General features: G+C 42.0%; 3 protein-coding genes across 5 annotated transcripts; 1 reads left to right on the plus strand and 2 right to left on the minus strand.

Annotated features, from left to right (window-relative positions):
* Positions 1–1,465: 1,465 nt before the first annotated feature.
* Smc1a (structural maintenance of chromosomes 1A) lies at positions 1,466–44,555 on the minus strand. The gene is made up of 25 exons (XM_028772622.1): positions 44,342–44,555; positions 38,096–38,284; positions 37,876–37,988; positions 35,182–35,385; positions 34,853–35,091; positions 33,678–33,936; positions 33,449–33,589; positions 32,581–32,663; positions 32,230–32,437; positions 27,850–28,035; positions 27,575–27,754; positions 27,328–27,474; positions 27,097–27,234; positions 26,066–26,182; positions 25,854–25,960; positions 20,987–21,128; positions 16,393–16,538; positions 16,147–16,300; positions 15,199–15,309; positions 4,631–4,787; positions 4,075–4,229; positions 3,807–3,958; positions 2,364–2,433; positions 2,019–2,129; positions 1,466–1,734 (listed from the first exon to the last, which is right to left on the minus strand). Exons 1-25 carry the CDS (start codon positions 44,448–44,450, stop codon positions 1,651–1,653), a joined length of 3,702 nt encoding a protein of 1,233 aa, XP_028628455.1. The 5' UTR covers positions 44,451–44,555; the 3' UTR covers positions 1,466–1,650.
* A 125-nt stretch (positions 44,556–44,680) lies between these two features.
* Positions 44,681–56,852, plus strand: Ribc1 (RIB43A domain with coiled-coils 1). Of its 2 annotated transcripts, none has more exons than XM_028772664.1 (8): positions 44,681–44,827; positions 45,115–45,202; positions 51,579–51,695; positions 53,424–53,505; positions 53,705–54,046; positions 55,506–55,624; positions 56,052–56,449; positions 56,560–56,852. In XM_028772664.1, the coding sequence occupies exons 3-8, from the start codon at positions 51,579–51,581 to the stop codon at positions 56,639–56,641; spliced, it is 1,140 nt and encodes a 379-aa protein (XP_028628497.1). In that variant the 5' UTR covers positions 44,681–44,827; positions 45,115–45,202; the 3' UTR covers positions 56,642–56,852. The 2 variants fall into 2 exon arrangements, with proteins under 2 accessions (XP_028628497.1, XP_028628498.1); XM_028772665.1 differs by having other exon boundaries at positions 44,696–44,809.
* A 78-nt stretch (positions 56,853–56,930) lies between these two features.
* On the minus strand, positions 56,931–59,365 carry Hsd17b10 (hydroxysteroid 17-beta dehydrogenase 10). 2 transcript variants are annotated; one of them, XM_028772659.1, is made up of 6 exons: positions 59,255–59,365; positions 58,722–58,886; positions 57,824–57,988; positions 57,576–57,704; positions 57,392–57,500; positions 56,931–57,233 (listed from the first exon to the last, which is right to left on the minus strand). In XM_028772659.1, exons 1-6 carry the CDS (start codon positions 59,279–59,281, stop codon positions 57,043–57,045), a joined length of 786 nt encoding a protein of 261 aa, XP_028628492.1. In that variant the 5' UTR covers positions 59,282–59,365; the 3' UTR covers positions 56,931–57,042. The 2 variants fall into 2 exon arrangements, with proteins under 2 accessions (XP_028628492.1, XP_028628491.1); XM_028772658.1 differs by having other exon boundaries at positions 59,237–59,307.
* Between the last annotated feature and the right edge of the window lie 5,206 nt (positions 59,366–64,571).

Genomic DNA, 64,571 nt, shown 5'->3' on the forward strand with positions numbered 1-64,571 from the left:
TAAATGAAGAGGGGGAGTAGTTGGTAATAGAATGAGACTTTATAATAACATTCTTTAAACAGTGTTTTATTAAACTACACGTTAGGTTTTTGTATGCTTTGTATGTGTGTATGGGCACATGTCTGGGTCCCAGGGATCCAACCTAAGATGTCAGGCTTGGCAGCAGGTGCCTTTACCCATCAAACCATCTTATCAACACACAATATAATTTCTTAAAAAGAGAATGGATCCATGTACTTCTTGTGGTGCTGGTGTGAAGTATGGTGGAGCCAGTGTCTCACACACCAAACACCACTGAGCAACCAGTCCTGATTAAACTTTATCCCCTTGCTTCAGATTCCCAAGTGCTGGAATTTAAGGCATGTGCCATTAAGGCTGGGGAGATGGGTCAGTGGTTAAGAGCACTTACTGCTCTTCCAGAGGACCGGAGTTCTGTTCCCAGCATCCATGTTGGGCAGCTCATTAACTGCCTTAACTCCAGCTCCAGGTGATCTGATATACACATATATTACACACACACTACACATACAAAAATAATACAAACATAAATCGGAAAAAAAAAGGTTTGTACCACAACGTTCAGTCTGACTTAATTTCTAAAAACAAACAAAGGCAGAGGCTAAAGGTATCACACCAGTGACACACAGTCACTACAGCTAATGAGGTTAGTTCTCAACCATACCTTAACATGCTAGGCTGACAAGTGGCCTAGGCTTAGCTCCTGACAACCCAGATTGGGGCTCAAGCACATAGTTATCATACATGATTGATGCTACTGGATTCCTCAGGCTCTCTATTTATTAGATAAGCCCTATCTGTGCCCTGGCTCTTTTCCAGTAACCAATGTATCCAGCACCCAGAGGTGGCCACTCCTTCTGTTCCTTGTAAGAGTCGGAAGCCCTTCCAGACCCAGGAACAACAAGACAGGGCTGGCATGGAATGGTGCTCAATACACAGATAAGGTATCATTAAATCCTATGAGGAAGGTAAATGCTCCATCTTATAAATGAGGGAACCAAGACAAAGAAAGGTCAAATGATTTGTTCAGCAACAAACAGTTAAGTGTTAAGTAGAACCAGATCTGTAACTGTCTCTCCCCAGAACATCCTCTACTCTGACTAAATCTTACCAATTTGTCAAGGTCTGGCTCAAATGTGAGTTTTTCCACAAAGCATGAAAATGATAATCCTCTTATCAAGGTATTTGTGATATTTGGCTAATCAGAGTAATTTACAAACCAACCCCATTTCCCTACCAGAAAGGCATGGTCCCTGACTCAACTTAGCATTTTCAACACAGACCCAGACAAGTAAAAGGTATCTATTAGTGTCAGATGAACACACAAATGAATGAATACATGAAAGAATAAATGAGGGCAGTTTAGTGACTGCCACTCCTATGAGATCTTTTGCCCATCTGATGTACTGTTATCCTGTATCCCCATGGAATCAAATTCAGATTAGGCTCCATTAAAACGGGTCTCCAATATTTATTTTGCAATCAAACTACCATGCACACAAGCAATCATACATGTACATAAACATAAGTAGGCGTGGTGCTAGGCAATCCGTGATAGTGGGGGATGAGATCCAGGAGAGAAGATGGGCACAAGGGCAGCTGAGGGATCCAGACATGAAGACAGAGTTCCTGCTACTGTTCATTGGGGTTGGGGTTGGCATCTGGGTACTTGGTGAGGTCGAAGGTCAGGACTTTGCTGATCACACAGTCCCCTTGCTGAAGGAGAAAAAAATGTCAGGAGAGAATTAAGAAAGGTATACAGCCCAGGACCAGGAGCTGAAAAACTTCCTCCCTGCATATCTGCTCAAAGACCAGGCAATGCTTTTTTCTGGATGAGGGAAAACATTCAATCCTATGTGCCTTCTTTCTTTGCCAAACTCTGCACTTTTTTCCTGTCTTCACTGTCTGGCTGTCTCTGCCAAGATGAGTTGGCTAACTCCAACAAACCGAGATGACTGTTCAGAACCTGACCCCCTCCACTGCAGTCCAGCCCACCCTACCTCAGGATAAACTCCAATGAGGCTCTCAGCCTTGGTGTAGAATTCCTCCTTGAGAGAGATAACAATGGCCTGGAAGTTGCAAGTTGACTGTTCCTTGATGTAATTTGCCACCTGTGGAAGGAGTATTTAGCAGGGCTCAAGACTGAACACTCCCATTCTCTAGTCAAAGTAAGTAGGTGGGGGTGGGGGGTAAGAGAGACTAGGAAAAGGTTACTGATTATCAAATGAGGGTGACCCAATCCTCGTGGCACATAGATAGGCAGCAGGAATAGCTAGGGCACAATCAGGAAAACCAGCCCCCAACTTGGGGCCTCCCCTCCCAGGCCTCACTTTTCTTGAACCTACCTTGCCAATGTTGGTGTTATCCAAGGCAGCGTCAATCTCATCCAGGACGAAGAAGGGGGCTGGCTTGTAGCTGGGAGAGAATAAACAAATAAGTGTGCTAATACTGAGAAATGAGGGCAGCAAGAAGAGTGGGCCAGCCCCACGGTCGGAATAGGCCAACTACATTCAGAGACTAAATGACTCAGGTCTCTGAATTCCCTCCTTTGCATCTGGTTCTGGATGCCACTATCCCCCAAGGACCATGAAAAACAGTTTTTCCCCCCCAAGGAACTGTCGCTAATAAGCAAACAATCTAAGGGTCTACTATGTCTCAACACACATTATGATGACATGTGTCCTTGACTTCATACATGCTGCAGGTTCAGCCTAGAATGCTTGCTGGGTTCCTTGGCAAACTTTTCTTTTAAAAGATATTTTATGTGTATGAGTACTTTTCTTGAATGTGTATATGTGCACCATGTGCATGTCTAATGCCTACAGAAGTCAGAAGAGGGCACTGGACCCTCTGAAGCTAAAGTTATGGGTGTCTCTGAGCTAGCATCTGGGTCCTGGAAACCAAACCTAAGTTCTTTACAAGAGCAACAAGTACTCTTTTTAAGCACTGAGCCACCTCTCCTGTCTACATCACTTCTCATGCATTTTTCCCTGCCCATCATATACTAGGTTAGGTGGGCCTTTTTTATGTCGGCACACCTCCCACGTTACTGTCTGCTTATGTGTCTAGCTTCCTCTAGTCTTTGGGCTCCTTTGGTCAGAGACCATGTCTGACTCATCTGTCCCCAAGCTCCCAACAGGGTATGTACAGAGCTGCACTCAAGAAATGCTCATGAGGCCGGGCAGTGGTGGCGCACGCCTTTAATCCCAGCACTTGGGAGGCAGAGTCAGGTGGATTTCTGAGTTCAAGGCCAGCCTGGTCTACAGAGTGAGTTCCAGGACAGCCAGGGCTATAGAGAAAAACCCTGTCTCGAAAAAACAAAAACAAAACAAACAAACAAACAAAAAAAGAAATGCGCATGAACTAATGCTTTATAATCAAACATTAAGTTGTAGGGAGTCAAATCTAAACACTCCTGGCTGGGGACAGGGATTGTCAAGGTATGCCAGAGGTCAAAGAGGGCTTCCCAGAGGAAGTGAAGGAGAATGAAAAGGTATGTCATGCTAGATATGTATAGAAAGAGCTTACTAGCCAGCAACCATGTGAAGAAAACTAAATGAAACTAAATACATGCAGGAACCGGAAAGATAGCCGAGATGAGGGTAGATGGGGAAGTCAGGACCCAAAAAACAAACATCAAGGCCAATAGTGATGTGCTATAGTAGATAGGGAAAAGGGTATAATGACACTAAAACACCTTCACCTATGCAGATCTCTGTACATCACTAGGCCCCAGAGCCTCTGGTTGCTTTAGCTCTGTCTCTCCACCTTATGAGGCAAAGCCTTACCTGTGGATGGCAAAAAGCAAGGCTAGAGCTGCAACTGTCTTCTCCCCGCCTGACAAATTGTCCATAGGCCGGAAACGTTTGCCAGGAGCTACACAGTTATAGTTGATGCCATCCAAATAGGGCTCTTCAGGATTCTCAGGACCCAAGAATGCCTAGGGGAAGATACAGTGGGGGTGAGGACCTGCAAGCATGAATGAGCATGCTGATGGGAAGAGGGAACAGCAATTGAGAATGGTAGGAGCTGGTTCCATAAGGGGTTTCAGTCTACCTGGGCACTGCTGTTACGGGACAGAGCCTTATAGATCTCATCAATGTTGGTAGCCACAGATTCAAAACAAGCATTGAATCGGTCAAAGCGCTCCTTCTTTATCTGTTCAAATGCCTGCTTGGCCTTCTTTGCTCGCTTTCGTGCTGCTTCAAACTCTGCCAGAAAAAGGAGCAGATGATGATCTCTCAGTGCCCTGGGTTCTGCCAGGGTTGAGAACCACACCTGCCAAGAATGACCTGTAAATCCTGTAAATGAAAATTCTAGTGATAACCTATAAAGGGAGAGAAATGCCTGAAGAGGGCCTTACAAGGATTCGGTGAGTTGGCTACCACATAGTCTAGGCACACAACATACATTCCTCCATGGGCTCTACCAGCTACCAGCTTTATTGACACCATCATTTGCTCTGTAGCAAGCAAGCAGATAACCCCCACTGTTTAGGGCATCTAACAATTTAAAGCATACAATTATGTAAAAGCAGGAGCTGGTATGATATAGCAGCATACCTTCAGTCTTCTGTTCTCATTTGAAGCTCAGAAAGAAATGCCAGGCTTACCATCTGAGGTCTCCTGGAACTTGTCTCGGACACTTTCCAGCTTTTCCATGGCCTTCATGTTAGGGGCAGCAATCCGTTGAAGCACACTCTGCTGCTCATTCAGCTTTTGCTGGAGTGTGTTCATCTCTTGCTTGATTTCTTCTTCCGCCTGTGCATCCTGTAACCCCACACCCAGCAATAGTAAGGAGCACCTGAGCCCGAGTCCAGACCACCTGAGAGATGAATGGTGCTTGGGGATCTGCTCCTATGCAGAAGGCAAGTTCTTCTCCAGCTTGGCGTCTTTCACAAAATCTAGCTTGATTTGACTGTTCCAACTGTCACTGGAAAGTCTAGGTGAATGTGGCTTTGTCACCTATAGTTCTTTCTCCAGATCCTGCCAACCTATTTGTCTCTGGAGGAACAGCAGCTAGTGGTCCTCTCTGGCTCTTAGTTCAAGCCATGAGCCAGTACCACCCCATGGTGACCTAAAGGTCCACACAGATTGCTCTGGCCTCCACTTACAGATCCACGATAACTAAGGCAACACATGCTTTTCTCTTAAATCACTGTATTTGAGAAAATTGCACTGAGTTTTGGTTTATGGCCTCTTATAGCTACTGTAAATGCATGTTTGAACTTATGCCTCACTGCCACTCTTAATGACTACTTCACTGAATACACCAAGAGCGGTCCCTGTATTCACAGAATTTAGGGAGCTAACATAGAAACACAGCTAAGTACATAATCAGAATAGTGCAAGATGAATGGGAAGACAGTGACAAGCAGTGTGTTGAATCAGCACACGAGAAGGGAACCTGACTCAAGACTCTGTGGTGAGGAAAATCTTCTGGGCATGTGTGGAAGTTAAAGCCTATAGGACGCGAACAGTAGAAGAGGAAAGAGTAGATGTAGTTTTATGCATGACCGATAACATCACAGGCAAAAGCTGGGGTGGAGGTTCCTCATAAGTTAGTCACTGAATTAGAAGTAATAATCAACTTTAGAAGTCAAAAATATATATATATATATTTAAAATCAGTATGGCACTACTAACAATTTATGTGCATACATGATCATGTTCATGAATTCACAGAAATATGCTGGAGGAGCACAAAGAGAAGAAATTAGATAGACAAGCAAAGGACAGATTATAAAAGGCCTTATAAACATAGATTTTTATCTCAACGGAGACCAATGTGATTTAAAGAATAAGAAGGACATGGATATATTTACATTTTAGAAAACCCTTTTGGAAACAGAGAAGATCCCTGGTATCCTTGGAGGCTAGAAGACAGCAGTAACTGCCTTGGAACCAAACATTACAGATAGCTGTAAGCCATCATGTGAGTATTATCAACTGAACCTGGGTCTACTGCAAGTACAGTAAGTGCTCTTAACTTCTGAGCCATGTCTCTAATTGCAAAACTTTTATTCTAATACTGTATAAAATCTAAGTGAAGTGGTTCAGTTCTAAATGCACATGATCCATAATGAACAATAGCTAAAAATCCAGAGAAAAGCCTAGGACCACATGAACTCAACACTGAGTTCTATCAAACTTCATCCATCCATCCATCCATCCTTCCATCCATCCATCCATCCATCCATCCATCCATCCATCCATCCATCCTGAGACAAGATATCTCTGTCTAACAGCCTTGGCTGTCCTTGAACTTACAAAGATCCACTGCCTCAGCCTCCCAAATGCTGGGATTAAAGCACCACCATGCCTGGCAAATTTTAAAGGAAAATCTAATATCAGTATTTGTTAAACTGTTCCATGAAAATTCATGAAATAAAACCAGAAAGAACATAACCAATTTCACTCTTTGAAGCCGGTATTACCCTAATGTCCAAATCAGGTAAAGACACAATGACAAACAAAACAAAACAAAACAAAACAAAACAAAACAAAACAAAACACAATAACAAACTGTAGACCCAGTGTCCCCAGTGAACACAGAAACAGAAAATTTCAGGAAAATACAAACTGAATTCAAGAACACATCATGATCACATATCATGATCAAGTAGGTTTCATCCCAAGGATGCAAGGCTAGTTTAACATATGTAATCATGAATTCACAACTATGATCACCCACACAGAGCCACACCAGACAGTCCCTATCAATAAGTGGTAGAAGAAAAAGGTGCTTGGTGCTCATGGGGTCATCCCACTTACTGCTTACTGAATTTCTGACAGAGGCAAAATCACCTTCTCCAGTATGTACCCAGGGCTGAGACCAGCAAGCTCTAACAGGTGGCCCCAATCTGCACTCATTTGGACAACCCTGGTTAAACACACCAAGTCACAAAACAAGTAGACATGAACACAAGAAAGAGATTTATACTGAAGTGGGATTGGTAGAACAGAGGCAGTAGAGATGGGAGAGGGTGTGAGTGATAAGTATACATTATGTACATGTGTGAAATTGTCAGATAACATTTAATAAAACATATTAACAACTAAAAAATATGCAAACCAATAAATGCAATTTACTAAAGTAATATTTTTAACTTACTTTTAGATATTTTATTAATTCTTTGAGAATTTCATACATGCATACCATGTATCTTGATCATATTCACCCCACTCCTTCTAATTCCTCCTAGATCTGAACCTGTGGGTTACATCCTCTTTGGGAGTTGAACAACACTTTCACAGGGGGTCACTTAAGACCATTGAAAAACACACATATTTATAATACAATTTCATAGCAGTAGCAAAATTACCGTTACAAAATAGCAACAAAAATAATTTTACAGTCGGGGGTCACCACAACATGAGGAACTGTATTAAAGAGTTGTAGCATTAGGAAGGTTGAGAACCACTGCCCTAGATCTACTTCCATTCCTTTAACCCTCAACTTCTTGTCCTCTTTTATAAATTTATTTAAATTCTTTCATAGAATATATTCTATTCATATTCTTTCCCATTCCCCAACTTTTTCCTATCCACACAACTCTCATACACTAATGAGTGTCAGTAATTGTCTTCCCTTCAAATTTATGCTTAAAGCAAACTTTCTCAGAATTTATCAACCATACCAGCTCTTCAGCTAGGTATGAGGGCTCCTAAGTGAGCATTCCTCTTTCATGCTGGATTTTTTTTTTGCCTTTTTAAAAATTATGTGTATGCACCTGTGTATGAGTTTGTGAGTTTGCACACATAAATGCTGGTGCACAAAAGGACAAAAAGACAAAGATGTCAGATCCCCTGGAGATAGTATTATAGATAGTTACAAGCTGCCTAAAATGGGTGCCAGGCATCAAAACTCAGGTCCTCAGCATGAGCAGTACATGCTTTTGACCATGCTAGAAAACTGACTGGCTTGCTCTTATACAGAAGAACCACAGCCACCATGTGTGCCTTGTATGCATGTGTACATGAATGCAGGAACCCAGGAAAGCCAAAAGTGTCAGATCTCCTTGCAGCTGAAATTATAGGCTGGTGAGCCCCCCTACATAGGTGCTGGAAACCACACTTTGGTCCTCTGCAAGAACAGTAAGCATTGCTGAACCATCCTTCTAGCCATCCATATAAATAATCTTAAGGACAGAAATATATGGCCATCTCTATATACTATATAGATACAGAAAAGGTATTGACCACAGTTCAGCATGCCCTCAAGATAAAAGTCCTGGAGAAGAAATAAATGGAACATATCTCAAAACAATAAATATTATATATGACAAACCTATGGCCACATTATAATAAATAATGGAAACCTAAAAATATTTCCTCTAAATTTTGCAGCGAGACATGGAAGTCAGCGCTCTACATTCTTACCCAATATTGTGCTCAAAGTCTTGCTAGAACAGTAAGGTAAGAGAAAGCTATAAAAAGGATAAAAGAAAGCAAACAAAGAAGTGAAATTACTCATATTTGCAGAAAACATGTTTCTGTACTTGACTGCATCTATTCTACCAGAAAACTCTTACATTCAATAAACAGTTTTAGTAATGTTGCAAGATACAAAACAACATTCAAAAATTAGTAGCTCTCATATAGACATACCAACAACAAGCTTTCTGAGACAGAAATTAGGAAAAACATCCCATGCACAATAGCTGCCCCCAAAATAAAGGACCCTGGAATAAAGATGTAAAGACCTATACAATGAAAACATTAAGGCACTTAAATTAAAGAAGATACCAAATAATAGAGAGACCTTCCAAGCATCTGACAAGCAGAATTTATGTGCAAAAATGGCTTTTATTACCAAAAGTAATCTATAGATTCGATATAATTCCCATCAAAATTCCAATGGCATTCTTCACAGAACTAGAAAAAAATCTAAAAATTAATATAAAAAAAATAACATACAGCCTAAGCAATCCTTAGTAGATAGAGCACTGCTGGAGGTATTACGATATATGACTTACAGTTGTATTTCACCCCTAGTTAAGGAGCATTTGAGAGCTGCTGGGAGATGGAGAGTAGTAAGTTTTCTCTAAGGGTGTGGCCCTAGTAGGCTGATCATACTGTAGTAAAAGGCCACAAATCCAAGCATATCTAGGCAGCACTGACTTTACTTGCTGGGGTTATAAAAAAGGAGGAAGAAGAAGATGACACCAAGTTTGGTGGGTAGGGAAGGAAGGTGGGACTTGAGAAGACTGAGGAGTGGGGGGGAACATGACCAGAACACACTACATATATTTTTCAAAGAATTAAAAAAATATATATCACCGAGCAATAAAAACAAACTAATGGTGGCACAAAAACAAACATGTAGCCCAAAAGAGCCAAGACAGCAGAAGATCCAGAAATACACTCACAGCTATAGCTACCTAATTTTGACAAAAACATCAAGAATATATACTGAAAAACATATCTCTTACCCTAAACAAAAATCATTTCAAACCAGACGAAAACCCCAAACTCTGAAGATGGTACAGGAAGATATAAAGAACACACTTGAAGTTACAGATATAACTTTCTGTACAATAGTAAAATAACAGAAAATAGTCCCAAGAATCAACAAGTGGGACACGAAACTAAAAAACCTTCTGCCCAGAAAGAGAAACCAACATCAGAAGAAAAAGCCTATAGAATGGGAGAAAATCTTTGCCAGTTAAGCCCCAGACAGGAGATTGATATCTGAAATATATAATTACAAAAAGTAAAATATCTGAGCCACAAAACTACCAATCACTAAAAGAGTTAATGTAATAAACAGATAATTCTCAAAAGAAGAAACACAAATGGCCAGTAAATATTTCAAAAGGCCCAGAAAGATTGCTCAGTGGATAGGGGCACTTGTCAACAAACTGGAGTTCAAAGTCTAGAACTTACAAGGTAAAAAAAGAGCACTAACTCTAGGAGGTTGTCCTCCAACCTCCACACATGCCAGTGTATGCACATATAATAAATAAATAAATAAATAAATAAATAAATGTAAATACACACATATATGTTTACTACTGTTAGCCTGAAGGAAAATATAAATTAAAAGCACTTTGACATTCCATCTCATCTCACCTTCAGTCAGAATGATTATGATCAAGAAAATAAATAAGAAAATGCTGGTGAGGCAGTGGAAAAAAGCAGATTTTATCCACTGCTACTAGGAAAGTAAATATTGCCATTATGGAAATCAATATGGCCTCTCAAAAAGTTAAAGATATATTTGGGCATGGTGAGGTACACCATGTACTTGGGAGGCAGAAGGGAGAAGATCTCTGTGAATTTGAGGCCAGCTTGGTCTACGTAACGAGCTCCAGGAAAGCCAGGGCTATATAGAGAGACTCTATCTCAAGCCATCATCCTCTCAAAATAAATAAAAACATAAATATAGAGCGCTAACATGACTCAACCTCTTGGGCATATATTCAAAGGACTCTTGATTCTGACACATCCATGCTTACTGTTGCACTATTCACAACTGCAGGGAAATGGAACTAGACTAGATGTCCTTAAACAGAAGAATGGATGATGAAAATGTCAAATGCATCAATAATAGAGTTTTACTCAGCTGTTAAGAAAAATGAAATTGGGAAATTTTCAGGAAAATGGATGGAAGTGGAAAGTATATTGAGATGGCCCAGTCTCAGAAAGACAAAGATTCCATGTTTTCTCTCATTTTTAGTGCTTGTACATGTGTAAATAAGGGTTTGGAAGAGTGGTATAGACTGTAAAACTAGATAGGAGACCACAAAAAGTGTTGAGAAAAGAAGCGTGTGCAGGGGTAGAGGTGTAACATGTGATATCCACGTGAGGGTGGGCAGGCATAAGGGAGGAAGGAGAGGGAGAGAACCAGGAGAAAAAGACACCCCAAATTTTGTTAGAGAAATGCTGTAATGGAAAAAAAGTACACTGAAAAGTTACAGACATATTTAACAAGGAAGAAAGAAAGAAAGAAAGAAAGAAAGAAAGAAAGAAAGGAAGGAAGGAAGGAAGGAAGGAAGGAAGGAAGGAAGGAAGGAAGGAAGGAAGGAAGGAAGGAAAATCTGGAGACCACTACAAATTGCTATGAAATAGTCTATATAATAGGCTTTCAAAGGAAAATGAAAAGTAAGAACAGTTTACTATTATCTAAAAGGAGAATATGAATGTTATTACATGTAAGCATATTTGTATTTTAAAACCACAATAAAAGGGCAATGTAAAAACTAATTAAAGAGTGACCTACTGAAGAAGAGAAGGGAACAGAAATAGAAGCCAGAACTCTCCTCATGTATCCTGTTTTATACTTTTGATTTTAGAACCTTATGATGCTGCATGGTTATAAAACAAAACTAAACAGACATGAGAAAGGTTAGGTTAAAAAAAAATTATTGGGGAACAAGATGTTCACAAGATGACAAAGCACCACTCTGAAAATTCCTTGCTAATTAATGACAAAACCAAAAGTGTATGCTTAGCAATGAGGAGCCTGGCAATTGACACTTTTGTGCATGGGATTAAACTCAGCATCATTAGTTAATAATGGACAGATCCTGATAGGATGAACCTCATGATGAAATACAACATAAACACATTGTGTCTGCATCCCAAGTGCTATAACTACAGGTGTGTGCCCCTACACCTGGCTCTAGAGCTGATCTATCTTACTGTCTATATTTTTTTTTTCACAAGGTTCAGGAAAAAAAAGAAAGAAAAAGAAAAGGAAGTATACATGCAATAAAGAGAGAAGGAGAGGGAGAGAAGGGAGATGAGAGAAAGAAAAGATGGTAAGATTGGGTTAGCAAGTTGGCTCAGACTGACAACCTAAGTTTGACCCTCAGGCTTCACTCGGTGGAAGGAGAGAACTGGCTCCACATATCACTTGCACACTCATGCTATGGTAGTCACACACACATCATATACACACATAAACCTAATAAAAAAAAACTACTTAAGAAACAAGATTTTTGGTAAAAATAAGAGTCTCAAACATAAGCACAATGATGTTAAACTGAACATTTCAATTTTAATTAGATATATCAATATGAACTCTGTAATAATTTTTCCCTCAAAACAAACAAAAAAAAAAATGTATTAGGTGGCCCAAATCTACCGAGGAGTTCTAGAAACACTAACCAGTCAGCTATCTTGAGCACTCCAGTGGCCAGATGGTAGTCATTAAATAGTAGTGTTTTCCAGTGAACAAGAGTCAAGAGCTTCTTAGGGAAATGGCTCGCTCATTCCTCGTCTGGGGTGAGAAATCCAGAGGATGAGCCTAGACATATCAGGAACTAAGGGGAGATGAGCAAAGACTACAAAGGGTTTTATCAAGATGATGAAGTAGCCAACCTGAATGCATTCCCCCTGGCTAAAGACAGAGCACCAGGAATAACCACAACAGACTGAACACAGCATATGTACTTAAACCCATAAACTCACAATGACAGAAAACAACTGGACAGATGAGTGCTGTGAACACCAAGGAAGCAACCCAGAACTGTGTGCATAACTGATGACGAAAGAAGAATTAAGCTGCCTTTCCTATGTAACTGGACCTATCTTAGGGTTACCAAGTAACAAGGTGAAACCTCTCTATTTTGGCTAATAAAAAAATAAATGAATAAGATGGCCGTTTTACAATGGGGACCAATGAAATGATAGGTGTAGATCTCATAAAAAGACTCTACAGATTTTCTGAAAGGATACTGCCCCTGGGAAACAAAATGCCCACCCTATCATTGAGAACCACTGCTGTAAACAATAAGGATTTTTGGAAAATAAAACCGCACACCATTACCACAACTAAAAATATTAGCATTAATTCTAATAGCAAAACTCAATATTGAATTCTTGTTCGATAAATTATTTCTTAAAGATTTTACTAAGCTGAATTCAAATAAGGTGCAAGTGCTGCGTAGTTCTCTGAATTTCACCCTCTAAGTGTTTTCTCCATCCCATTTCTCTGCAGTGGGTTTACACACACATTTTGGGCTGACTGGTTTCTTGGTCTATACCCAGTGGTTTTTTTTTTTTTTGCTGTACTAGGGACTGAACCAAGGGCATTGTATGACTGGTGAGCATCCTATCACTGAGTAATATCCCTAGCCCTTTTTTGCCCTTTGAAACTCCTCCATCCAGCTGTTCAGGGGACTGAGATAGGTGAACTGAAAATCTCTTTTTAAAACTACTATTAGCAGAGGCTGGAGAGATGGCTCACCAGCTAATAGCACTTGTTGCTATTACTGAGGCTCTGGGTTCTGTTCTCAACACCCACATGGTGTCTGACCACTGTCAGTAACTCTAGTCTGACAGGATCCAATGACCTCTTCTGACCTCCACAGGCAGTATACATGCACATGGTATACACACATACAAGGACATAAAATAAATACAATCTAAAAAGGTTATTCCTATTACTGAATGTGTAGTTTTTTTCTCACTATTTTTCCCTAAATACAGGTGGATTTCTGTGAGTTTGAGGCCACTCTGGTCTCAGAGAGTTTCCAGGCAGCCAGGGCTACACAGTGAGATCCTGTCTCAATGAATAACTAAATGAATGATAAATAAGACTATGAGGAAGATTCTGTTTAAGTTACATAAGAATGTTAGAGCATTTTTATATAAAGGACTTGAGGAGAGAGCTTGCTAGAACTAATCTGAGAGCAGTGAGCATGTGCAAAGAACTGTGTCATGATAGCAAATATCTACTAACATGATGTGGTACCACACTGCTACATTCTCATTGTCCAAACTAAGAACTCAAATTCAATCAAACTCTCTATATAGGAAATACGGGGAATGAGGGGCGTAATTAGGTAATATCACAGAGATAAAATTAGCCAAATCTAGAATACAGAAAATCCTATAGGACCAATGCTATGGTTTCTTCCACAAATAAAAAGAAAACAAAAAAGAAACAGAGAGAGAAGAAAAGTTATAGATTATCATCAGAGACCAATTTTCACATGTGGACCATATTTTGTCCTGGTTAGTCTTTTAACAATTTGACAAGCTAGAGTTATCTTGGAAGAAGAACCTCAATTGAGAAAATTTCTCCATTAGATTGCTTGTAGGTATCTGATGTGGGAGGGTCCAGCACACTTCAAGCAGTGCCACCCCTGGGCAGGTGGTGCTAGGTTCTATAAGAAAGCAGGCTAAGCAAGCTATGAGAACAAGCCAATAAGCAGCATTCCTCCATGGCTCTGCAACAGTCTTTTCTCCAGGTTCCTGCTCTTCTTTGAGTTCCTTCCTGGGCTTCTCTCAATGATGGACTGGTACTAGGACACAGCCAAACAAACCCTTTCCTTCCCAAGATGTTTTTGGTCAGTGTTTTACCACAGCAATAGAAAAACAAACGAAAACACACTTGAATCCTGACTTTGATATAGACAATGCAAAAACATTTACTGCATATTAGATAGAACAAAGTAATGCTTTTTTATTGTATATGATATTTTAAGAGCCCCCATATTCTGTAGATATATACTGAGGCAATTATAAACATAACAATGCATCAAATTTGCTTTACAATAGTCCCGTAGTGGGAATTATGAAAAACAAGATTGACCATATGTTATTAACTGCTGAAGATGGGTGGTGAGTGCCTGGCATTCATTATGTTATTTTCCTTGCTTCTTCTATGTATATCTGAAATTACTTATACATTAAAAATAATCAGATCTCCCTGGACATAATGATAAAGAATAGACTACAAAGTAGAAAATATTTTGGAAATTAGTTCCTATAAGAAGTTGTATGAAGTGAAAGCCTGCACTAGAGACATGATGTAGCAACAGTAAGCAAGCAAACAAGCAAGAGAGAATGCCTAATGTACTTAGGAGGCAGAACTGACACAACTCGGTAATTAGTAATTATACAGAGTAAGAGGGGAGGAAAGAGTCAAGAACAGAGCTTCAATTTTGGTTTTTGAACATGTGAGAAGTACTGGAGGGGAAGGAGAGCTAGAGTTTGAGGTAACCTGTGGGCCCAATTGTAAAGATGGCAGCTGAGGTGAAGACGGTGAAGGAGATAATCAGAATGTCAAGGGAGGAGGACAGGACCTGTGACAGAGCCCTGACAAGTACCTAAGGCCTATCCGTTTACTGCACAAGAGTTTGTATTTTTTCCTTTCTGTGTGCACCTGGACTTAACTTTTCTTGGGTCAGCTGAGAAGATGCTGATGCCTCCCACCCACAGTTCTTACCTTCAGATCTTCACACAGGTCACCATAGTCAATCTCGATGAGGGCCTCTCGAGCATAGATACTGGATGTTCTCTGGGAACCACTCACTGACTCTTCTCCCTGGGAGCTACCCTGCAGTGTTGGAAAAGGCAGATAAAGCAGACTAGTCATTTGTACCCCTCTAGTAGGGACTCCTTTGAAGCTTTTGTTGTCTTTGAGGAAGCATGTTGGTAGATGGCACTGAGGCAGAGGCCAACAGGAAGGTCCAAATTGAAAACTGGGCTCTACCTTTCACTAAGTTTCTTCATTTCTAATGGGAAGGCAATGTTTAGCTAGCACAGCTGAGGTTAAGCTGAGGTTAAGCATTTGGAATGGTTAAGCCATGGCCTACCAGTATATGGAATACTAGTGTTCAAAATCTTTTACTGAATTAAACAGAAAGGCTACCTAGGAAGAGTTCCTCAGCTACAATTCTCCACCCCTGACTACCATCTTTCACTTCCAATTGATCGAGTGCCTTAGCTCCTTGGATGTTGCTCCTTTCCCTCCACCTAAACTGCCTTACTTCTACATTGTTGAGTCTCCTACCCAACCCTCTTCTGGCCAACCTCCCTCACTGCAGCTAAGCTATCAGTCTCCTCAGGTCCTCCAGTTTCCCACCTTCCCCTGCTCTTGACTAATTAATGTCCCTCAATTCTCACTCCTACCCATGTCTAATATTTGTTGCAGCTAAGAACTCAAATCCTTAAGATTAATGAACCATTCATTGACCGATCACTAGCTTGCAGCTCTCCTTTCAAGTCAATGTCCCTCTCATACCAAAGCCTGACTTCACTACCCCCACCTTCATGCCCCTCGCAACTCTCTGTGTGTGGTTCTATCTGTTGCCTGCCCTTCCTGGCCATCTGTAATCTCCCATTACTGGTTAGATACCCGTAGATCACTCCTACCACCCACCATAATACTCACTTCTTCCTGACTAATATCATCCATGGTACCCTTTGACAGCGGCAATTTGATGTCCTGCATCTTACAGGCCTGTAGCAGGTTGTGGCGGTCACTGCGCTTCTGTTCAAGCTTGGTCTCAATGGCTGTCACTTCCTTCTGTAAATGAGTCATTTCCCTAAAAAGGTCCAAGTACCTTAGGTAAGACCCAAATCTGGAAGGCTACCTGCTTTACCTACTTCCACCCATCCTAAACAGGAATCCACTCACTTGTTGGCACCCCCAAGCTTCTTGCGAATCTCTTCCATCTCATGATTTTTGTCGTTCACTTCCGACTTTTTGGCCAGGTGCTGATTTTTAAGGTCTTGGAGCTGAGCCATGGTTTCATCTATTATCTTCATGTGTCTTTGCTCCTCCTGGTCCCAGGAGGGGAATAGGGCAAGAATGAAAATTCCCCTTAGAATTTTCTCCTTTTGCACTACCCTTCCCAAAAGGCAGTTTGTTGGAGCAGGTGTCAATGATTTCTGCTTTCATGCAACCCCTCAGACTTTTATCCTTTCCTAAATCATCTGGTCGCTTTCCCCAACTACGATTATATAAATTGTCTGTTATAGAAGAGTTCAAACTATGGAAAAATAAGGGAGAAGGTATGAGAGTTCACTTGCAGTCCCACCAACCAGAAAAGAACAACTAACATTCTAACATATTTACTCCTTGCCTCATTTACACTTCAACATTTAGGGTTGAAATCAGATTTTTAATTTTGTATCAACAATGTTTTAGTTTTAAGCACTTTTCTAAACCAAAACTTCTGTCATATAGAGTATAACATTTGTATGTTTGTATTTATTTTCCTTTAGTGTATGTGGTACACCCCCCACCCCCGTGTGTCTACACGCTCAATTGTATGCATGTATATTTGCTAAATATATATCGTGTCTTCCACAATCTATTTTTTCAGATTTGTTTTTAATTATGAGTATGTGTGTAACTGTGTACATGTGAATGCAGGTGCTCAAGGAGGCCAGAGGCATTAAACATCTTGAAGCTGGAGTTACAGGAAGCTGAAGCCACGTAATCTGGGTGCCGGGAACCAAATTCGAGACCTCTAAAAGCAGTATGCACTCAAACACCAAGCCATCTCTCAAGCCTTTCTACCCTATTTTTTAAGACGAGGTCTCCCACTGAACCTGGTACTCACCAATTCATCTAACAAGTCCAGGGATCCTCCTGTTTCTGCCTCCCAAGCTCTGGGATTACAAGAGTGTATCATCATACTCAGCTTTTTATGTAAGTGCTGGGGAATCTGAACTCATGTTTGTGTAGCAAGGTCTTTACCATATGATCATCTCAGTCTGTAACATTTGTGTATTTAAATTTATACAAGTGATATAGTATATTTTGTGAATAGACATTAATCTGGGATTATCACTAGAAAAGGGCAAGAGGACGAGGATTGAGAGTGGTCAAGAAAACAAGAATTACAGCCGTACTTAATGTTCGAATTTAAAGTTGTTTTTATAAAATGTTACTTGTTTGTGTGATTGCATGTTATATGTGTGTGGATAGCCTCAGAGGGCAGAAGAGGGTATCAGAACTCCCTAGAGATGGATTTAGACAGATGTGAGCTACCTGATGTGGTTGCTGAAAATTAAACCTGGGTCAACTGGGAGAGCAGGATACGTTCTGAACTGCTGAGCCATCTCCCCAGCCTACATTTTTACTTTTTCAAAGAAAATTGGTTTTGTTCTTCCATTTTATTATTCTTTTAAATCACATTAAGGGAAACATGTCAGACTGGTGACGTGACTCAGTTGGCAAGAGTGCTTGTCTCATATGCACAAAGCCTTTCATTTGACCCCTAGCACTGCATAAAACCAAGTGATTCTACATGCCTACAATCCCACCATGTGCAGATCACATACTGAGTTTGAGACCATCGTGGGTACATGAGACCTTGTCACAAAAAAAGAAAAGACATCTGAATATAATTCTCAAATAAATTATAAAATAATAAACACATAGAATGCCAAAAGAAATTATGACAACACAATGATAACTGATAATTTTTCATGGATTAGAGTTCTTTGACAGTCAGCCTTCTGTATACACAGATTTTGTATCCATGGGTTCAAAAGAACATCAGAATTTGGCAAAAAACTGTACTCTGCTAGGTGTGGTAGCACACACCTTTAGTCCTAGCACTCAGGAGGCAGAGGCAATTGGATTTCTGTAAGTTTGAGGATAGCTTGGTTTACACAGAGTTCCAACCATCCAAGGCAACAATATAGTGAGACTCTTTCTTTCTCTTTTTAAATGTACTGAATATTTAGATATTTTTATCATTCTCTAAACCATAAAGTATAACAAGTACTTACATTGCATTAGATATAATAAAGAGGTAATTTAAAGTATGAAAGAGGATATGCATATTTTATAGACAAAGAATGCCCATTTTATACAAGGGACTGACATTTTGGTGCTGGGGGAAGTTCTTAGAAACAATCTCCTGTGAATATCAAAGAAGGCTGTACTATTCTGACATCTTTCTGCTAACCAATAATTACTCAAAATGAAATTAAAAAGTCACATAAATATATCTTGGAGCATCCTAAAGTAAATTTACTCCTGTCCCATTATTTACTACCTATTCTGCAAGCATATGTAAGATTCTAGTAACACTATTTGAGATCACTAAGGGTTAATGAAGAAAATACACAAGCATCAAATACAGGCAGATACAAAAGCCAGGGGATATATTCAAACCAAGAGAACCAAACCACCTCAGGAAGAAATGCTGTAGGCAATAAAGGTTTCCCAGTCATTTCAAGAGAAAGAATATAAGCAAAGTCATCACATAAAACACGGTGACACAGGCATGCTTAACAGCCTGATTGTAGCAGACACAAGCATAGTCATACCATGAAATGGCTGTGTGTCAGTAAAACATCATCTGCTGCACTGATTTTCTGTGTCTAATCTGAAATTTAGGGTCAGAACACTTGGAGCTGTTCCTCTAATAGTATTTGCCAGCCTGTTCTTTCACTGTTGCTTCCTGCTCTACACCTTCTTTGTGGGCTCCCAGAAATCCTTCAAATCCCACCAGCATGTTTCAGGCTAAGTCTGAGAAAGGTGATGCTTCAAGATGAATCAAACAGATGATGAAATACTGTTCACTCACAGCCACTACAGAGGAGTGGTTGTGGGCAATATCAACATGAAAAACTCAGGTCATTAGCCTCAAAGGCTAAGTGGGAAACAGTAAAACTTAATAAGGAAAATGCTTAAAAGTAGAAGAGCTAAAGAAAAGAAAATATTAAGAGATGAGATCTGGTTGCCAGCCAGATATTTAACCTATACTGATCTAATCTCTGTTTTTATCAAATATTACAAGCATGAAATAATGAAAATACCTTATGGCTCACTCAGTTGGTTGATGAGAACATATGTTAATCAAAAATACAAAAATAATCAGTCAACTCAGGTCCTCAAGGTTTTCAGGACAGGCTTCTAACAGATTAAAGGCTGAAACAATTACTGACTTTCACTCATCTATTAAAAGTATAAAATACCCTTTTTAAAGGTCCCAATTTTATTCATTTTGCTAGTATTTCATTATTAAGTTTGTCTTGGCTTTTGGTTAGGCATTACAGCCACAATTTTTCCTTTTTTTTGAGACAGGTCTCTCTATATAGCCCTGGCTGTCTAGGAACTTCTTCTGTAGACCAGGCTGGCTTTGAACTCGAAGAGATCCTCCTGCCTCTGCCTAGGATCAAAGTCATGTTCCACATACCCAGCACAAACACTCATTTTTATATTAAAGTGATAACAGAATGTAAGCAGGTCTGGCTATCTGAGAAAATACTTTTTGCTTTAAATGAGATCTGTATGTTACAAAAGTATAAAGACCACTAAATTATGGAAGAACTGCATGCAGCATAATTTTCTAAATTCCTACTTTCCAAGAGGCACTGCGTAGTCTCCAACTTAGAACTATAAACAATGTTGGTAATAGACATCAATGTGTTTCCACAAGGCTTTGCCAGCACTCTGGATTACCTCCATGGGTATTACTGAGCTAGAAGGCATAAACACATTCTGAAGCTTTTTGATGGATGTTGAAATGTTATATAAGAATACTGGCCTCCTGTACTGTATGAGGTACTAAGAAGTGTTTTGGCTTTGTTTTTAATTTTTGGATAATGTGAGGCTAGAAAGATGACTCAGTGGTTAAGAGGGCATACTGCTCTTCAAGAAGACCCAAGTTCAATTTTCAGCATCCACATCAGGTGGCCCAAAAAAACCTATCTGTAACTCTAGTTCCAACAAGATCTCTGACAGACATGCACACATAACCACAGAGACACATATATGCAATGTAAAATAAAAGCTTTTAGATAATGTAGGACAAGAGAGATAGCTCAGCAGTTAAGAGGGCATACTGCTCTTGGAGAGAACCCAAGTTTGATTCCCAGATTCCACCTGCTTGTAATTCCAGCTCCAGGGTATCTGAGGCCTCTGGCCTCCATGGGTACCTGTATTCATATGCATATACCCAACACGGACTATTAATCAGAACTCATCAACCTTCCCTCAAAAACAAAATCCCACAAATCTTTAAGTGACAGAAAATAAAGCATACTCAACTGCTCCTTTCATCTACATTTCTTTGATTCCTGGAAAAGTTAAGTTATTTATGTTTGTGAGCTATTTCAATCGTTTGAAATGTTTGCACCACTTAACCACTTCTTCCCTATTAAGGTCTTGGTGGTTTTCCTTAAATAAATGTATAAATGATGGGTATTATATTGGTGTGCATAGTATCTATTCCAGTTTTCCCCATCTTTTTACCTTTCTTCCTTACCTTCTTAAGCTTTTCTATCTCATTTTCATCCTTTTTCACTGTTTGTTCCCACATGTGTACTTTATCCTGGTCCTCCTTCAACTGATTCTTTTCAAAATCCAATTGGATGCCCAAGCGAGTCTTCTGATTCTCAAATTCCAAGCTGTAGAAAGAAAGGGGGAGTAGTCTTAGTGCTCAGAACCTCTTGGTCACTGCTGAGTCTCAGTTACATGGCCTCATTCACTCACATGGACACTGAAGTGTGCCCAGAAGCTGGAACTCTAGCATAAGACAGAGGACTCTAAGCCAAATTCCATGTATCCACTTCTAAACACTGGAAACTCCAGCACCTTCCCAATTTTCTAGAGGACATTAAAAAAAAAAGTTCATCTGAAACCATCAGTTAGCAGTCTCATTTGTCAAGCTTCTACATACTTTATGCAGATTATCTCTATTTCTCTACTCAACAATTCCTATAACTAGGCATTAATACCCCTATTTTACACAGGAAACTTACTGCTAAGAAATTAAAAATACCTTTGTCCAAAGCCACACAGCTAATGCTAGCAAATATCACATGAGACTGGAATCCAAGTCTAACACTAGAACCTAGGCTCTTTCTTATATGCCATTACTGTAGTATAAGACAATATAACTAATATCTCAATTCTTCAACTTGGAAGTAGTATAATCTCTGTTATAGTCACTATATTGCAGTAATAGTATGTATAAAGAAAGCATTTGGTACATGTTAGCTATCATCATCAATGTGAGGGATATTGGCTGTAGTCAGTTCTTTTTTACCCAAGGGCTTCAGTTCTTTCTAGCACCAAAAGCTCTGCCTCAAGACTTTAGAAGCTCCTAAGGGGCAGAGATTTGGTGGTGTAAGAACATGAAGAAAACAATGAATTCCTGCTATTTTGCTATTGCCCTTTCCTTTACCTCTTCAGAAACTCAAAGTACATTAAAAGCATATAGGCACTAGCAGCCAAGCAGGGCTAGCTTCCAACTGCTCCACCAATCCTCAATATACTGTGATAGATGTTGCCAGATGTCATGCTAGCAGCTTAAACCTATTAGTCACTATAATCCAAATGGAATGTAATTAACTCTACAATTTTGAGGTATGTAATGTTTAGGCCAATCTAAGTATGACTCACAAAGTCCTCCCTCTATGATCCGGCCCCTGCTGACCTTTCCACCTCCCCTGCTTTCCTCCTGACCCTGCTTTTATGTTCCAGGCATTCAAAACTACTTAGTATTCAGAACAAGGCATACTCTATCACACCTCTAAGCATGCTGTTCTTACTGGCTGGAACTCTATTCTGTCCCTGCTTGGCTGGCTAAATCCTACTCATTCTTCAGATCTCTAATTCATTACTCCTTGTTCTTTTAATGCCTTTGCTGATAGTTCAGGGCAGATTCTAAGTTTCCTTCCTTTTTCAATTTCAGATGAGTTGCACTAGTCAATATTGAAGTTGATAACAGATGTGTCACTGCTCTCTATATGAAACCCTTTCCTTATCTTCTTTATTCAACCCCAGATCTCTATCCCATTATCTCCTCTTGCTGTAAATATACTTTAAAGTGACACACATTCTCGGCTAGAGAGATGGCTCAGTGGTTAAAAGTACTTTGTTCTTCCAGAAGACCTGAGTTTGGTTCCCAGAACCCAAATCAGGTATCTCACAACCACCTTTAACACCAAGGAATATGACAGTCTTCTGGATTATGTGGACACTAGCACACACATGACACTTTCCCCCTCGACACACACACAAATAAATAAAGGTAAGTCTTTAAAAATGCACATTCTTACAAAACGTCACTATTTTACAAGCAACAGCTTATTCTGGAGAGATGTGGAGCAAGGGGAACACTCCTCCTTTGCTGGTGGGAGTGCAAACTTGTACAACTACTATGAAAATCAAAATGGTGGTTCCTCAGAGAATTGGAAATCAATTTACCTCAAGACCCTGCTATACCACCCTTGGGTATATATCCACCAAAGGCTACTCCATCCTACCATAAGGATACCTGTTCAACTATGTTCATAGCAGCTTTATTCATAATAGCCAGAAACTGGAAACAAACTAGATGTCCCTCAACCAAAGAATGGATAAAGAAAATGTGGTGCATTTACACAATGGAATACTGCACAGCTGTTAAAAACAATCTGAAATTTGCAGGCAAATTAATGGAACTAGAAAAAAAATCATCTTGAATGAGGTAACCCAACATAGTATGTACTTACTTATAACTGTTAAGTAAAGGATAATCATGCTACAATCCACAGACTCAGAGAAGCTAAGTAACAAGAAGAGCTCAAGGGGGGAGTGGGAGATGCATGGATTTCCCAGGGAAAAGAAAATAGAAGAGACTTTGCAGGTAGACTCAGAGTGGGTGGGGATGGAGAGAGTACTGGAAGAGGTGACTGGAATTGGGAGGCATTACGGAGAATGATGAGGAAACTTAGTACAATGGAAAACTCCCTAGAATCCATGAGGTTGACCCTAGTAAGACTCCTAGTAATGGAGGATACAGAGCCTGAACCAGGTAAGACTTCCAGAGGTGGGACTGGGACATTAACATAGCCACAAAACCCTTGAGCTACAATTCATCCTGCCTGCAACTTGTCCTGGAGTAATAGTTGAGGAGAACTTGGGAGTGGCCAACCAATGACTGGCCCAATTTGAGGCCCATGCCACAAAGGGAGCCCCATGCCCAACACTACCTGCAGGCCAGAAACCACAAGCTGGGTAGCACAGAGACTCAGGATAGAACCAAACACGACTGGCAAAAAAAAAAAAGTCTATGAGATGATTCCTAATGATATTCTGCTATACTCAGAGACCTGAGCCTAGCCCAATCATCATCAGAAGAGAAGCTTCATCCAGCAACTGAAGGGAGCAGATGCAGAGACCCACAGACAAACATTAGGTAGAGCTTGGGGAATCCTGAGGAAGAGAGGGAGGAAGGACTGTAGGAGAGAGAGGGCTCAAGGACACAAGTATATGGCCCACAGGGTTGACTGAGCCTGGCTGGTAGGTGCTCATAGAGACTAAAGAAACAATCAAGGAGCCTGTAAGGGTCTGAGCTAGGTCCTCTGCATATGTTATAGTTGTGTGGCTTGGTGTTCTTGTGGAACACCTGACAATATTAGTAGGGGTTGTCTCTGACTCTTCTGCCTGATATTGGGACCTTTTCCCTCTTGCTGGGTTGCCTTGTCCAGCCTTGATATAAGAGTATGTTCCTAGTCTTGCTGCAGCTTGCTATACCATGCATGGTTGATATCCTTGGGAGGCATACTCTTTTCTGAAGGGAAGGAAAATGGGAGTTGGGACATAATATGAGAGAATTAAAAAAAAAACCCAACAACAAAATGTCACTGTTTTAAAATTTATACAAATGCACCGTGTTATCTATCTTATTCATTTTTCTAATCCATAACAGATGTCTAAGTAATCCATGTTACTCTTACTGCCTATAGATCTATTGTATGAACTGCTTCACAGTACTTTGTAGTCTATGTTTATCATGTTTAATTTACCTTCATTTACTAAAGATGTTTTATTTTCAGCAAATACTACTACATTATTTTAACTGGCATTTCTCTGATGAAGAAATCAAACAATTCTTATAGTTCATAGATTTAAACTCTTCTTTGACCATTTTTTACTAGGTTTCTTGTTGGTCTTCTTGAAATTCTCCTCTTTATTTTTTATTTGCCAATCATACTACCCTAAAATTATTCATCTAGTTTTTCCTTAAGAACTCTGTAAGTTCCCTGGGAAATGACATAGCACCAGATTCACTTTTATATCCTTTGAACCTAGCTTGCAGTAGGATAGCAATGGATATTTACAAACTGAGGGGAGTATTAAGGGCTGAAGCCCAGGGCCTCACACACGCTAATCTAAAGACAAGTGCTCTCCCATTGCACAAAACTTCCAACACTCTTTCTTTTTTACTGTATTCTGAGGCAGGGTCTTCTTAAGTTGCAAGGCTGGCCTTGAACTTGGATTCCTTAGTAGTTGGGATTATAGTTATATGCCACTATATGTCTGCCTCTTAACTGAGACCCAGGGTCCAGAGGGTGACTTCCTTCAACAGTGACTATATTGTATTCCTCTGCCTCACCTCCATCTCCCTTATTTCCTCCAATAAGGAAAAAAAAAAAAAACAGTGCAAAGTAGATATTTTTTAAAAAAACTTTAAAGCAGCATGGTGGTACATGCCTACTATCCCAACATCAGAGAGGCTGAGGCAGGAGGACTGATGAGTTGTAAGCCAGCCTGAGCTACATACACAGTAAGTACCAGACCAACCAGGGTTCCATAGCATGACTATCTGAAAATGCAAAATCAAAAAAGATGTATTGAATGAATGGATGAGTGTACATGTCATGAATGGACTAAAATGAGGAGGCCTGTGCTGCAAGGGGAGACCCCCACCTTAAAACAAAAGTTAAATATAGCATAGCATAGCATAGCATAGCATAGCATAGCATAGCATAGCATAAAACGAAGGAGACACTTGGTTCTTTTCTGGTCACTTCTCCAGTCTATAACTTTTCATTCCTAACCCCCCAACACATAAGGACAATGGGAAAACAAAGGTAATGCTTATTGTTCTTGGTAGGTGCTATTTGTTAAGCCGAATAACTCACAAAGGTTATTTCATCTAATGCTCTCCATAAGGCCACAAGATAGGCATCACTGTCTCATTTTATAAAAACTATTATTCAAGATTTCTCTGTTCTTTTAGACATCCTACAATAAGTTTGTAGGGTTCTAAGAATTGGTTGCTGTCCTAGGACACACATGACTATCAAGGATGGCAGAGTCAGGCATATATCCCATTGTCTCACAAAAACACTTTCACTCACCGTTTCTTGGCAATTTCATTCTGACGCTTTACCTTTTCTTCCTCAAACTCTCGGATGTTACGCACACCAATCTCCCGACAAAACTCTTCAAATACCTCATCTTCCACCTGAGGAAAAAGTCAGGGAGGGCAGAGGCATTACTGGCTATAACTCTTACTTCCAAATCTAGTCTTGTCCTGGTATACATGTTGACATGCCCACCCCCTACCAACCTGGTTCATCTTCTCCTTCAAGTCTTTCATCTCCCTCTCTCGGCTCTGTATGATTCTCTTGATGTCATTAATACGAGGTCCAAAGTTGGCTAGTTCACTCTCCAGCTTAGACTTTTCCTACAGTCAATAGGATGAAAAACAAGAGACTAGGCTTCGTGGAGGAAAAGAATTTCCTTGTCCATACCAGCCCTATGGTCAGCAAACACTTAGAAAGCCTGACTTAGTACCAATGCCCCATCACATCTCCAAAATCTCTTGTTAGAACTGTCAGGTCGTCCCCCTCCACTCCCCACACCCCACCCCCACCCTCACCCCCATTTCTAGTTCAGCCACCTTTAATCTATATGGGTAGGTATACAGTAAACATAATGAGTTATAGGTCCATTAATCCCTTATTGATAACTCCTGGGTCAAATATGTTTTAGAAGTTGGACTGTTATTCAGACAGGTATTATGTAACAATTCTAGTTTGAGTTAGCTGTACTGTTTGGTAACAGTACTCCAACCCACAGACAGTGAAATGTCTGTAGCTTGGTGTGTGTGTGTGTTCCCTTGAGATGTGATCCCACTATATAGCTCAGGGTGGCCTTGAATTTTCCAATCTTCTCCAATGTACTAGGATCATAGGTGTATGCTACTACACTGGCCCTATTGTTTACTCTCAATTGACTTTTAGAAGTCCCAATATTTATTGACTGAACTGTGCTAATGACAGTATCTAACATTTACTTAATGTCAACTGTTCTAAGAACTTTATAGGTATTAACTCATCCCATCTTTGCAATAACCACACATAATAGACAATAATTTCCATTTGGTAGATCAAGAGGAGAAAACTGACAATAAGAAGTTAAGTAAGTTGTTTAATGGAATAAATACAAGTGACAGAAGATCTGGACACTTCCACCCCGTCCTAGTGCCTGACTCTATGCTGTGCTATCCTGAACAGAATGGCAGGAAAGTGGATAATTCCCCAGTGTCAGTGCAACCTAGGATGACCTGGGAGAACAAGGCTGAAGGCCAGGTCTTACCTGGAGATTCAGGGCAAGATGCCTTGTCTTAGTCTGTTCTAGGTCACTCTGTGAGTACTTCAGCCGCATTTGAAGCCCATGGGCCTGAGACTGCACCTGACGAAGTTCTGCTTCTTTCCGTTTTGCCTTCATCTGTTCCTGAAGAGGAAAAGAAAAAAAGGACCATGTGCTAAGTGGCCAACCTGAGCTCAGGAACCCTATTCCTAAGGGTCAGGGTTACTTGTGCCTTACTTTCAGCTCCTCTGTCAAACGTTCTTTTTTTTCTTTCAGTTTGTCTACTGCTTTCTCATCCCAGCGCCGTGCCTTTGCCTTGAGATCACTGGCTCCACCAGAGATAACTCCTGACTTTTGGAACAGGGTGCCATCCAATGCCACAGTCTATATACATCAGGGAGAGAAGTGGAGAAGGTGAACATAGGAATCTCCAGTGCCAAGCCTATCCAGCTCCAACCTGAGAAAGGTGGGGGGAGGTGCATACTTTGTGGCGTTGGTGACCTCCAAAAGCAATGCGTCGTGCATCCTCCACATTGTCACAAACAAGGGCATTGCCACAAGCATACTGCAAAGCTTTTTTGATGTGAGGTGGTTCATAGCGAATCACATCAATCACTAGCTTGGCCCCCTTCAGCTCCCGGAGTTTCTCATCAGTAGGTTTCACCTGTGTGAAGAATCTCATGAAGCAACAGAATACATAAAGCCAAGGTGAGGGGCCCATAATACTGCCTTGACCCCAAACTCCTTCATAAGCCTTACCTCCAGGTAGTCAAGAGGCAAGAAGGTCTCAGGCTCTCCACGTTGCTCCTTGATATACTGGATACAATCCCGACCTGTCTTCTCTGAGTCTACAATAATAGCATCCATGTTCTTTCCTAAAACCTTGGTCACAGCAATCTGATATTTCTTTTGTGTAGGCTGGCAGAGGTCAATGAGGCGGCCATACTGAATATAAAGGAAGAAGGGAAACTGAAGCATAAGGCTTAGGAATCCCAATTACTAGTTCACAAAGAAGGGCAAGATAAAAATCTGTATAAGCAACCATGAATGCACCCATTGCTGCTTATTGGTGAAGGCAGTCCTCTACTTTTGCACCTGTATAATACCACTAAGATGGGAATTGGAACAGACTGAGGGGAGGCACTTGTTAGACATGTATGGCTACAAGCAATTTAGACTAGTACAGTATTCAATTCTAATGTTCCTTCCAAAGACAGAAGTTTGGTTAACAGGAAGATTAAGAACTGAATAAACATGGTACAAGATTGAAGGCCCAATTAGCACCTCAGGAGAAGCTCAGAGAAAGAAATCACATTGTCTCTATGTTCACTTATATCAGAAGCTTAAAAGGTGAAGCTATAGGTTTCCTAAGATGACTACTGCTTTTGGAATCAGACAAGATTGACTGAAAAGCCACAAGCCTGAAACAGCCTCCCCCAGAAAACATTTTTGAATATGATACACTAATTTTTCTGTTTTTGAAACATGGTCTCTTTATTTAGCTGGGACTAATCTAGATCTCCCCATGTAACCCAAGTTGACTTCAAATTCATGATCTTCCTGCCTCTGCGTTCCAACTGCTGATATTAAAGGCATGTACCAAAGCACCTAGCTTTAGAATGGTTACTCATTAACTTATAACTAAATGAGATCATGCCAGTATCTTTTGACTTATGGTTGTTTTGATGTAAAAGATTTATGTTCAAGACCAAGGGAGGAAAAAAGACCAAGGGAGGACTATGAAATTATGAAACATACATTTAGCTTAGACTATGATTTCTGATATACAGTTCCAAAAACTAAAGTCATAATGAGTTGACTGATCACTGGACTATTCCTAGGTAACTTTCACAAGAGCTAGTCATTATAGAGACCAAGGCAGGATTAGAAGATTGGGCCTTCTAATCCCCTGTCCCACACCTAAAAAGAAAAGACAACTAAAAAGCTGAGTTGATCCGAAATAGGCAATGATTTAATCTATCGTGCCTATAAAACAAACCCTCCATAAAAACTCAAAAGCTCAGGACTGTAGAAATGAAATCAGCTGTTAAAGAGTACTTGCTGCTCTTGCAGAAGCCCTGAGCTCAGTTCCAAGCATTCTTGTCAGGTGGCTCACAACCACATATAACTCCTGCTCCAAAGGATCTAATACCCTTTTTTGGACTCCTCAGGTACCCTCACTCACAAATATATATACTCACAAACAAAAACACAGACACACACCCCCAACCCTACAATTAAAATAAATCTAAAAAGATAACAAAACCAGCCAAAAACTTTGAAAGTTCTGTGTTCATGCAGGATATGGTCATCCAAGCCTTTATTCCTGGTACTCAAGGAAGCAAAGACAGGCAGATCTTTTGAGTTCAAGGACAGCTTGGTCTACATAGTGAGTTCTAGGCCAGCCAGGAGTATATAGTCTAGGGACCTTGTCTGGAAAGGAAGGAAGGAAGGGAAGGAAAGAAAGAAAAGGGAGGGAAGAAGGGAGGGAGGGAAGGAGAAAGGAAGGAAAGAAGAAAGGAAGAAAAGAAGGTAGAAGTATTCTGTGTTGAGGGTGCTTCTAGATAACTCAGCAGAGGCTCAGTAAGTAAGGGCACTTACATTCCTAGAACACACATTGTATTGTGGAAGGGGAGAACTGACTTCTGCAAGTTTTCCTCTTATCTTTACACATGTGCTGTTAGGGACAGACAGACAGACACAGACAGATAGACAGACGCATGTGCAGACACATGCGTGCACGCACACACATCTGCTATTACAAACTAAATGCTGTATTTATTGGCTGTGTGAGAGTAGGAAGAGCACTTGGGTTTTATCCCATCTTACAGAGTAGACCCCATACCATATAGGAAAAGCCTACTCTTGCTCCAGAGCCAGTGACAACTTCAGGTAGTCACATCTGATTCTATAATCATTTTTCAAAATGTCTTTAATCATGTCATAGACCATTACCTAGCAAGCACTTACAGATATACATTATCGCAAATTCTGACAAGCACCCAATAAAGTAGGCAACTTTTACTAAATCCCTTATTCCACCCCTAAAATCAAGCATGGTTCCCCAAGAACGATGAGATAAAGAGTAATTACTTCAGTTGGGTGGCAGTGGCACACGCCTTTGATCCCAGCACTCAGGAGGCAGAGGCAGGTGGATTTCTATGAGTTCCATGCCAGCCTGGTCTACAGATTAAGTTCCAGGACAACGCAGTTCCAGAGCTACACAGAGGAACTCTTGGGGTGGGGGTGGGGGGGAGGAATGTAATCTCTTCAAAGGTACATACTGAGTGTAATTCATAAGTATTTCCACTTCCCTAACAGTAATTACAGGAATGATCAGTGTGTATTTATAAAACCAAACTAGGTCGAACTCAGAAACAGAATAATAAAGAAGGATAACAATTCAAGGCACCTGGGAACTCAGAATTAGGTACAGAAGTCAAAAGTTCTGATAAACCCCAGGGGTCCCCTGACAGCCAATGGAACTCATAGAAAACTACAGAAAGCTACTTTTTTGAAAAGCAATTCCTAGCCTATCTATCCTATCCCCCCTCTCAAAACCTTCTTTGTCCTCCCCATTCCACAAAGAGGAATGGATATAGCAAGACAAAACCATCAAGAAGATGCAATTGTAATTAAAAGAATACATGACTGAGCCATGGAAATGGCTCCATGAGTAAAGCACTTGCCATGTGGGAGTTAGGACTTGGGTGTGAATCCCTAGAACTAATATAATCTATGGACATGGTAACATACATTGTCTGTAATCCAACTAGTTCCTATGGGGAGATGGGAGGTGGAGGCAAGAAAATCTCAGGAAGCTTGTGGGTCACCTACAGCATACATAGCAGAAAAAACCATGAGGGTCTGGAGAGATTTCTCAGTTAAGAGCACTCCTACTACCCATGTGGTGGCTCACAACCACCCATAACTCTAGGTCCAGGAGATCTGATGATTTCTGAGCTCCACAGGCACCAGGCATGCATGTGGTGCACATACATACATGAAGAAAAAAAAGTCAAAATCCAACACAAGACTCTTGTCTCAAATAATCTTGATAATAAAGGACTCACACCTCAGGTTCTTCTCCAAGCTCTATTCTTGCTGTGGTGCATGTACTCACAAATATACATTTTTTAAATTATGTGTAAGAGTGTGTCTACACGTGTATATATGCACATGCCCTCAAAGGCTGGGGGCATTGGGGGCAAAGCTGTAGTTACAGGCAGTTGTAAGCCAACTGTTACGTTAGGTCCTCTGAAAGAGCAGCAAGTGCTGTTAATCATTGAACCATATCTCTAGCTCCCAGTAAATAAAAATTTTAAACTGCAAACAAAATCAGGACAAACTGAGCATGAACAGTTCTCTCACAAGCTTTTCTTTTTTCTAATTTATTTTTTATTTTATATGTATTTGTGTTTTGTCTACATGTATACCCATGTGATTTGTCTCCACATAGGCCAGAAGAGGGTACTAGATCCCCTGAAACTGAAGTCACAGACATTGTGAGTCAAGGTGTGGGTGTTGGGAACCAAACTCAGGTCCTAAAGCAGAGTAGACAGTGTTCTTAACTCAGAGCCATCTCTCCAGCCCAAGCTGTGTCTGTTTGGGCAGGACAGTCTAGCTAAGTTTCCATATTCCCTGATATAAAAGTAGGAATAGCTACCCTGTCTTCACAGAGTGTTCTATAGCAGTCTCCTCCCAACTGGCATTCCCTTCAGAAGTTTCATGTCTAAAAGTAAACACCTACTAGAGGAGGAGTCTCTGACAGCTGCAGAAATAGGAGATTCTTAGCTACTGAGCTGACTGAAAACTGTGCCAAGAGCTCCAGCGTTGTCGCTTCTGTGAGCTGTCATCTGCCATCAGGGTGGGCTTTTTGGTGATACAGCGACATTTTTTTAAGTCATTCCTGCTCTTTTAAATAATCTCTCACTCAAACTCTTGTTAGTAATGCCAGTAAAAACTCATTGGTTAACTACACTGGACTTTGTTGCAACCACTACTTTGTTCTGTTGTGGGTTCCCTTTCTGAGGTGAGTAGGGATGTTATCATGTCTGCCCATAGAAAATCTATCACAGAACACAGAAGGTCGACATTGAGTCTGAGTACATGCTCAGCAAAAGTCCCCTCCAGTCTTACCACAGAACCAGGGTAGAGACGCTTGATGCTTTCCATTATTTCTGCCTTTCGCTGTTGGCGGCTACTCTCCTGCCGGTCAATGCGTGCATCCCCCAATTGCTCCATGACCTGGTTCAATTCCTTATTGATCTCATCAATACGACGCTTGGCCATCTCTACTTCTTCCGTCAATTCTCCCTCTAGTTTCTTCTGCTCCTCTAGAGACTGCCTTCAAAGTAAAGAAACACAGGAGTTAACCCGGCTGGTAAGATAATACTTGTGACTAAAGGACTCTGGTAGACCTGCCTGAAGAGGGACAGGATGAGCATGAAAGAATGTGGAGGGTGAATAGAGGACTGCAGAGCCACATACTTGCTAGTGGTAATATATTCCTCTAGCTTCTCGATCCGTTTCTGATTCTCTTCAATCTCCCGCAGTTTTTGCTTGATCTTGGCCTGGATAATATATACATCCCACTATTAGAGGCTGAACCAGTTAACCCAAGCCCATGTGGTCTTGACTTACACTCCTACTGACTCCACTCACCCAAAGTTCTCACAGTCCAATATAATCTATCATGATCTAATGTAGGAGGCCTACCAAAAGGCAGAAACACAAAGTCCAGTCTACTGCTAGATGAGGGCTTCTAAGGGCTCTAAAATCTCTCAGGGGTACTGTATCCAGACGAGGGTTCCTCATCAATCTAAGGTTCAAACCCAAGCAAAGTAAAGCTTCACAGACTTCTCTGACCTTGCTATCTCATCTGTAAGCTATAGTAAGTACTTAACACAAGGTACACATTAATATTATTATTAGAATGACAGTCAGTGAAGTGTATTTGGTAATAGTGTGAGCTTTAGAGACAGACTGCCCAGGTTCATCCTAAACCTACAGCTGAGTAATTATGGGATTACTCTTAAGCCCCACATTACTTCACTACAGTGATATAGTTTCCTCATTTTGAAAGTGAGGATAATAGTAACCATCCCTTAAAAGTAATCATAAATGAACTTATATAAGCGAATATATGTAAAGCATCGTGTTTAGCACACAGCAGCTGCCTGATACATATAAATTTCTGTTGTTATTAAGCCTATCATTATTTCCTTATTTAGGGATTATCACCTCTGATCATTTTGCTTGTGGTTGATGCTGGGAATTAGATTCAGGGTAAATATGCTAAGCACACGCTGCTACTGAGCTACACACCCCCACACCTCATCCTTCAATTTTTGCCTACCTCTGTTTCTACTTTCTTCCGCTCTTCTAGATCTAGTCGGTCCTGGTCAGCTTTCTGGTCTCGATTAAACTTCTCCAGCTCCTGAGCCAAAGTGGCTGCTCTTTTGCTAGCTTCTTCTTTCAATCGGTGGTATTTCTTTACCTGTGTTAAGACAGGAAAAGAGGACAGGTTACTAAGTCAGCCGATGTTAAGTCACTGATCTCTTTGCCAGGACCCTTTTAAGACTTGCCTGGTTCTCCTCCAGGGTCAAGTCTCTGCCCTGACTCTGACTCTCTTCCTCCATCCGTTCTTCAAACTCCTGTCGGGCCTTCTCCACCGACAGCATCTCCTTCTCCAGTTCATCCATGTCACCTTTACGTTTCTTATAATGTTTCTGAGCATTTTGCAGAGATTTCTTGGCTGCTTCAAGCTTCTTGATTTTGTGGGATGTATTCTCTTTTGCTTTGATGTACTGAGGCCTCTTCTGATTCAATTCTGAGTCCTTTTCCCTTTTGCCATAGAGAAAAGAGATAACCAGTTAGCCCTGCAGAAGGTAGGGGTCTGGGGCTTTTTACCCTAAAAGAGGGACCTACGTATTCCTAGCCAACCTCATGGAAACACCTGAAAGAACAAGGGCCTTGACGTCCTACTGTTCCTCAAAAACAAACAAAAGACCCTAAAACAATAACCCAAAACAGGGAGGGGTGCAGTTCAACTACTTGTTGGAATCTACAGCATCAGCCTGGCATTCTAGTCACCCCAAAAGACAGAATTATCACCCCCTTGTCAACTCTTACAACTCTTTGGAGTTCTTCATGGCAATAGACCCCACTGCACCCCGAAAAAGGTCACAACACTGCCCCATAACATTGAAGGAAACTCTAAGACAAGTCTCTCATTAAAAACTTCCCCCAATGAGTTGCCTTTATCTCATCTTAAAATTCCTGTCCTTTAAGCTTAAGAGAAACAGAGCTTCTCTTCTAGGATAGCCCTCTTGGTCATCCAATAGCTGAACTTGCTAACTTGTCAACTAAGAGCCTGGTTCTTTTTTTGTTCTTTATTTATTTGTATCACATACGTACTAACACACACACACACACACACACACACACACACACACATTAGTGCATATAGAGATTGGAGGACAACCTGTGGTACTCAGATCTCTCTTTCCACTATATCGAATCCCAGTAATTTAAGTCAAGTCTCAAGCACCTTTACCAGATGAGTTATGTCAAGGCTGAGCTACCTTACTGCCCCAAGCTTGAATATTCTACAGTATTAACTGAAAGTCAAGAAATGTGCCTGGTCAAAGGGAAGAAAAACAAATTAGTACAATAGTAGACTCTAGGCTCAGAGGATCCCAAGAGAACAGCAACAGCTGCTTAGTTTTCCGTAAGTTACAGGTCTAGGCATGCCTCTTACTTGATCTCCTTTTCAATCTGCTGCTGTTCCCGCATCATTTTGCCCAGCTCTTTCTTCTTCTCCTTCAGCTCATCCTCTACCTTGTCCATTCGCTTCTTGTCCTTCTCAATTTCCTTGTTCTTCGAGGCCAGTTCCTTGTTGAGCTTCTCAATCTCCACTTCATTGTGGTAGAGTTTAAAGAGCTGCAACTGTACCTGTGCTCGGACTACCTCATCCTTCAGGCGCTGGTAGCGGTCCGCCTAAGCAAACAGAGTGGGGACAGTGTGTTATCAGTAAGGTACTGCTTTCATCTTGGTCCCTCAGATCTAAGAGGCAGCCAGCCCACCAACCTCTTCCTTTTCTTGTTTGGCCTCCTTGCGTTCTGCTGCAATATTTTTCTTGCGATGATAATTAAACTGTGTGTCTTCTTCAGCCTTCACCATTTCTTTCTTTCGCTTGTCATACTCCTGTGCAAGTTCCCCAGAGCGACTAATTTCTTCAAATAGAGCTGTCCTCTCCTTGGGGTTCTTCATGGCAATAGACTCCACTGCACCCTGATAAAAGTCAAAACACTGCCCCATTTAGCCCTCTACTAGCTCAATTCACTCTGCCCACCTCAAGAATTTACAGATCCTCCTTTCCTCAACAAATGCCACATTTCAAGGCTTTTTTTTGGGTGGGGGACAGAGTAAGTACCAAGGATTGAAAGTCAGTATGTAATCCACCACTGAGCTATATTCTCTCCCCTTGGTTTACTTTTCTTATTTTGAGAATCTCCCTAAGTTGTCTACATGGGGCTTGAACTTCCTTTGTAGCCCAAGCAAAAGTTTGAATTTAAAATCTTCTGTTTTAGTTGGAATATGGGCCTCTGCCACCAGGTCAGTCATATTGGGCTTTAATGGCACATTCTCTGCCTCGAAGCACAAAGAGACAAACACAAAGGTAGCAATGGTATATTGTCAGCAAAGCAGCCCAGAAAATTCAAGTTTGAGATACAAGAAACAGGTAGGGAGGTTTATTTGGGAAGGCTTTACACAGGTAGCAGCAGACTTCGGAATATATGGGAAAACTAACCAAGAAAAGAGGACAACAGACTGGGGATAGCATATGAAACACTGGGTTTAATCCCTACCAACTTCAATAGTGAGTGAGTAAGTGAGTGTAAAACAAAGATAGAAAAGGTCATTCCACAATTCTACATATAGGAAATTAACAAGCAAAGGCCTGCAAGCCAAAGACAGCAAGTGCATCTGAGAACTACATGTGGTTTAATCAGGCTAGAGTACAAAACTGAGGAACAGACTACTGGCAGACAAAGTTACTAAGGCAGGAAAGAATTGAATGATAGTGTTTTATGAACAATAGGCTTGCAAATTTGCTTGCTCATTCTAAGTCAACTGTTTTCAAACTTCAAGTAGTATCACAACAGCCTTAAGAGCTTGCTCTAATACAAATTGTGCCCCACCAGAGTCTCTCTTCAGCTCATAATCTGGAATGGGGCCTAAGAATGCACATTTGCAACATATCCCAAATGGTGTTAATACTGCTGGTCTAGGAACAACAATTTAAGAACAATCATCCTTAGACAAGAAGGAATCAGTGAACTGCTTTATGGAAAGACAGAAAGATAAAGACTTGTATCTTTATTAGACTAACCCAGCTGAGGGGAGAAACAGGAAGGGGCCCGAATGGAATTAGGAAGCCCACTAAAGGATGTGCTAGATTAGTCTAAGAGAGACACATAAACTTGGAGATAAAGTAGCTCTAGTTGGTACAGGCAAAGTCAACAAACAGCAAATAGCCAATAATGATTTTTAAACACCCAAAGGGGACTGAATAGGTGGCTCAATAGTTAAGAGCACTAGCAGCTCTTAATTCCAGATGATCCAGGTTCAATTCCCACCACCCACATGGTAGCTCACAACTATAGTCCCAAGTGATCCAACCCTTTTCTGGCTTCCATGGACATTGCATGAACTGGTGTGCACACATACATACAAACGAAACACTCATATCCATAATGTCATTTTTCAAAATGCCCACAGTCTGGGTATAATGGCACATACCTTTAATTCCAGGACTTAGGAGGCAAAAGCAGGCACATCTGGCCACCCAAGGGCCATACAGTGTGATCCCATCTTTAAAAAAAGTCCACAGAGGATAACCTACTACTATCATATTACTAAAGTAATATAGTTTCCAACACCCTTCTAAATATTTCTCCATATACCCACAAATAAGTACAAGTTTCATATCCCATCAAAGGAGTTTCTTTTTGTTTTTCAGCAGAAAGAAATAGGCCCAGAACTGGTCAAAATGCAGAAAATAAGTGAGTAAGAATGCCTAGGCCCAAATGTATCATCTATAACACAGCCTCTACATCTATGATTCAGTGAACATGTCAATAGAGGGGACAGTAAGATTATTGGAGCCCAAGGGCCAGCACGACTGCTGTATGATAGTTTCTTCTGGCCTGGACAAAGATGGTGTTCCCAAGAATTCTCAATAACATGGCTGCCAACACAAGACCTGTGAAGACTAAACCAATGCACATACCAACATGGATGGAGGAACTCTGACTTAGTTCCCACCACTTAATGGTGGCTGACAATCATCTGCAACTCCAGTTCCAGGGGGTCTGATGCTGCCTTCTGGCCTGGCATCAGGCACACATGTAGTGCCCATACATGCATAGGAGCAAAACACTCAGATATATAAAATAAAAATAAACAGAAATCTTGAAAAAAAATATATTGAAGAGGTCATGAATTCCTGAGAAGGTGGTTAGGGAGATACAGGAATTGAAGTGGGGAGACAGAATGTGGAAATGATGCAAATAGTGTATAAACAATCTTCAATTTGTCTTAAAATAAAAAATAAAAATAATTTGCTGAGCACGGTAGTGCACACCTTTAGTCCTATCCCTCAGGAAGCAGGGGCAGGCAGATTTTTCTGAGTTCAAGGCCAGCCTAAGCTATCTAGTGAGTTCCAGAGCAGCCAGGGACTACACAGTGAGTCTTTTTTAAAAGATGTATATATCTCACCTGGAAGACGAGGAAGTTACGAGCTTTGATGAGAATGCCTAACTTCTCCAATTCTTCACTGTACTCATGTAGCTGGACAACTCTGTTGTTGATCTTGTACTCAGAAGAGCCCCCTACAAGAAAATGAATGAGTCAATGAGGATCAGGTATTCCTCCTATCCTGACAACTAGTCTATCTGCTTCCTTGAACCCAAGGAGCCTTCTGATCAGCCTTACCCACCTACAATGACTCGGGCAAAGGTGCGGTCCTCAGCACCTTCCTCGGAGTAGACCATGCTAACAAAGGCTCGGTTGGCAGCTGGCTTGCCCACAGGAGCTCCATGTATCAGGTCCCGCAGAGTCTTTACCCTCAGGTTGCTGGTTTTTTCACCAAGCACAAAGCTGATGGCATCCATGAGATTTGACTTACCTAAGAGAGAAGGAGAGAAAGCAGAAGAGGGAGCATTAGGAAGAAGGGAAGGGGAAAAGAAATAAAGGACATATTGAGAGTAGAAACATGTTCTAATCACTTAGAGCTTGGACTAATAGAAGAGAGAAAATAAAATCTCTGTTGTCAGAGAATTGGATCAATGTCTTAGGAAAAATAGTTCCTTTGCAGTTATTACTTATAGTAGCCAGAAACTAAAACCCCATATAAAAAAACAGGTATTCATAGAATGGATTGTTTTACAACCTTTACTATGATAATACTGACAAATATTATTTTTACCCTGTAAACTCATAAAAATAAAAGCAGGCTGGACAGAGAAGGAAATTAGTTGCTTTTTAAGTAACTATACAATATCAGTATTCCAAGACAGAAGAGCCTAGAAATTTGTTGCACAAAAATGTGAATATCTTTAACACTATTAAAACTGTACACTTGAGCCGGGCAGTGGTGGCGCACACCTTTAATCCCAGCACTTGGGAAGCAGAGGCAGGTAGATTTCTGAGTTCGAGGCCAGCCTGGTCTACAGAGTGAGTTCCAGGACAGGCAGGGCTACACAGAGAAACCCTGTCTCGAAAAAAAAAAAAAAAAAAAGAAAAACTGTACACTTGAAACAGTTAACTTGGTAAGCACAATGCATTTTTTAAAGGGCATGTTCCTTATAATACAATATAAAGCATTGGCTATGAAATAACTTGCCAAAAAATATTTAACTTGAATCTAAGTAAGCCATTAGAACCACACTTCAATTTCTAGGAAATATAGCAAATAAACCAACCTGGTAAACAATATAAGGAAATCGTAAGATAAAAATAAATTGTGGGGCTGGGTGTAGTGGTAAAACTCTTCAAAAGACTGGAAAGACTAGATGGAAACCAGTGTTGTAGCATACTCCCAACCTTAACCCAGCACTCAGGGGACTGAAACAGGAGGATTAAGGATTAAGAGTTCAAGATTAGAACTGGGAGAGATGGCTCAGTGATTAAGAGTACTGGCTGCTCTTCCAAAGTACCAGGTTTGGTTCTTAGCACCTACATGATAGCAGACACCTGTCTGAAACTCCAGTTTCAAGGAATAAGACATCTTCTTCAGGCCTCCAGCAGCACTAGACAAACACATGGTGCACAGACATATATGCAAGCAAAAGACACATACACGTTAAATTTTTCTTTAAAGAGTTCAAGGTCTCCCTTAGCTTTACAATGAGCTAAAACAAGACAAGACTGTGAAATGTTCAAACAAACCCTCACTATCTGTCCTAGGAGTTGAGCTAAGAGGTAGAACTTCAGTAGGCACACACAAGGACCTAGGTCTTATCACCACTGCTAAATAAAGGCAATGTTTAAAATGAATATAGAACAAACATTACTGAGATATATGCAAATAGAACATGAATGGTATAGGTTATTCATTTTTAGAGAAAAATATCTACATAGTCCAGACTGGCTTCACATTCACAAGCATCTTGCCTCCAATTGCTAGAATTACAAGTGTGTGACACTCCACCTAACTTGAGAACATAACTCTGACTGGACTCTGGTTCCCCTCCCCACAGCCCCTGCCAAGAAAACATGGACATTTTGCAAAGCAATTAGGGAAACTTGAATACATATTAGATAAACTGAGCAAGTATAGAAACTTGAAAAAAACTAGCTAAATGATGACAAGAGGAAATTAATAGTGGTAAAATAGAATGATGATTTTATACAAATGCTGAATCACTTAAAGGTGAAATGTTGTCTTCAACTTATTTTCAAATGGTTAAACATACACACATGAAAGAGAAAGGGGGGGGAAGAAAGACAGACAGACAGACAGACAAACAGACTGTCTACATAGTCCAGGCTATACTAGAGCTCAGATAATACAAAACTTGGGGAGAAGCAAAAGAGTAAGAAAACCTATGAACAGGCTGGTGAGATAGCTCTGCAGATTAAGGCACTTGCTACCAAGCCTGAAAACCTGAGTTTGATCCCTAGGATCCACATAGGAGGAGAGTACTCACTCCTGCAAAGCTGTTCTCTGACCTCCATACATGCACCAAGCTTGCCATACAAGCATGAGTCCTGTGTTTGGACTCTTAGTGCCCACTTAAAAGCTAGGTGTTGTGCTGCACTGGGGAAGTGGAGACAGGAAGATACCTGGGGCTTGCTGGCTAGTCAATATATATAGCCCAGTTGGTGATCTTTAGGCCAGTAAGACATCCTGTCTCAAAAAACAAGCTGGAGCTGTCAGACTGATGGTGCATGCCTTTGATCTCAGCACTTAAGAGGCAGAGGCAGGCAGAACTCTGAGTTCAAGGCCAGCCTGGTCTAAAGAGTGAGTTCCAGGACAGCCAGAGTTATACAGAAAAACACTGTCTTGAAATAAACAAATAAATAAGGTAGAGTTATAAAAAAAGAAAAAATACCTAACACCAACTTCTGATACATACACACACACACACACACACACACACACACACACACACACACACACACGGTCATTTTTTAAATAACTAAAAAAGAGAAACTTGGTATATTCCTGAGTCACATACTTGGAAATTTTTTTTTGTACTTTATTAAGACACTAGGTCCACTCTTGATCAAACAAGGAGGAAAAAGAAACTTACCAAGCAAACAAACTTTGAGTAACAAAACCAGTACTAAGTTTTTGATTTTTTGATACAGCATTCTGCTATGCAGCCCTGGTCCTCATTATGCTGTCCAGGTTGGCCTGGAACTCATAGCAATCTTCTATCAGCTACACAAGTACCGAGATTATAGGTATATACCATCACAACTAACAAGTATCAGGTTCTCGAACTTTTAAAATCTATTATCAAACTTATAAAAATTATACTATTTTTAACATATGCAGCTTCTTTCAAATATCCAATTTGTGTGTGTGTGCAGGCCAGAGGTTGATGCTGAGTATCTTTTTTGATAACTGCCCACCTAATTTTTTGAGACAGGATCTGTTGGCCTGAAAGCTCAGCGATTGAGTTATACTGACTAATCAGCAAGCCTCAGGCATCCTCCTGTCTCCACCTCCCCAGTGCTGGGTTATGGGTATATACCACCACACCCAGCTTTTTAAGTGGGTACTGAATTCAGGTCTTCATGCTCATGTGGCAAGCACCTTACAGACAAAACCATCTCCTCAGCCTTCTCTTTTGTCTGACAGCACCCTGGGCTCTTTAATACTTGCTAAAATACCAATGCATAATCAGCTACCTTCTTAAGAATACTGCCTCACATGATTCATGCAAGTTTGTGAGTCAGGTTCACATTAATTACCCAATTTAGCTTATCCAAAAGCCTTAGGAAATAGGCATTTCCTCTGCTTTAAAGAGGAAGAAACCTAGTCATTCCTTAAGTTAAATTTGTCAGCGAGTCCTTTACTTCAACTGACAGGATGACAAAACAGTCTCCTTGTATCATCAGGCTTCAAGCTCACTGTCCTTCATTCTGCTACTTGTTTGTTAAAAGCCTTAAAAAATAAACCTTGTAGTGCTGGGGACTTGACCCAGCTGAGAGTGTGCTTGCCTGGCATGCACAAGGCCTTAAGCTCAAACCCAAACTCTCAAGTAAACCAGGTGTGGAAGTACACACTTATAATTCCAGCATTCTGAAGATGGCGGAAGGAAGATCAGAAGGTCATCCTTGAACTAGAGTTTGAAACCAGTCTGGGATATAAGATCCTATCTTAAAAACAAACAATTGAACAACAACAAAACCCAAGATCTACTTGGTGCTCAATAAATGACACATCTATCATTATTCAACCTAGAATCAACTGTCTCTCAAGTTGCAGCAGAACTAGTAAGTCACATAAATTGTAATTTAGTCTTGCAAGCGCCAATTGCCAACCTTTGGGCTTCTCCCTTGATTTTCAAGGATCACACCTCACAATCACAACTACAAGCCTCTTTTACTACAGTCATTCAGTATTGGAAACATTCTTCTAATGTGAAGATGTGAAGTATGAACTATATACCAATAAAACATCTCAAGGAATGGCATCTTGAGAACATGCATGGACTAGTGATGAAGATGAAAAAAGTGTACCATAAACGTGTAAATTTACAAAGTGGGAATCAGAGGTCAAGAAATGCTTCATAGTGCCAAGCTTTGAAGAGTATACAGAGGCAGAAGGCAGGTGTGGTAGAACACAGCTGTAAATCCAGCACTTGGGAGGTAGAGGCAAGAGGATTAAGTGTTTGAGGCCATAAGATATTATCTCAAGGCCAGGCAATGGTGGCGCACGCCTTTAATCCCAGCACTTGGGAGGCAGAGGCAGGCGGATTTCTGAGTTCGAGGCTAGCCTGGTCTACAGAGTGAGTTTCAAGACAGCCAGGGCTACACAGAGAAACCCTGTCTTGAAAAACAAAAAAAACAAAAACAAAACAAAGATATTATCTCAAAAAAACAAAAGGTGGGACAGTGGTGACACACACCTTTAATCTCAGCGCTAGGGAGTCAGAGACAGGTGGATTTCTGTGGGATGGAGGCCACCTTGGTCTACAGAGGAAGTTCCAGGACAGTCAAGACTACACAGAGAAACCCTGTCTTTAAAAAAAAAAAAAAGAGAGAGGTAAGAACCCAGGCCAAGGGCCCGTTCCAAACAGCTGAATTTTCATTCTAACAATGCTGGGGGACTGGATTTCAACAAGTGGTATGACCAAGCATTTTCTACAAGAGTCATAACACCAACATTTCTAAGAAATTTAGTAGAACTCAAAGCATCAATCCTCTAGGCCAGTGGTTCTTAAACTATAGGTGGGGAAGGAAGTAACCTGTCATTACCACCTCCACCCGAATTCCAGGACTCTGACATTGTCAGAACACATTTTTGATGGGCATTTCTGGGGAGCAGAGGTGCTGCCATTTAGTGGGTAGAAGGCAAGAATACAGTTAAACATTCTACAATACACAGGACCAACCCCAGAGAAAGTGGATGGCTGTAGGAAACAATGCTCCAGGCAGAGTACAAAACGCAAGAGTCCGGTGAAGGTATTCGCTATGAGCTACTTCAAGACAAGGGTGCCTAGCAGGCTAGAAAATAAGTAAACTAGAATATCTCTGGAGTGGAGGAACACAGCAAAGATTCATAACGAACATATCTAGAGACTGGTGAGAGGAACTCACGAGCTATACGGCAAGATTAAGATATGAAATAGTAGGCTTTAATGTAAAAAAGTAGGCTTACTTACTACCAAAGTCAATCTAACTTACCAACATAACCTCTTTTCTACAAAACATAACGGCCTAAATACTATCTTCTTTGTACTTTATCGTCCTTCTCCTCTAGAGGAAGTTTCCCGCGATCTCCGACTTGCTCCCAGACCCGCATATACTTAACTGATAAAACCGGAAACACTCCACCAATTTGACAATCTTATTTACGGTTTCCTGGTAGGAAAGGGGCAAATTAAGACAACAATCTCTTTGGCGTGTAGGGGGGTATGCGAGGCGGGGGGGGCGGTGTGGCAGTCCCACGCTGAGCTGGGTCAAAAATTCAGAAGTGCCACAAACCAATCTACCGAAAAGAGCGGGGGAGGGGGGTATCGGAGCGTTCTAAAGAGAGGCGCGGGTGTGGTGAGGGCTGAATAAAGCACAAAGTATACTACTTGGGACCAGACGCCAATGCAGAGTTACGGTTCCCAAGTTTTCCCTGAGGTGTCAAACAAGATTTAGGAAGGTGGAACAAAATAGACCGGAAGGAAGCCCGGGGCCAAACAACTGGCAGCAAGTTCCAGGAACGCCTCTTTTGGCGGGAGGGGGTAATGGGCGGGGCAACGCACAGTTCGGCCCATACCATTCATGCCAGGCAAGGGGCCTGCACGTAACTCGGCTAACTGACATTTGGGAAGAGGATCGAGTTAAGCGTATGCCAAAAGGGAAAGTAAGTTCGAATCGAAGCCCCACCAAAAGGATCAAGGAACACTTTAGGGTTCACAATGTCTCAAGTTGCATAGGGGTAGGTTGTACTACTCTAGCGACAGGCAGGGGAACCGGACCGAGACACACGAAGGGCCATAGCAGGTTTTAATCTCACCAGAGCCATTGGGTCCAATGATGGCGGTGAACCTCTGAAATGGTCCGATAATCTGTCGACCCTTGTACGATTTAAAGTTCTCGATCTCAATCAGTTTCAGGAAACCCATGGCAGCAGCGCCGACGTAGGAGAGGCCGCGCCTTACTCCGGGGAACCGAGGTTAGCCCGCGCGGGAAATAGCGCAGTGCAAGCCGGGTGTACAGTAAGCCTCGCGATAATAAGTCCAAGCCAATCATGATTTCCTGTTTCCGGGGCTAAAGGCGGTCACTTCCGCCTGAAATGAGCTTTTGTTGTTTTGTTGCCCAGCACGTGCGGGGCGCTTAGGCCCCGCCCCCCTTTGTAGTTACTCGGCAACTGTTGAAGCGGCCGCCAACTATGTTGGGGATGCGTTAGTGCCTCGGAGGGCTCTGATCGCTTTGGGGAAATCAGAGAAGGCAGGCGGGGCCTGGGCCCACGCTTGCTGAGAAAGTGAGAAGTCACTACAAGGTTCTGCCAGAGAGTGGGAGACAGACACTTGGCTGTAATTTGTCGTCTAGCTAGCAGGAGGGAGGGGGAGAAGGGCTCCAGCAAAGGATTCAGGCGGGAATGGGAAGGCGCCCTCGGAAGGGTGGGCAGTTTGGACTGGAAGAGGGATCAAAGGGAAGACTTAGGTGAGCTAAGATTGGAGTGTGAAGAACGATGAGGGTACCCCTAGACAACAGAGATATAAGTTGGGAAAGACTGTTCTGAAATACTACCCCTATCGTCTGCTTCTCTCTTATTTCTCCAAGCAGAATTTAAAGACTGCCGGTGTAAATCCAAGAGCCAACTTGGGCCCAATCCGCCTAAGAGCTTCAAAATTGGAATTCTGTACTGAGAAAGGTATCTTGTGTGAACACCAGGGATCTGGATCCTTAAGCCAGTGCTCTGTTCCTCCTTTTTACATCAGTTTCTTTCCCATTCTCATTGCTGCTTACCTCTATGACACCTTCCTGTTATCTCCATCTTCCTCTTCACTCTTTTCCTTTGTCTACCTCCCTCATTAACCTTTCTGCGTCTTTTTCTCTCCTTTATACCCTGCCCTTTTCCATTTCTTTTCCAGCCCTGTTTCTTCGTCCGTTCATTCCCCTTCTATCACCTTATTAATAAGTCATGATCTTAGCAGCCCAGGGTGTCTCCTGAATCATCCCCCTTTAATGACCTTATATTGTGACAACACATTGTCTTTATAGGCCGGAGTTAGTGCTGTTTTCAGAGTTAGATACGGAAAGAGTCTGGTGGTTTCCATGGCTATTCCTGTAACTATCTTTTTTGTTTGTTTGTTTTTCAAAAGTTTCTCTGTCTAGCTCTGCCTGTCCTGGAACTCTGTAGTCCTGGCTGGTCTTGAACTCTGAGACTCACCTGCCTCTGCCTCCTAAGTGCTGGGATCAAAAGTGTGTGCCACCACTGCCTGGCTTTGTAACTGTGTGCAAGCACAGGTGTCATCAAATGTGTGTACACGCCACAGACACAAAGCATCAGATCCCTTGGAGCTGGAGTTACAGGCAGTTGAGAAGCACCTAACATGACTACTGAGAGAACGCTGGTACTCTGAAAGAACTGGAAGTATTCTTGACCACCATGCCATCTCTCTAGTCCTATTCCTGTTACTATTTTTAAATAATGTCTAAAAGCTGGGAAGAATCCTAAAAGAATCTAGGAAAGTGAGAAAGCTCAGTTGATAGAATCTGATATGGAAGCCAGAATGAAGCTGTTTTGGGAAAACAGTCAACATGGGGGAATAAAATCACCAAAGGCCAGCCATCTCATATAATTTTTTAATTACTATTTAATCTTCAAAGATTAGATGGAGCTTGGGTGAAAATTAAACTGGAGCCCTAGCTCTAAATATATACAAAATCCAGTTTCAAATGGATTCAAAACAAATAAAGGCAAAACTTTAGGAATTGTAGAATATATAGGAGAGTATCTTTATAAATTTAGAATATGGAGAGATTTTCTTTGTTTTACTGTTGTAGTTTGGTTGGTTGGGTTTTAATATTTTTATTCTTTTGGGGGCGGCGAGCGGGGTCTCTGCATTGTCCTAACTGTTCTGGAACTATGTAGACCAGACTGGCTTTAAACTCAAGAGATTGACCTGCCTCTGCCTCCCAAGTGCTGGGACTAAAGGTATGTGCCACCACACCTGGCCTATTTTTTATTATTCTTTTATACTTTCATATATGTACCAATGACTATGGATCATATCCACCCTCATGTCAACATCTCTGTCCTCTAAACCCCCATCATATCCCACACTTTTTTGTGAGTCCAATTAATAGTATCCACATGTGCATTATATGCACCTGCAAAAAAATTGACTCTTCCTCAGCAGGTATCCACTTCTAATAGCTCTTCAACTGGGCTGGAGCCTCCTGAGCTCCTCACCCATCCATGCTGGAAGGTTCACTAGCTTGCTCTTTTACAGGTCTTGTACAGGTCTCTTGCAGGTAACCACAGTTGCTGTGAATTCATGAGTGCATGGCTCTGTCATGTGTAAAAGCATTTCACGGTACTCCTCTCCATCCTTCAGTTCTTTCTATTCTATCCATTCCTTCTAACTTAAAGGCCCCTCAACTTTGGAGTAGTGGTGATACACACAACTCATTTAGGGCTAAGCACTCAACAGTCACTTATTCTCAACAGTTTGAGCAGTTATGAGTTTCTGCATAAACTTGCATGTAGCAAAAGAAGCTCCTTGGACCACAGTTAAGAGCAGCACTAAACTATGAATATAAAACTATGAATATAAATACAGATATTTAGAAGGCAGTTTGACAAAAATGACCATTTAGAAAAACAGTACTAGTAGGTTCTCCCCTAGGGCCTATGACCTCCCCAGACATGGACTTATGGTCAGCTTTACAGTACCAGACATGAATTTGCTTTTGTGGACCAGGGCCAAGTCTCAAATCTAATCAAAGTGGTTGGTTACACCTAATAATAGTCATGCCACCATGACTGTAATAGTCATTACACCAGTGGGCACATCTTACCTGGAGGGTTGGTATTATAGCATGCAGGGTCCACTGCTGGGTAAGATGTCTTTTCTACCCTAGTGGCTTGGGTAACACCTTCTAGAACTATGAAAGCTAGTCAGCATGGAGGAAATTGCCTTGTCAGTTCCAGATTTCTCTATTCTCAGCAGCTGAGTGTATGGTGTCTTTAGCACTAGGCTCTTACCATCTAGTTATGGTGAACAACCAAGAAAACAACATAGGAGTAGCCTATGTTTTAGATGCTTCTGGGAACCTCCCTAACCAATAACTTGGCATTGAGATTTTTATTTAATAACTCATCTCTTCTGGGAACACCCATGATTTTTTTTTTAAACAGGGCCTCCATAGTCCATGATGGCCAGTAACTTACTATTTAGTCCAGATTGGCCTCTAATTTTAACAGTCCTCCTACCTCAGCCTCCCAACTGCTGGGATTATAGGTTTGAGCCATCATACTGTACAAGAAATTTCCTCAATAACTAGAAACACTTCTTTCAAAGAAAAAGATAGGCAAATGTGACTAAATTGAAGTTTACCAAAATTCACCATTAGGATGTGAAATGAGGACTAGAAGAGGACTCAGTGGATAGGAACACTTACTGGGCCATGGTGGAGCACACATTTAATCCCAGCACTGGAGGCAGAGGCAGACAAATCTCTGAGTTCAAGGCCAGCCTGGTCTACAGGGAGAGTGCTAGGACCTCAGATAGAAACCCTGTCTTGGAAAAAAAAAGAAATAAAAATGTTTAAGGAGATAGATGTACCCTAATTTGAATGCTAGATAAAATATGTATGTATTAAAACAAAGTATCCAACAAATATGTATAATTTTAATATATCTGTGAAAAGTAAACATTTTGAATGCAAAACATCCCTAAAATGAACACAAGATGAGTGGGCACTATACAAAGTAATAAACAAAATGGTTGAACACACACCAAAAGGTGTGATACCTCATTAACAATAAAGAAAAATTCTATTGAAATCAGTAATTATAGACTGATAAGATAGCTTATCAAATAAAGGCATTTGCAAGCAGGCCTGACCTCAGTTTGTTCTCTGGATTCCACATGGTGGAAAGAGAAAGCCAACTCTTGCAAGTTGTCTTAAGTCCTCCACAAGTACACTGTGGTATTAGCGCACATGCACACAGGCACACACACAGAGGTAACCACTACTGTGGTTTTTATTATGTGAGTGTGTATGTGTAGAAGTGAGAGAACAACTTACCAGGGTGAGTTCTCTTTCACCATGTGGAGCAAAGGTTCTCTCCTTCCATCATGGGTATCTAAGGGATGGAACTCACGAGGCCTGGTGGCAAGCACCTTTTCCCACTGAGCCATCTCCCTGGCCCCTTTGTGATTTGAATATTGTATTTTATTTCACCCCACTGTATCTCACTTGACTACTCAATAGTTACAGAGGGCTGGTGGCTATGGATAAGCTAAGTCCATCTTGCAATAAATACTGGCTGAGAAGGTATACTAGTTTCATATTACTGCTATAATAAATCACCTCAAACTTAATAAACTAGTAAAAACTTACTTTCATAGAGTTCTGGAAAGCAGAAGACCAAAATGGGTCTCAGTAGACTAGGGATCTGAACTCAGGTCCTCATGCTTGCCTAACAAGTACTTTACCCACTGAGCCATCACCGCCAGCCCTGGAAACAGTCTTTAACCCAGCCTTTACCTCATTCTTTCTTTTTTTAGGTGTGAGTCTAACCTTTAATGGTGAACCGTTTCTCTTCTTTAAAAGTGCCCTACTCGAAGCCATTATCCTTAATTTTGGTTAACTTAAGTGGTCTTCACATTGGCCTTCTAGCTTCCTCTATATTGTTCCCTGCTGCCCATTCATCACACAAACAAGCAGCTTTTTCTGAAATACCATTTCCCCTTTATTTTATTACTTATTACCTAGTAAGATCATCAACCCATATTCATTCAAATTTTGGGAAGCCCAGTTTTGACATGTGAGTGGGGAGACAAGTTAAAATATAAATCTTCTATTTCTCTCATCTTACCTCCTTGAAATCCTCCACTAACTTCTCATTACATTGACATCCAAACTCATACCAGGGTCATATTTGGAGATGGTTTAACAACAAACTTTTGTTACATTTTATTTTATTTAGCAGGGGGAACATGGGTATGTATATGTGGAGATCAGAGGACAACTTGTAGGAGTTGGTTCTCTTTCTACCATGTGGGACCAGGGATCAAACTCACATCATCAGGCTTGCTAACAAGTACCTTTACCCACTGAGCCATCTCACCAGCCCTTGATACAATTTTCTTGAGACTGGTTCTTCTGCTATAGTTGAAGAGGACCTTGTACTTCTGATCTTGTCTCCACCTCCCCCAAGTGCTGAGATTATAGGCATGCAGTACTCAGTCCAGGTTTACATAGTACTGTGGATTACACTCAGGGCTTCATTTATGCTGGACAAGCACTTTATCACTTTAATGGTGAGCCATTTCTCTTCTTTAAAAGAGCCTTACTCGAAGCCATTATCCTTAATTTTGGTTAACTTAAGTGGCCTTCACATTGGCCTTCTAGCTTCCTCTGTATTGTTTCCTGTTGCCCATTCATCACACAAACAAGCAGCTTTCTTTTCTGAAATACCATTTTCCCTTTATTTTATTACTTATTACCTAGTAAGATCACCAGCCCGTATTCATATTTTGGGGAGTCATTACTATAGGCTTTTAAGAGCCAGTCCCCACACACCTTTTCAATTTGTCTCATGCCACTATATCTTGGTTATAGTACTCTAGCCACACTAGCGTCTCTTCACATAATCCACTTCTTTCTAGAGCTATAACTTCCAATAACCACTTTGTAACTGAAATGGTTGGCATAAACAAGGAAAAAATATATAGCCCATATCTAAGTTTGGAAGCCTGATACAATAGAGATCAATGGACGAACTCTGCAACTTAGGTGTAGTTACAATCTTAGTACTTAAAGACTGGTAAGTCTGGGTGACACAGTGAAATACTATTAGAAAAAAAAAACACCTCAACATAGAGAAATTATTGGTCCCATTGAAGTGTCTTGTCTCTTTTCAAAGTACTCCCCACAATGTAAAATCTATTATTGTTCTCTCTAATATTTATCTACTGTATACATAAGAACCCACCCACGAATAACGTTTTTTTAAAAGTTTTCTGGCCTTTTAAACACTTGGAAGACATTTACTTTAAAGCTACTTACAAAGATTTTTATTAGTTCTTTGGGAATTTTGTACAATGTGTTTTGATCATAGTCACCAAGTTTCCAACCCTTCTCAGACCCAGCCCCCTTTCCCTGCCCACCTAACTTTATATGCTGTTTTTTTTCACCCATCAAGTCTAATTTGTGCTAACAACATATTTGATTTGTAGCCTTCTACTGGAACATGGTCAACTCAAGAGTGGGCTTGCAGAGTGTGGTATACACCTTTAATCCAGGCAAAGAAGGCAGAGGCAGGAAATCTCTGAATTCCAGGCCAGCCTGCCTGGTCTACAGAACGAGTTCCAGGATAGTAGGGCTACACAGAGAAACTCTGTCTTAAAGAAATAAAAAAATAAGAAGAGAGTGGTCTCTCCCCTCCCAGCAGCTGTCCATTGCCAACAGCTCTTTCACTAGGGGTGGGAGCTCATGCCCCATTCCTCTTTGCATGTTGGGATACAGACTGGCTTGAGCTTACACAAGGTTTATGTGTGCTAACAAAATCTCTGTGAGTTCATACATGCAGCTGCCCCTGCTATGTGCAGAAAACACTTTTCATGTATTCATCCACCACCCCTGACTCTTGTCTTTCCACTCCTTCTGCAATGATTACTGAGACTTGAAGAGGGGATGTGATATAGAGGTCCCATTTAGGGGTGAGCATTCTGTAGTCTGTTAGTCTCTGCACCTGGGCCTGCTTACAAACACTTTAACTTAAGGAATGCAATGGCTTTCAGAAAGATCCCCTATGGTAGCCAGGGCAGAGAGAATTATAACATGGATTAACAAAGGCCATCAGGGATTCTGGGAATATTGTCTGACATTATTAGACTGAAGCTTGACTTAGTGTGATGACAGCAAAGACTGAGGACACAGATAATGAAACATCAGAAAGTAAAACCAGGATCATAGCTAGTGAGATGTTATAAGAGAGAAAGAAATGAAGGTATGGTATAGTCAAGGACAATGTCAGCATTAACAGGTCATTCCATCTCTCATTGCTCCAGATGTATAAGTTAGACCTTGTACCAGATCCCAAGGAGCAAGCAGCCATTGAGGCTAGACGAAATCGTGAAAAGGAACGACAATGCCGATTCTTCAATGTGCGGAACCGAGTCATGGGGGTGAGTGGGTATGAGTAACTTAACAAGACTGGGATTACGTGCCCCTTATGCCTAGAAAGGAATGTAGCAGTGCATTATAACCCTTCTGGACTCAAGCATGCCCAAGGACTGGAAAGGCAGGAGCTGGGGAACCAACCTCATATGCTTGGCAGAGCTTAGGAAGAGAGGTGGGATTGTGGAGAGATGATGGGATGACAGCTGGCTCTCCTTTGGTCAGGTCTTGGACTATAACTGGTTCTTGAGAAACAATGTGGAGCCATAAGAGGGTATAAAGAAAATTTGATAACTACATAAACCTAGGGTATTTTTGTAAGGCTAAATATAACATTGTTATATCAGTTGCTTTTCTTATTATGGTGATAAAATACCTGACAAACACAAGGAAGGGAGGGTTTGTTTTGGCTCAGTTTGAGCATATAGTCCATTATTGGAGGAACAGAGCTGGAGGTGGCTGGTCAATTTGCACCCACACTGAGCAAGCAGAGTTCAGCTCACTTTCTCCTTTTTATTCAGTCCAGGACACTAGTCCATGGTATGGTACTGCCCACAGTTAGGGCAGGTTTTCCCACTTAAAATAGACATGTCCAGAGGTTTCTCTCCTAAATGATTCTGGATGCTGTCAAGCCAACAATATTTTATGTATCTTTTTATTTATCTGGGAGGAGCATGTGGGACCACAGTGCATGCATATATGACTGTAGAGGTCAAAAGATGACTTCCTTCCAGCTCTCTGGTATCCAACTTGGTTGTCAGGCCTGAACTTTACCCACGAAACCATCTTACTTATTGTCGTCAATATTAACCTTTATAACTGTGAACCAAGCTGAGGGATAGGGACTGAAGGGATGTTTATTCTTCACTAAACTATATGTCCTTCCATACTATTTTGAAATATTTTCAGTGAATTATAATGAAAAGGAAAATACTGATAGCTTTAAGAAACAAAGAATTGCTGAGTGGGTAGATAGAGAAAGGATTTAGGAAAGACACCATACTTGTGTTCAAAGCCAGGTCTGCTATTATATATGTATGGCTTTATGGTACAAAGCCTATCTTGTCCTCCTCTGTAAAATGAGACTAAATAAAGCATTGAGCTATCAACTTTGAAAAAATAAGAGCTTATTACCTGACCATGAGCAAACTAAAGTTTGAGTAGTCTGACTGAGATTCTGGTTGTAAGAATTTCCTTGGATCTACTGTGGACCAAGCACTATGTTGGACAGTGGGGAATACAATGATAGCTAAGGCCTAGCTTCTCCCCTAAAACAGCTCACAGCCTAGTGGAGGGAGATACTAGAGAGGCTATCATCAATACAACATGGCCAGTGGGTCCTAGATTATGGGGATAGAAGCTTCCTGAACAAGTCTTAAAGGGTAAACTGAAGTATGGTAAAGGGAGGAAGGAAAGACTGTTCCAAAGGGAGGAAACAGTTGGAGCAAAGGCTGTGGGTTTAAAACAGCTTAAAATGTGCAGAGAACTAGAAGTACAGTTCCTTACACTACTGTGAGAGGAGGCAGGGAAAGGGGAACAAAGAGATAAAGATAGAAAAGCAGCAGCTAGACCACAGAGGTGTTTACAGGCTTCATTCAGGGGTTAGAACTTTATCCAGTAGGTCCTGAAGAGTTACAGGGTGACTTTGAAGAGGGTAATTCCTCAACAGCATCCTTTAGGGCATTCAGTGTACAGCTAAGACCCTACTAAACTTAGCTCCTTTCTTTGAGATGCAGGTGGATGTGGAAGCCCTCAAATACCAAGTGGAGGAACGAAAGTTTCGGGAGGCAATAGAGCGAAGAAAAGATATGGCTTATGGTAAATACTCAAGGCTGGGGTGAAACAAAGGTATAAACCAGAAAGAGTGGCCTGAAGTTGGGCAATTCTGCCTTAGAATAGAGCCCGAGGCTCTGAGGGGTGATAAGACATGACAGATGACCTTGGGAAGAGGCTTGGGAGCAGAAGTTGACTAGGCTCTGTTCTAGATGTCTTCATGTCCCTGTTAATTCACTCTTAGGTACCAAGCACGCACACTATGATCTGGTAGCACAGATGCTAGAAAAAGAAGAGGCAGAACGAGCATGCCGGCTGTCCAAGAGAGTACAGGATTTTCGGGAGCAAAGGCAGCGATTCAAGAATGGACATGAATTTGACTTCTGGGATCCAGACCAATTCCAGGAGTTTAAGGTCTCTTATTTTGAGAACAATTCATACTTTGGCCCAGCCAGCATGCAGTACTTCCTTGGAGAGGACCTGGATAGGGCCTCCCACCTGAGAATGCAGCAGGAACAGTTGAGATATAACCTGGAGAAACAGTTACGGGAGCAACAGGCAGCCAGAGAAGAGGAGGCTCGAGTAGGTAAGTAGCACAGCAGAAAGCTCATCCTGTCTGGGTGAGGAGGCACTTTACCCATACAGCTGAGGCAGAAAGGTTAGTTTGTACAAGGCCTAACTTCCCTGACTTCTTTCTTGGCATTTCCCTGGGGGAAAGTTTATAGTTCTACTTACTTTCTGCTTTGGGCAAATGAATGTTCCTCTCTATAATTGAGTTTGTCTTCTTTTCTTCAGTTCATGAGACAGGGTCTTGCTATTTATATTCAACCTAGTCTGGGCTGGAACTCAGCAATCTTCCTTCCTTGGCCTCCAGAATACTGGGGTTTCAGGCATATGCCATCTTGACAGCTCAGTTTCTTCATCTTTAAAATAGCAATTATAATCTACATCCCATAGAATAGCAACTATTATTATGATACAGTCTGGCCGCATCTTTCTTTTACACTAGAGAAAACCTTTCCAGGGCAAGGGCCATGTCTTTCTACTCATTTCACCTTCCAATCACCAGTGTCTCACAAGGCCTGAGAACAAAGATGCCAGTGTGTGGCTTGAAGGGGGAAACTTTAGTAGCTCTGCTTATGCTGTGGCCATGACTGGCATGCCATTTTCTTCCTCATCTCTGTACTTTGACTTTTATAATTGTTGTTGTTTTGGTGCTGGGGATGGAATCCAGGACTTCCTATATGCTAAACACATACTCCTACCACTATGTGATTTCCTCAGCACCCAAAACCTTTACTATGCTTTTATGTATCTCTGCCATTGGCCTTACCAGGTTGTAGTCTGATTATTGGATCTATTTCTCCTATCAGAGAAGGAGGTTTGGTGTATGTGTGTGTGCATGTATGTGTGTTGGGGGGGGTATTAAGACTTTGAACTTGCGGGGCTGGAGAGATGGCTCAGCGGTTAAGAGCACTGACTGCTCTTCCAGAGGTCCTGAGTTCAAATCCCAGCAACCACATGGTGGCTCACAACCATCTATAATGAGATTGGATGCCCTATTCTGGTGTGTCTGAAGACAGTGACAGTGTACTCATAAATAAAATAAATAAATAAATCTTTAAAAAAAAAAAAAGACTTTGAACTTGCAAGGATCACCTTCAAGTTCTAATATTCCTGCCTCTGTCTCCTAAGAGCAGGAATTATAGGCATACACCACTACACTGGACTAGGCAGGGAGTTCTCTGAGACAGGATCTAATTCTGTAATATCCTTAGAACCCAACAAATAACCTTAAGACTGAGACTTAAAGGAACGACATTATTTACTTAAGGCCACACCACTGAAAGGTGGCAGAGCTTCACTGTCACCCAAGTTGCTATTCTTTGCCCACCCCTGACCTCAAAGAGTTAACTCCTTCCTTATCACTACAACCTTGACATTCAGATATAAACACACAAATACAAAGTATGTTGAACAAATAACTAATGCAGAATGGGAACTAGAATAGGCAAGTACAATGCCCTGCCTGTATTTCTGTGTAGCTTTGCTCAGTGACCAACTGCGCCTAGCCGCAGACAAGCGGGCTGCTGAACTGGCTAGGCTGGAGGAATCCTGTCGAGCAGCTATGAGGACTGCTATGGCTAATGCCAACAAAGCCCAGGTATGTCCTGAACCATCCAGTGTACTAAGCCCATCCCAATTCCTGAACAAAGTCCTGGGGAACCTTCGCCACATCTTTCTCCTTATACCCCATTTCAAACCAGTGCAAACATTCTCATCTACCCAAGCCTTCCACCTAAGATGCTATTAAGTAAGCATAAGTCCCCTCTCTCCCTACCCCCAGATCTAGGGTGCTTTAAGAACAGGTATTGACCTTTCATCTCTGACCTCTCAGCGTAAGGCCTTCCTAAGTGCAGAGAAATTCCCTGGCTGTTCTGCCTCCATCATGGCTGTAGGTTCAATAAAAATCCACGCTAAGTCTCTCCCTTCTCTCTGGGATGAGTAGGGCTGTAGTTTTCCAATCCCTTCAAGTGAGTTTCCTAAGGCTGGGCCCTCAAATGCTTACATTTGGGGGGGCGGCCTACTAGGCAGCTAAGCAAGCCCTGCAGCAGCGCCGTGAACGGCGGCAGCAACAGCAACGGGCCAACCTCGCAGAGATCAAAAAACAAGTCACCAGTGACCTGCTGACCGAGAATCCTCAAGCTGCCCAACGCCCGAACGCTCCTCACCGAGTCCTGCCCTATTGTTGGAAGGGCATGACTGCAGAGCAGAGAGCTGCCATCAGGAAAACCCAAGAAACACAACGTCAAGAGAAAAAAGAACAGCGCCAAGCTGACAAGCTCGTGGAAGCAGAGTGGGGAAGCCAAAGCAAACGGTTGGCTGAAGCAGCACTGGAGCTGGAAGAACAGGAGAGAGAACTGTGTGCAGAATTTCGAAGAGGACTCGGCTCCTTCAACCAGGAGTTAGCTAAGGAACAGCATGCTCGGTGAGTTCTAGGGTATAGCAATGGGGAGGAAGCCCGAGGGGATGTGGGGAGGAATGACAAAGACCAGGGAGAGGGAAAACACATCACCTAAGACCTTTGAATTTTCACAGGCAAAATTATCTGAACTCGATCATTTACAACAATCAACCTACTGCGCATTATTACCTACAGTTCAACACCAGCAGCCGCTGAGCTCAGAATGGTCACCTTCCTTTTCACAGGTGGCCAAGAGTTAAAAAAAAAATGCTGCATACCCACATTTCTAATCTCTACCCAGTAGGAGGGAATTAAGCCCAAACCTCCACTGTCTACTCTAGGTAATAAAATTGTTCACTACAATCAACCATGTGTTGTAACAGTACACAAAGAGTGTGAGACACCACCTCTCACAGTCCACACTGGAGCTCTCATGTATCCAACCTCAGAGTCTTTCCTCTCTTCCACATCTTAGTTCCCCTACCACACAAGACTGCGCACACACTGTAGGTTTGAGAATTTATTAGGCACAGTGGGTGAGTGGAGCAGAGTTACAAAGTGGCTGTTAGCTTTCCTTCAAACTGAAAAAGAGCTGGTGTTTTTCCTGCCTTGGCCCTTTAAGGCTGCATTCGAATGGCTCCATCCAGCCGGATGACCTCTCCATTCAAGAATGGGTTCTCGATTACGGTCTGTACCAGATGAGCATATTCAGCGGGATCACCTAGTCGGCTGGGGAAGGGTACCTGGCTGGCCAAGAAGTTGCGCACTTTTTCTGGAAGGGTGGTAAGCAGTGGGGTGGCAAACAAACCTGGACAAGAGTACTGGAGTCAGAGTTCTTGTTTTCAGTTACTTGGTTCTTCCTCACGTTAGTGCTGCTACATTTAGGTAGTGGACACCTTCTCTCATCTGCCTACAGGTCCCACCCAGTCCTAGTATGGTGAAAAGGTAAGAAAGAGAAATGTCTACCTGGGGCAATTGTTACCACACGGATGCCTATAGGAGCCAGATCTCGAGCAATGGGCAGTGTCATGCCCACTATGCCCCCTTTGGATGCAGAGTATGCAGCTTGTCCAACCTGGAAAAAGAGTGGAGAACATATGTGGGAGATCCTCCAAAAGTCATTCAGCTAAGAGTTCCCCCATCCACATACCTGGCCCTCAAAAGCAGCCACACTGGAAGTGTTAATGATAACTCCACGTTGGCCTCCCTGGTCTGGTTCATTCTGGCCCATCTCACCAGCAACCAGGCGGATCACATTGAAAGTGCCTATGAGATTCACCTGGAGGATGGTAGAACCATGACGTAGGGCAGAGGCTGCCTTTTCTTCCTTATAACCTTTGGGAGTACCATCACCACACACCCCTTATTCCTACCCATGGCGATCTGCCAAAGCCTTACATGGATAACCCGCTGGAAGTCCTCCAAGGTATGGACCTTGTTCCTCTTTTGGTGGTATGTCTTAATGGCCACTGCAATACCTGCACAGTTGACAGCCACATCTATACGGCCAAACTTTTCTTTTGCTAGAGTCAAGGCTGCTTGTATCTCCTTCTCAGAGGTCACCTTGAAAGGAAGAAATGAAGGAACGGCATTTCTTTCCTAGCATACACACCAGTAAACCTAGAGAGGAGGGCAGACCCAGGCCTTGGGTGGGAACAGAACTGTGTGAACCAAAGGGAGACCAAGAAAAAGTTGTAATAAAACAAATGAGGATGAAAGGGGAAATGGTAGGTACTATAGAAAAGTGTTGCAAAACATTTTGCAATCTGTATTCTCTTGATCCATATGCCCCTGGTTATTCTCAGTTGCTGTATGATCCAGTTCTGAAAATTACAGGAACATGACCTAGCTTGAAAAGAAAACATCCCTACCTGCTGAGTTTTAAGTTTTTCAACTTTGTAAATGTAAAATGTCTGGGCAAGATATGCATTCCAACTGTACATGTCTTCTCCAGGAAATTCTGGTGTGTCCAACCCCTCATCCCCATGGTGCTCAGCCCTGGCTTTAGCTTTCTTACTGCAGGGCTCTTCAGTGCTCAAAGACTCCTGTCAAAAGCTGAAAGGAGATGGGTTCCCCATGCTCATGTGTGTGTGCAGGAATGTCCCTGCCGGGGCACATGTGTGGAGGTCAGAGTTGGATCTTTCCTGATACCATGTGGTTCCCGAGGATCAAAGTGAGGTTGTCATGGATGGTATCAAGTGCCCTTACCCGCTAAGCCATGTGACCCCAGGAACCGCTCTTATGGAAGGAACTCCCCAAGTTTCCTTGTGCACACCCTGGGAGAGTCATGACTCACATTTGCCGGGGCAAATATGCAGTTTTCTCCCAACTTCTTGGCCTGGGCTTCACCCTCTGAGTTAGGCACATCCACAAGTACAGCTGTGGCCCCTTGTCCCACCAGTCTTTTGGCCGTAGCCAGTCCAAGGCCCGAGGCTCCTCCAGTTACTACTGCGACCAGGCCCTGTGAAGAGGTACAAGGTGAACAGCCATTATCCAAACCACCCCCACCCCATCCCCCACCTTTTCATTTGCCAATTCTAGAATTCTGCGAAGAAGTAGGGACGTCAGTGACCTAAATGTGCTTCCCCTCCTCAGCCGACGAAACCTGGGGGGAAGGAGAGTGTCTCATCCCAGGAATGTTTTTTCTGTGACCCCTCACACACATGCAGTTGAACGTTGGTTGTTCACCTATTGAGCCCAACCTCCGCAAAACCACGCCTGGATAAGCAGAACCCTTTTCTCCTGGCACCGATCTCTCTTCTCTAGTTCCTCCCCGCGCCTGCATAAAACCTGCATAAAAACAAACGTTACAGGCACAGAGCAGTCTACCTTCACGCTCCGAACTGCCGCAGCCATCTTGCACGAGCCTCGCCACCAGAGGAGGGCTTTTGGTGCCTTTTACAAATGCGCTCGCTGATTGGCCGACGCAGAGCCGCCTACTAGGTGGCGCGGCTGTAGATGGGGGCAGGGAGCGGTCGCCGCGCGCAGAGGGGGTGGAGGAGATAAGGGCGTGGCCTGCTGCGCGGGGCCTTGGAACTTGAAAAGTTTCGATCCCAGACTAAGGAACATTTCCTTTGTAGAAAAGCCTAGCGGCACCAGCATGAAATCATCACTCCTTCATCCTGCTCTCTAGCTGATCTTTTGGCAGACAGACAGCTCCACCGAAGAAAAACAGGGCGAACATAGAAACTGAGTCCCTTCAGAAACCGAGCCCCTTTCTCAGGAAAGCTTTCAAGTGTAAATGAAATCGATTCCTACTGTCAGGTGCTACCGGGTCCTGGACATACACAGGGTGTAATACAAGGCCCATACTTCCCAGGAGGACACGGTTCATTTAGGAAAAGAAAAAATTACAAGAAAAACAACTAAAGGAGCAGAGAACCTGTTTTTTTTTTTTTTTTTTAGTGATGAAATCAAACCCCAAGACCTTGTACCTGCTAAGCAAGTAAGTACTTTACTGTAGAGCTACAAACAGCCCAACTACAGATTCCAGAATCTGTAGCTGAGAATGAAGAAAAGAAGATTCTGAAATACACACAGCAGAGACATAAGTTGAAGCAAGGGTAGAAAGAGGCCAAACAGGATTAAACTTTTTTTTTTTTTTTTTTTTTTTTTTTGGTTTTTCGAGGCAGGGTTTCTCTGTGTAGCCCTGGCTGTCCTGGAACTCACTCTGTAGACCAGGCTGGCCTTGAACTCAGAAATTCGCCTGCCTCTGCCTCCCAAGTGCTGGGATTAAAGGCGTGCGCCACCACCGCCCGGCAGGATTAAACTTTTATGCAGGGTGCAGGCCATGTCAATGGGAGAGATAGTAGGCGGGCCTTATGAAACGTATTTCTGTACAACAAGCTCAGAGTCAAGGACATCTCTCATCAGCTCAGCCTTTGCTCTGTTTCTGTGTTCAATACCCAGATCACGCATTGTAGATTGGACCTCATTTAGAAATTGTTAAAAACTCAGGTCTCTGGTCATCCTAGAATACTTTTCAGCCAATAACTCAATTAGGAACTTGAGGATGGACATCTAAACTGTCTTCCATCCATATTTTTCCTCAACCCAAAGTCTTCAGGCCCACAAATCTGAGCCTATACTTTCTGCCTATAACTGTATTATGTTCTTTTTAAGTTAAGTATTTTCCCATCTACTTCTCTGTCAAGGAAAACGTCCCTCAAGGACTCTTGTTGTTGATAGCCAGTATAAGTATATTGATTTTCACTACTTTATCAAAGAATTTAGCACCAGATTAGAAATCTTTCTCTTTTTTTAACCTCACCTCCTCGTGTGTGTGTGTGTGTGTGTGTGTGTGTGTGTGTGTACTGTGTGCGGTCAAAAAGGGCAACTGTAGGATTTGATTCTCACCTTCCATCATGTGGATTTTGGGAATCAAACACAGATCATTAGGCTTGGTGATGACACCTTTTTCTACTAAGGCATCCTACCAGTCCCAGACTCACAATCCAAATGTCTATGTGAAGTGTTCCCATCAACTATGACTCTAGTGTTCTGGAGGCAGAAACAAGATAACAAACAAATTTGAAGCCATGCTGGTTTACATAGCCAATCTTAGGCTAGTCGGGAGTAGGATACATGGTGTCTCAAAGAGGGGAAAAAAGGCAGTTCTGCCACTGGGACTACATTCTCAAGAGGGGAAAAAGCATTCTTCACTGGCCTAATATACTTACTTCAGTTACAGTGGACTCTTTTGTGTTCATTTTTACATTTTAAAAATTAATTTATTTTCCCATATGTTACATCCTGACCAAAGTTTCCCCTCCTTCCTTCTGCCCCATCCCCTCCATCTCCCTCACCTCCTCCGTCCCCAGCCACTCCTCCTCCCTTTCCCTTCAGAAAAGGACAGGGGTCCCAGGGATATCAACCAAACATGGCCTATCAAGTTGCAATAAGGTTAGGCACCTCCCCGCATATTAAGGTTGGACAAGGCAACCCAGTAGGAGAACAGAGATCTCAAAAGCAGGCAAAAGTATCAGAAAAAGCCCCCACTCCCACTGTTAGGAGTCCCACAAAACCACCAATGAAGTGGAAATTTCTGGATTCTTTGAAGACTCAGATATGTTATATGATGTTTTGTTAGGGCAGACAGGTGAAAGGATGTTTTGCTGAAGCAGACATGTGAGAGGATGCATGATGTTTAGAAAGAATATGAATATGACCCCACAGTGGGAGGAGGCTCTGGCTTTGGTTTGCCTTGTTCTGCCTTGCTAGTCTTTGCAACATTGTGTTGCTGACCTTTGCCTGCTGTGGCTTCATAGAGAGTAACTTGCCAAAAAACTCATGATATATCAGTGACTTCTTACGGCTTCTGCAGAATCGGGCCATTTGGCAGAGCCTTGCCATTTCTTCTGGATCGAGCTGCCCTTGCTGATTTCATGATTGGTGATTGCCAAGAAGACTGGACTGCTACTGCTGATTCCCATTGGTGTTTTGTTAGTGGATTGGACTGCTGACAACAAAGATTGGAATTGCCCCAAAGAACTGTTTCTAAACAGGTTCACAACCCCTGTTCCCTCTCTGATGATAATTGGGTTAGGGACCAATCTAAGAATATAGCAAGATATCATTAAGCATCATTTCAGTGACTTTTTTCCAGTCACAATTGGTCCTATCCTTGGTCTATGTTTCTGGTCCTCCAGGCAGTGGTCTCAAGCTAAACTAGTCATTGGTTAGCCACTCCCACAATTTCTGCACCACCTTTACCCCAGCACATCATGCTACCAGGACAAATTGCAGGTCAAAGGTTTTGTAGTTGGGTTGATGTCCCAAACCCTCCACTGGAACTCTTGCCAGGTTATAGGAGATGACCAGTTCTGGTTCCTTGTCCTACATTGCTAGGGTTCTTAACTAGAGTCATCTTAATAGATTCCTGGGAGTTTCCATTGCACTAGGTTTCTACCTTACCCCCAAATTGCCCCTCTCCCCAATTCCAGTTGTTTCTCTCAGTACTCTCTCCCTCCATCCTCTCCCAACCTGATCTCTCCTGTACCCATCCCCCAGTCCACCTGCAATATCTATTCTATCTTCCCTTCCAAGGGAAATAGAACCATGCCACCCTCTTGAGCTCTCCTTGTTATTTAGCTTCTCTGGGTCTATGGATTTACATAGCATAATTATCCTTTACTTTGTAGTTAATATCCGCTTATAAGTAAGTACATACAATGTTTGTCTTTCTGGGTCTGGGTTACCTCACTCAGGATGATTTTTTTCCCAGTTCCATCCACTTGTCTGTAAATTTCATGATGACATTTTTTATTAAATTATTTTATTTATTTACATTTCAAATGTTGCTCCCCTTCCCAGTCCCTCCTCCCAGAGTTCTTAACCCCCCCTTTGCTTCCGAGAGGGTACTCCCACACTCTCCCACCGCCACCCACCCACCCCCACCTCACCCGCCCCCAGCACCCTCCTTCCCTGAGGCATTAAGTCTCTACAGGATTGGGCACATCCTCTCCCACAAAGGACAAACAAGGCAGTCCTCTGCTACATATGTGCCAGGGACCACAGACCAGCCCATGTATGCTCTTTGCCTCAGTATCTGGGAGCTCCTAGGGGTCCAGGTTAGTTGATGCTGTTGGTCCAGTTAGTTGATTCTGTTGGTCTTCCTATGGGGTTGCCAATCCCTTCATCTTCTTCAATCCTTCTCCTAACTCTTCCATAACTCTGACCTCAGTCCAATGGTTGGCTGTAAGTATCTGCATCTGTCTCAGTCAGCTACTGGTAGAGCCTCACTGAGGACAGCCATGCTAGGCTCCTGTCTGTACAGATAACATGACAGCAGTAATAGTGTCAGGGTTTGGTGCCTGCACATTGGATGGATCCTAAGTTGGGCCAGTCACTGGATGGCCTTTAAGTCCCTGTGTCTCTTCATTTTCTTTAGACAGGAACAATTCTTCATCAAAAATTTCGAAGATGTGTTGGTGGCCCCATCTTGCCACTGGAGGTGGCCTCTTCAGGTTCCGTCTCCCCACTGTTGAGCATTTCAGCTAAGGCCATCCCCACTGAGTCCTGAAAACCTGTCACATCCCAGATTTCTGGCACTTTCTAGAGGTTCCCTCTGCTCCCCCCACCCCAACCTCTGCAGCTACATATTTTAATTCATTCTCCTGGGCCTGTGAGCTTCTCTCCTGTCTCCCCCATACCTGATCCTGCCTCCCTTTTCTCCACCTTCTCCCTTCTCCCACCCAGGTCCCTCCCTTCCTCTGCCTCCTGAGATTATTTTGTTCCCCCTTCTAAGTGGAATTGAACCATCCTCACTTGAGCCTTCCTTCTTATTAAACTTGATACAGTCTATGAGTTGTATCATGGGTATTCTGTACTCTTTGACTAATATCCACTTATCAGTGAGTGCATACCATACATGTTCTTTTGGGTCTGGGTTACCTCGCTCAGGATATTTTCTAGTTCCATCCATTTGCTTAAGAATTTCCCGGGGCTGGAGAGATGGCTCAGTGGTTAAGAGCACTGACTGCTCTTCCAGAGGTCCTGAGTTCAATTCCCAGCAACCACATGGTGGTCCAGAACCATCTGTAATGGGATCTGATGCCCTCTTCTGGTGTGTCTGAAGACAGCTACAGTGTAGTCACACACATGAAATAAATAAATAATAAATAAATAAATTAAAAAAAAAAAAAAAGAATTTCCCGAAGCCATTGTTTTTAATAGCTGTGTAGTACTGCATTGTCTAAATGTATCACATTTTCTGTATCCATTCCTCTGTTGAAGGACATCTGGATTGTTTCCAGCTTCTGGCTATCACAGATAGAAATGCTTTGATCATAGTGGAATACATGCCCCTGTGGCATGGTGGAAAATCTTTTGAGTATATGCCCAAGAGTGGTATTGCTGGGTCTTCAGGTAGATCTATGTCCAATTTTCTGAGGAACGGCCAGGCTGATTTCCAGAGTGGTTGTACTAGTTGCAATCTCACCAACAATGGAGGAATGTTCCTCTTTCTCCACATCCTTGCCAGCATCTGCTGTTACCTGAGTTTCTTTGTTTTTTGGGGTTTTTTTTGGATATTTTATTTACATTTCATATGTTGTCCCCTTACCCCATCCCCCACCCACCCGGGAACCCCCCATCCCCTTACCCCTCCTCCTTCTTCTCCGTGGTTGTAACCCCCACCTACCCCCCC

Source organism: Grammomys surdaster, unplaced genomic scaffold (genome assembly GCF_004785775.1).
Source record: "Grammomys surdaster isolate TR1022 unplaced genomic scaffold, NIH_TR_1.0 216, whole genome shotgun sequence".
In the NCBI taxonomy this organism is placed as follows: Eukaryota; Metazoa; Chordata; class Mammalia; order Rodentia; family Muridae; genus Grammomys; species Grammomys surdaster.

Coding starts and splice junctions, on each gene's coding strand:
- Smc1a (XM_028772622.1), bottom strand. CDS start 44,450: ATGGGTTTCCTGAAACTGATTGAGATCGAGAACTTTAAATCGTACAAG. Junction 38,285..44,341: donor CATTGGACCCAATGGCTCTG/GTGAGATTAAAA, acceptor CTTCTCTCTTAG/GTAAGTCAAATCTCATGGAT. Junction 26,183..27,096: donor ATCTTGCCCTGAATCTCCAG/GTAAGACCTGGC, acceptor TATTGACTGTAG/GAAAAGTCTAAGCTGGAGAG.
- Hsd17b10 (XM_028772658.1), bottom strand. CDS start 59,281: ATGGCTGCGGCAGTTCGGAGCGTGAAGGTAGACTGCTCTGTGCCT. Junction 57,705..57,823: donor ACTTCCAGCGGGTTATCCAT/GTAAGGCTTTGG, acceptor ACCATCCTCCAG/GTGAATCTCATAGGCACTTT. Junction 57,234..57,391: donor TGTGGTAACAATTGCCCCAG/GTAGACATTTCT, acceptor ACTCTTGTCCAG/GTTTGTTTGCCACCCCACTG.
- Ribc1 (XM_028772664.1), top strand. CDS start 51,579: ATGTATAAGTTAGACCTTGTACCAGATCCCAAGGAGCAAGCAGCCATT. Junction 53,506..53,704: donor AAGAAAAGATATGGCTTATG/GTAAATACTCAA, acceptor ATTCACTCTTAG/GTACCAAGCACGCACACTAT. Junction 54,047..55,505: donor AGAAGAGGAGGCTCGAGTAG/GTAAGTAGCACA, acceptor ATTTCTGTGTAG/CTTTGCTCAGTGACCAACTG.